The sequence below is a fragment of the Pan troglodytes genome, chromosome 23 (assembly GCF_028858775.2).
Source record: "Pan troglodytes isolate AG18354 chromosome 23, NHGRI_mPanTro3-v2.0_pri, whole genome shotgun sequence".
NCBI lineage: Eukaryota > Metazoa > Chordata > Mammalia > Primates > Hominidae > Pan > Pan troglodytes.
Window position 1 is genome coordinate 8,901,137 of NC_086016.1, and position 72,089 is coordinate 8,973,225.

Here is a 72,089-nt window from a genome sequence, read left to right on the forward strand (position 1 = left end):
ATCACCTGGTTGATCAGTGCAGATATATTTCACAATGCCCCTGCAGGCAGAGCATAAGCAAGAGTTACATCATCTCGGTGATCAGTGCAGAGATATGTCACAAGGCCCCCTATAGGCAGAGCCTGGACAAGAGTTACATCACCTCGGTGATCAATGCAGTGATATGTCACTATGCCCCGTAGGCAGAGCCTAGTCAAGCTTTAAATCACCTGCATGATCAGTGCAGAGATATGTTACAAAGGAACCATACACAGAGCCTAGACAAGAGTCCCATCACCTGGGTGATCAGTGCAGAAATATGTCACAATGCCCCCATAGGCAGATCCAAAACAACAGTTACATCACCTGGGTGATCAGTGTAGAGATAAGTCAAAATCCCCCCATAGGCAGAGCCTAGACAACAGTCCCATCACCTGGGTGATCAGTGCAGAGATACGTCACGAAGCCCCGGTAGGCAGAGCCTAGACAAGTGTTACATCACTTTTTTGATCAGTTCAGAAATGTGTCATGCTGACTGTTTTTTCCCGGAGCTCTGCAGGCACCCGGAAACATGCAGGGAAGGGTGGAAGACCGGCATGGTGCCTTTGCTCTCCTTACCGGTTTCCAAACCGGTCTCAATGCAGACTCCCTATGTTGCTGCACATGGGAATCCATCGTCAGGCCATCACGCCGGGGAGCCATCTTTTCTCTGGGGTCTCGCTCTTGTCTCATACCTGGAAATGAACGAGAGCCACACGCCTGTGCCTGTGAGACTGTCCCGGCAATGGCGACACCCACAGGCACTGCCTCCTTCACGGAGAGAGGGCCTGGAACACTCGACTCCCACGGAGGTTCAGTTCCACACTCCCCTCCACCCTCCCAGGCCGGTTTGTCCCTGCTGAAGATGCGTGGGAGCCCAGAGAGGGGCTTCCAGTTCCCGCGGGATTCCTGGAGAGGTCCGAAGAGCCAGCCCCCGAAACGCGCCAGCGTCACCCCTTCCCCCTCGCCCCCTTCCTCTTTGTTTCTCTGGCCCCACCACCACCATCACCATGCTGTCCGCCCCAACCCACCATCCCCCGGCCACAGGCCTCGATGCCCTGGGACCCTTCCAGGGTGGGGCAGGCTGTCCCAGGGCTCACCACCATTCATGGAGGGATGGAGGCTGCCTGCCTGTTGGCCTTAATAAGAGCCGCTGGATGGGTGTCTGGGCAGGCCTCCTGGCTGCACCTGCCGCAGTGCACAGGCCGGCTGAGGTGCACGGGATCCTGCCAGCCTCTCTCTGCCGGTGTCCATCTCTGAAATTCCGGCTGGGGCTCCCCGCGGTGGCCCTCCCCAAAACTTCAGACAGTACCCTCACCACGGAAGCCCAGGTACGGTGAAGACGAAGGAGACTCTTTTGGACCCCATTCCGAAGCGAGGCCATAAGAGGCTTCTTTGAGTGCAACCCGTACTCGGGCATTGCCACCAGAGAACGGCTGGTTCAGGCAATCGGCATTCCGGAGCCCAGGGTCCAGATTTGGATTCAGAATAAGAGGTCATGCCAGCTGAGGCAGCACCGGAGGGAATCTCGGCCGTGGCCCGGGAGACGAGGCCTGCAAGAAGGCAGGTGAAAGCGGACCGCCATCACCGGATCCCAGAACGCCCTGCTCCTCCAAGGCTTTGAGAAGGATCGCTTTCCAGGCATCGCCGCCAGGGAAGAGCTGGCCTGGGAGATGGGCCTCCCAGAGTCCAGGATTCAGATCTGGTTTCAGAATCGAACGGCCAGGCACCGGGGACAGGGAGGCAGGGCGCCCACGCAGGCAGGTGGCCTGTGCATCACGGCCCCTGGCGGGTGTCACCCATATCCCTCGTGGGTCGTCTTCGCCCACACCGGCGCGTGGGTAATGGGGCTTCCCACACCCCACGTGCCCTGCGCACCTGGGGCTCACCCACAGGGGGCTTTCATGAGCCAGGGAGCGATGGCCATCACCGTGCTCCAGCCCAGCCAGCCCGCGCCAGCAGAGGAGATCTCCCAACCTGCCCTGGCACGCGGGGATTCTCCCTACGCCGCGCCGGCTCCTCCAGAAGTGTCGCTCTTCCACCCTCAGGCTCCTTGGTGGCCTCTGCACCCGGTCAAAATCCAGGAGGACCAGGACCCGCAGCGCGACGGCCTGCCAGGCCCTTGCATGGTGGGACAGCCTGGGCCCACTCAAGCGGGGCCACAGGGCCAAGGTGTGCTTGCGCTGCCCGCGTCCCAGGGGAGTTTGTGGTGGGGCTGGGCCCGGGGTCCCCATGTCTCCAGGGCGGCATGGGAACCCCAAGCCGGGGCATCTCCAACTTGCCTGCCCATGCCCCCTGAGACCTCCACGCAGCAGGGTCAGATGTAAGGCATCCTGGTGCCCCCCTAGGCGATCCAGGAGCCGGGGCGCTCGTCTGCACTCCCCTCCAGCCGGCTGCTGGATGAGGTCCTGGCGAGCCCGGAGTTTCTTCAGCAGGCACAAACATTCCTAGAAACGGAGGTCCTGGAGGAGCTGGAGGCCTTGGAAGAGGTCGCCTCGCTGGAAGCACCCCTCAGCGAGGAAGAATACCGGGAACTGCTGGAGGAGCTTTAGGACGTCAGGTTGGGACGGGGTACGGTCTTGTCGGGTCAGGGCGGTGGCCTCTCTTTCGCGGGGAACACCTGGCTGGTTATGCAGGGGCGTGTCTTCCCAACGCCCCCTCCACCAGCCTGACTGGCATGGGATTCCTGCAATCTAGGTCTACGCCCAGTGAGAGACTCCACACAGCGGAGAACTGCCATTCTTTCCTGGGCATCCTGGGGATCCCTGAGCCGGCCCAGGTACCAGCAGGTGGGCAGACCACTGTGCACTCGTGGGTTTGGTGGCAGCCGCCTGGGCTGTGGGAGAAGCACGGGCAGAGCTCTAAGGCCTTTCCACCACCCCACCACTGCCTGACCAACCCGTCCCCACCCCCACACCCCACCCACGTAAAATGGATCCTCCCCTGCGATGGGTGGAGACCCACGTCCCGTGAAACACCAGGCCCGCGCAGCGTCCAGGCCTGACACGCCTCCGGCGGCTCGCCTCCTCTGCGCCTCCGCGCCACCATCGCTGGCCCGCCCGTGCCCCTGCAGCCTCCCAGCTGCCACCATGGAGCAACTGGCGGTGGAACGCAGACCTCTAGCTCTCTTTGCTGGCCTCCTGGCTACACCTGCACTCATTGCACACCCCAGCTGACATGCAAGGGAGACCACTGGCCTCTCTGTGCCCTTGTCCATCAGTGAAATTCCGGCTAAGGCTCTCCCAACACCTTCAGACGCTCTTTATTCAAAGCCTGGAGAGTAGTTACATCTCCTGGATGATCACTTCAGAAATATGTCACAATGCCCCTCCCTGCGGAGTCAAGAGAAAATTTCCACCTTTTGGGTGATCAGTGCAGATATATATCACAATGTCCCTTGTACAAAAAGCCTGGAAATGATTTACATCACCTCGGTGATCAGTGCATTGGTATTTCAGAAATCCCCAGTAGGCTGAACCTAGACAAGGGTTACATCACTTAGGAGATCAGTGTAGAGATATGTGAAAATTCCCGTGTAGACAGAGCCTACACAAGTGTTACATCACCTAGTGATCAGTGCAGGGATAAGACATAAAGCCTCCAGTAGACAGAGTGCAGACAAGTGTTTCCACCCTGGGGTGATCAGTGCAGAGATATGTCATGAAGCCCCTGTAGGCAGAACCTTGACAAGTGTTACATCACCTGTTTGATCAGTGGAAATGTATATCACAAAGGCCCCTGTAGGCAAAGCCCAGACAATTATTACATCACCTGGGTGAGCAGTGGAGAGATCTGTCACAATGCCCATGTTGGCAGAGCTTAGACAAGGGTTACATCACCTGGGTCATCAGTGCAGAGATGTGTCACAATGCGACCATAGGCAGATCCAAGACAAGAATCTGTCACCTGGGCGATCAAGGCAGAGATATGTGAGAATTCCCGTGTAGGCAGAGCCTAGACAAGTGTTACATCACCTAGGTTATCAGTGCAGGTATAAGTCATAAAGCCTCCTGTAGGCAGATCATAGACAAGAGTTCCCTCCCAGGGTGATCAATGCAGAGAGGTGTCGCAAAGACCCTGTAGGCAGAGCCAAGACAAGAGTTTCATCACTTGGTTGATCAGTTCAGAGATGTGTCACAATGTCCACGTAGGCAGATCTAAGACAAGAGTCCATCATCTGGGTGATCAGTGCAGAGATATATACCAATGTCCCCTGTAGGCAGTTCCTAGACAAGAGTTGCATCACCTCAGAGATCAGTGCATACATATGACACAAAGCCTCCTGTAGGCAAAGCACATACAAGGATTACATCACCTAGGTGATCAGTGCAGTGATATGTCACACAAATCCCTGTAGACAGATCCTAGACAAGAGTTACATCACCTGGGTGATCAGTGCAGATATTTGACACAATGCCCACATAGACAGAGACTTGACAACACTTCCATCACCTGGGTGATCAGTGCAGAGATATCTCACAAATCCCCCTCTAGGCAGAGTATAGAGAAGAGTCCCATCACCTGGGTGATCAGTGCAGGGATATTTTACAATGCCACCTGTAGGCAGAGAGTGGACAAGAGTTACATAACCTAGGTGATCTGTGCAGAGCTATGTCAAAACGCCCCTGTAGGCAGAGCCTAGGTAAATGTTACATCACCTGGGTGATCAGTGCAGAAATAGGTCGCAAAGCCCCTGTATTCAGAGCCTAAACAAGAGTTACATCACCTGGGTGATCAGTGCAGAAATATGGCCCAAAGCCCCTGTAGGCCGAGCCTAGACACGAGTTACATCTCCTGGGTGATCAGTGCAGATATATGTCACAATGCCCCCATAGGCAGATCCAACACAAGAGTTACATCACCTAGGTGATCAGTGTAGAGATATGTCACAATGTCCCCATAGGCAGAGCCTATACAAAAGTCCCATCACCTGGGTGATCAGTGAAGAGATATGTCACAAAGACCCTGTAGGCAGATCGTAGACAAGAGTTACATCACTTTGTTGATCAGTTCAGAGATGTGTCATGCTGAGTGTTTGCTCCCAGAGCTCTCCGGGCACCCGGAAACATGCAGGAAAGGGTGGAAGACCCGCAAGGTGCCAACGCTCTCCTTGCAAGTTTCCAAACCAGCCACACTGCAGACTCCCCATGTTGCGGCACATGGGTATCCATCGTCAGGCCATCACGCCGGGGAGGCATCTTATCTCTGGGGTCTCGCCGTGGTCTCCTACGTGGAAATGAATGAGAGCCACAGGCCTGCGTGTGTGAGACTGTCTCGGCAACGGCGACAACCACAGGCACTGCCTCCTTCACAGAGAGAGGGCCTGGAACACTCCAGACTCCCACGGAGGTTCACTTCCACACTCCCCTCCAACTTCCCAGGCCGGTTTCTCCCTGCTGAAGATGCGTGGGAGCCCAGAGAGTGGATTCCAGTTCCCGCGGGTTTCCTAGAGAGGTCCAGAAAGCCAGCCCCCAAAACGCACCCCCCTGACCACTTCCCCCGGCCCCCTTCCTTTTCGTCTCTCCGGCCCCACCACCGCCATCACCACGCCCTCTTCCCACACCCCACCACCCCTTGACGCCCTGGGACCCTTCCGGTGTGGGGCGTGCTGTCCCAGGGCTTACCGCCATTCATGAAGGGGTGGAGCCTGCCTGCCTGAGGGCCTTTATAAGAGCCACTGGCTGGCTGTCTCGGCAGGCCTCCTGGCTGCACCTGCCACAGTGCACAGGCTGGCTGAGGTGCACCGGAGCCTGCCAGCCTCTCTCTGCCCCTGTCCGTCTGAGAAATTCTGGCTGGGGCTCCCCGCGATGGCCCTCCTGACACCTTTGGACTGCACCCTCCCCGCAGAAGCCCGGGGATGGGGATGGCGACGGAGACTCATTTAGACCCAGAGCCAAAGCTAGGCCTTGCGAGCCTGCTTTGAGTGGAACCCATAGCCGGGCATCGCCACCAGAGAACGACTGACCCAGGCCATCAGCATTCTGGAGCCCAGGGTCCAGATTTGGTTTCAGAATGAGAGGTCATGCCAGCTGAGGCAGCACCGGCGGGAATCTTGGCCCTGGCCTGGGAGACGTGGCCCACAAGAAGGCAGGCAAAAGCGGACCACCGTCACCAGATCCCAGACCGCCCTGCTCCTCCGAGACTTTGAGAAGGATCGCTTTCCAGGCATCGCTGCCAGGGAAGAGCTGGCCAGAGAGACGGGCCTTCCAGAGTACAGGATTCAGATCTGGTTTCAGAATCGAAGGGCCAGGCACCCGGGACAGGCTGACAGGGCGCCAGTGCAGGTAGGCGGCCTGTGCATTGCGGCCCCCGTCGGGTGTCACCCTGCTCCCTTGTGGGTCGACTTCGCCCACACTGGCGAGTGGGGAACGGGGCTTCCCGCAGCCCACGTGCCCTGTGCGCCTGGGGCTCTCCCACAGGGGGCTTTCGTGAGCCAGGGAGCGTGGGCCGTCACCGTGCTCAAGAACAGCCAGGCCTCGTCGGCAGAGGGGATATCCCAACCTGCCCCGGCAAGCGGATATTTTCCCTAGGCAGCCCCGTCTCCTGCGGAAGGGTCGCTCTCCCACCCTCAGGCTCCTTGGTGGCCTCCGCACCCAGGGAAAACCCGGGATGACCCGGACTCGCAGCCTGACATCCTGCCGGGCCCATGCGCGGTGGGACAGCCTGGGCCCGCTCAAGCGGGGCCACAGGGTCAAGGTGTGCTTGCGCCACCTGCATCCCAGGGGAGTCCGTGGTGGTGCTGAGGCCGGGGTCCACAGGTCCCCAGGACGGTGTGGGTACCCCAAGCTGCGGCATCTCCAACACGCCTGCCTGCGTCCCCTGAGGCCTCCACGCGGTAAGGTCAGATGCAAGGCTTCCGGCACCCCCCCAGGCGCTCCAGGAGCCAGTGCGCTCATCTGTACACCCCTCCGGCCGGGTGCTGGTTGGGCTCCTGGCGAGCCCGGAGTTTCTGCAGCAGGCGAAACCTTTCCTAGAAACGGAGGCCCCGGGGGAGCTGGAGGCCTTGGAAGAGGCCGCCTCGCTGGAAGCACCCCTCAGTGAGGAAGAATACCGGGCTCTGCTGGAGGAGCTTTAAGATGCGGGGTTGGGACGGGGTCGGGCACGGGAAGGGTGGTGGCCTCTCTTTCATTGGGAAGACATGGCTGGCTATGGAGATCGTGTCTTACCCCTGCCCCCTCCACCGGGCTGATGGGCCTGGGATTCCTGCCTTCTTGGTCTAGGCCCAGTGAGAGACTCCACACAGCGGAGAACTGCCATTCGTTCCTGGGCATCCCGGGTGTCCCAGAGCCGGCGCAGGTACCAGCAGGTGGTCAACCTACTGTGCTCGCGCGGGTTTGCGGGCAGTTGCCTGGGCTGTGGGAGGAGCCCGGGCAGAGCTCTCATACCTTTCCAAAACCCCAGCACCGCCTGACCATCCCCTCCCCACCCCACCCCCCACCCCCTGAATAGGCCTCCTCAGCTGTGCTGTGTGGAGACCCCTGTCCTGTAAAACACCCGGCCCGCGCAGCACCCAGGCCTGACTCCCCTCCAGCGGCTCGCCTCCTCTGTGCCTCCGCACCACTGTCGCCGGCCCGCCCGTGTCCCTGCAGCCTCCCAGCTGCCACCATGGAGCTCCTGGCGGTGGAATGCAGACCTATAGCTCTCTTTACCGGCCTCCTGGCTAGACCTGCGCTCATTGAGCACCACGGCTGACATGCAAGGGAGACCGCTGGCCTCTCTGTGCCCTTGTCCATCCGTGAAATTCTGGCTGACGCTCTCCCAACACCTTCCGACGCTCTTTGTTCAAAGCCTGGAGAATAGTTTCATCCCCTGGATGATCACTTCAGAAATATGTCACAATGCCCCCTCCCTGTGGAGCCTAGAGAAGATTTGCATCATTTGGGTGATCAGTGCAGAGATATATCACAATGTCCCCTTTACAAAAAGCCTGGAAATGATTTACATCACCTCGGTGATCAGTGCATAGGTATGTCAGAAATCCCCAGTATGCTGAACCTAGACAAGGGTTACATCACTTAGGTGATCAGTCGAGAGATATGTGAAAATTCCCGTGTAGACAGAGCCTAGACAAGTGTTCCATCACCTAGTGATCAGTGCAGAGATAAGTCATAATGCCTCCTATAGGCAGAGTGTAGACAAATGTTTCCTCCCTGGGGTGATCAGTGCAGAGACATGTCACAAAGCCACTGAAAGCAGAACCTTGACAAGGGTTCCATCACCTTTTTGATCAGTGGAAATGTATATCACAAAGCCCCCAGTAGGCAAAGCCCAGACAATTTTTACAGCACCTGGGTGAGCAGTGGAGTGATCTGTCACAGTGCCCCTGTAGGCAGAGCTTAGACAAGGGTTACATCACCTGGGTGATCAGTGCAGAGATATGTCAAAACGCTCCTGTAGGCTGAACCTAGACAGGAGTTACACCAAAGGGCGATCAGTGCAGAGATAGGTGAGAATTCCCGGGTAGGCAAAGCCTAGACAAGTGTTACATCACCTAGGTTATCAGTGCAGGTATAAGTCATAAAGCCTCCTGTAGGCAGAGCATAGATAAAAGTTCCCTACCCAGGGTGATTAGTGCAGAGAAGTGTCACAAATCCCCTGTAGGCAGAGCGTAGACAAGAGATTCATCACTTGTTTGATCAGTTCAGAGATGTCTCACAATGTACATGTAGGCAGATCCAAGTCAAGAGTCCATCATCTGGGTGATCAGTGCAACATATGTACCAATGTCCCCTGTATGCAGTGCCTAGACAAGAGTTGCATCACCTCACAGGTCAGTGTCTGGATATGTCATAAAGCCTTCTATAGCCAAATCCCATACAAGGCTTACATCACTTAGGTGATCAGTGCAGTGATATATCACACAAATCTCTGTAGACAGAGCCTAGACAAGACTTCCATCACCTGGTTGGTCAGTACAGAGATATGTCACAAATCCCCCTCTAGGCAGAGGATAGAGAAGAGTCCCATCACCTGGGTGATCAGTGCAGTGATATTTCACAATGACCCCTGTAGGTACAGAGTGGACATGAGTTACATAACCTAGGTGATCTGTGTAGAGATACTTCACAATCCCTCCTGTAGGTGGAGCCTAGACAAGAGTGACATCACCTGGGTGATCAGTGCAGAAATATGTCACAAAGCCCCTGTAGGCAGAGACTAGAGAAGAGTTACATCACCTGGGTGATCAGTGCAGAAATAAGTCACAAAGCCCCTGTAGGCAGAGCCTAGACAAGAGTTACATCTCCTGGGTTATCAATGCAAAGATATATCACAAAGCCCCCTGTAGAAAAATCCCAGAAAATTGTTACATCACCTGGGTGATCAGTGGAGATATCTGTCACAATTCCCCTTTAGGCGCAGCTTACGCAAGCGTTACATCACATCAGTGATCAGTGCAGAGATATGTCACTATGCCCCCATAGGCAGATCCAACACAAGAGTCCATCACCTGGGTGATCAGTGCAGAAATATGCCATAATGCCGCCAGTAGGCAGATATAGACAAGAGTTACATCACCTGCGTGATCACTGCAGAGATATGTCACAAAGCCCCTGTAGGCAGAGCCTAGACAAGAGTCCCATCAACTGGGTGATCAGTGCAGAGTTATGTCAAAATGCTGTCTTTTAGCGGAGCCAAGACAAGGGTAACATCACCTGGGTGATCAGTGCAGAGATGAGTCACAAGCCCCCTGTAGCCAGAGCCTAGACAAGAGTTACATCAGTTGTGTGATCAGTGCAGTGACATGTCACAATGTCACTGTAGCCATATCCTTGACAAAAGTGACATCACCTGGGTGATCAGTGCGGAGATATGTCACAATGTCTCCAGTAGGCAGAGCCTAGACAAGAGTTACATCACCGGGGTGATCAGGGCAGAGATATGTCACAACGCCCCCTGTAAGCAGATCCCAGACAACAGTTGCATCACCTCGGTGATCAGTGCAGAGATATGTCTCAATGCCCCCTGTCGGCAAAGCCTATACAAGAGTTACATCATCTCGGTGATCAGTGCAGTGATATGTTAAAATACCCCTGTAGGCAGAGCCTAGACAAGAGTTACATCACCTGGGTGATCAGTGCAGAGATATGTCACAATGCCCCCTGTAGGCAGTGCATAGAGAATAGTTGCATCACTTGCGTGATCAGTGCAGAGATATGTCTCAATGTCCTCTGTAGGCAGAGCATAGATAAGAGTTGCGTCACCTGGGTGATCAGTGCAGAGATATGTCACAATGTCCCCTGTAGGCAAAGACTAGGCAAGAGTTACAACACCATTGTCATCAGTTCAGGGATATGTGAAAACGCCCCTGTAGGCAGAGCCTAGACAAGAGTTGCACCACCTAGTTGATCAGTGCAGCAATATTTCACAATCCCACCTGTAGCAAGTTCCTAGAAAAGAGTTGAATCACCTCCGTGATCAGTGCAGAGATATGTAACAATGCCACTGCAGGCAGAGCCTAGACAATAGATACATGACCTAGGTGATCAGTGCAGAGATACATCGCAATGTCCCTGTAGGCAGAGCCTTCACAAGTGGTACATCACCTGCGTGATAATTGCTGGGTTATGTCACAAAGCACCCTGTAGGCAGATCCTAGAAAGGAGTTACATCACCTATGTGATCAGTGCAGAGATATGTCAAAATTCCCTGTAGGCAGTGCTTATGAAATTTTTATATCACCTAAGTGATCAGTGCAGAGATATGTCACAAAGCTCCTGTAGGCAGAACTTAGATGAGTTACATCACCTGGGTGATCAGTGCAAAGTTATGTCACAAAGCCCCTGTAGGCAAAGCCTAGACAATAGTTACATCACTTGGGTGATCAGTGGTGAGATCTCTCACAATTCCCCTGTAGGCAGAGCATATACAGCAGTTATATCACCTGGGTGATCAGTGCAGACATATGTCACAATGCCCCCATAGGCAGATCCAAGACAAGAGTCTGTCACCTGGGTGATCAGTGAAGAAATACGTCACAATGCCCCGTTATGCAGAGACAAACAAAAGCCCCATCACCTGGATGATCAGTGCAGAGTTATGTCACAAAGTCCCTTTAGGCAGATCCTAGACAAGTGTTGCATCACTTGGATGATCAGTGCAGAGATATGTCACAATGCCACTGTACGCAGAGCCTAGACAAGTGTTACATGAGCTAGGTGATCAGTGCAGAGATACATCGCAATGACCCTGAAGGCAGAGCCTTGACAAGTTATATATCAATTGGGTAATCATTTCAGGGATATGTCACAAAGCACCCCGTAGGCAGATCCTAGGGAAGTTATATCACCTGGGTGATCAGTGCAGGGATATGTCACAAGCCCCCTTTAGGCAGAGCCTATACAAGGGTTATATCACCTGGGTGATCAGTGCAGTGATATGTCACAATGCCGTGTATCCAGAGCCTAGACTAAAGTTACAGCACCTGGGAGATCAGTGCAGAGATATGTCAAAAGGTCCCCAGTAGGCAGAGACCAGGCATGAGTTGGATCACCTCGGTATCACTGCAGAGATATGTCTCAGTCCCCCTGTGGGCACGGCCAAGATAAGAGTTACATCACCTGGGTGATCAGCGCAGAGATATGTGACAAGGCCCCATTAAGCAGAGCCTAGACAATAGTTACATCACCTGAATGATCAGTGTAGAGATCTCCAAACCTGCCCCGGCAAGCAGGGATTTTGCGTACGCCGCCCCGGCTCCTCCAGAAGGGGTGCTCTCCCACCCTCAGGCTCCTCGGTGGTCTCTGCACCCGGGCAAAAGCCGGGAGGCCCGGGACCCGCAGCGCGACGGCCTGCCGGGCCTTTGTGTGGTGGGACAGCCTGGGCCTGCTCTAGGGGGGCCACAGGGCCAAGGAGTGCTTGCGCCACCTGCGTCCCAGGGGAGTCCATGGTGGGGCTGAGGCCAGGGTCCCCAGGTCAACAGGGCGGCGTGGGAACCCCAAGCCGGGGCAGCTGCAGCTCGCCAGCCCGCTCCCCCAGAAGCGTCCGCATGGCAGGTGCAGATTCGAGGCATCCCGGCGCCTTTCCAGGCTCTCCAGGAGCTGGGGCGCTCGTCTGCACTCCCCTCTGGCCTGCTGCTGGATGAGCTCCTGGCGAGCCCGGAGTTTCTGCAGCAGACGCAACCTTTCCTAGAAACAGAGGCCCCGAGGGAGCTGGAGGCCTTGGAAGAGGCCGCCTCGCTGGAAGCACCCCTAAGCGAGGAAGAATACCGGGCTCAGCTGGAGGAGCTTTAGGACCCAGGGTTGGGACGGGGTCGGGTCGGGGCAGGGCGGCGGCCTCTCTTTCAAGGGGAACACCTGGCTGGCTATGGAGTGGCGTGTCTTCCCACCACCACCTCCACCGGGCTGACAGGCCTGGGATTCCTGCCTTCTAGGTCTAGGCCCAGTAAGAGACTCCACAGAGCGGAGAATTGCCATTCTTTCCTGGGCATCCTGGGGATCCCATAACAGGCCCAGGTACCAGCAGATGGGCCACCTACTGCATACGGCAGGTTTGCGGGCAGCCACCTGGGCTGTGGGAGCAGCCCGGGCAGAGCTCTCATGCCTTTCCACCACTTCACCCCAGCCTGACCAACCCCTCCCCACACCCACCCCTGACAACCGGAAAATGTGTCCTCTCCTGGGCTGGGTGGAGACCCCCGTTCCGTGAAACACCGCACCCACACAGCATCCAGGCCTCACACCCTTCCGGCGGCTCGTCTCCTCTGCGCCTCCGCGCCACCGTCGCCAGCCTGCCCGTAACCCTGCAGCCTCCCAGCTGCCACCATGGAGCGCCTGGTGTGGGAATGCAGACTTCTAGCTCTCTTTGCCAGCCTCCTGGCTACACCTGCGCTCATTGTGCACCCCGGCTGACGTGCAAGGGAGCCCACTGGCCTCTCTGTGCCCTTGTCCATCCGTGAAATTCCAGCTGAGTCTCTCCCAACACCTTCCGATGCTCTTTAGTCAAAGCCTGGAGAATAGTTACATCTCCTGGATGTTAAGTTCAGAAATCTGTCACAATGCCCCTCCCTGAGGAGCCTAGAGAAGACTTCCATCATTTGGGTAATCAGTGCAGAGATATCTCACAATGTCCCTTGTAAAAAAGCCTGGAAATGATTTATGTCACCTCGGTGATCAGTGCATAGGTATGTCAGAAATCCCCAGTAGGCTGAACCTAGACAAGGCTTACATCACTTAGGTGATCAGTGTAGAGATATGTGAAAATTCCCGTGTAGACAGAGCCTAGACAAGTGTTACATCACCTACTGATCAGTGAAGGGATAAGTCGTAAAGCCTCCGGTAGGCAGAGTGTAGAAAAGTGTATCCTACCTGGGGTGATCGGTGCAGAGATATGTCACAAAGCACCTGTAAGCAGAACCTTGACAAGTGTTACATCACCTGTTTGATCAGTGGAAATGTACATCACAAAGCCCCCTGTAGGCAAAGCCCAGACAATTGTTACATCACCTGGGCAACAGTGGAGAGATCTGTCACAATGCCCCTGTAGGCAGAGCTTAGACAAGGGTTACATCACCTGGGTGATCAGTGCAGAGATATGTCAAAACGTTCCTGTAGGCTGAACTTAGACAGGAGTTACATCACCTGGTTGATCAGTGCAGAGATATGTGAGAATGCCCGTGTAGGCAGAGACTAGACAAGTGTTACATCACCTAGGTTATCAGTGCAGGTATAAGTCATAAAGTCTCCTGTATGCAGAGCATATACAAGAGTTCGCTCCCCACGGTGATCAGTGCAGAGATGTGTAAGAAAGCCCATGAAGGCAGAGCCTAGACAAGAGTTCATCACTAGGTTGATCTGTTCATAGATGTGTCACAATTTCCATGATGGCAGATCTAAGACAAGAGTCCATCACCTGGGTGATCAGTGCAGAGATATGTACCAATGTCCCCTGTAGGCAGTGCCTAGACAAGAGTTGCATCACCTCAGAAGTCAGTGCATAGATATGTCACAAAGCCTTCTGTAGGCAAAGCCCATAAAAGGCTTACATCACCTGGGTGATCAGTGCTGTGATACGTCACAAAAATCCCTGTAGATAGAGCCAAGAAAAGAGTTACATTGCCTGGGTGATCAGTGCAGATATTTGACACAAAGGCCCCATAGACAGAGCCTAGACAAGACTTCCATCACCTGGGTGATCAGTCAAGAGATATGTCACAAATCGCCCTCTAGGAAGACTATAGAGAAGAGTTCCATCACCTGGGTGATCAGTGCAGAGATATTTCACAATGTCTCCTGTAGGCAGAGAGTGGACAAAGTTACATAACCTAGGTGATCTGTGTAGAGATATGTCACAATACAACCTGTAGGTTTAACCTAGACGAGAGTTACATCATCTGGGAGATCAGTGCAGAGATACGTCACAATACCCCATCTAGGTGGAGCCTAGTCAATAGTTACATCACCTGGGTGATCAGTGCAGAGATATGTCACAAGCCCCCTGTAGGCAGAGCCTAGACAAGAGTTATATTACGTGGGTGATCAGTGCAGTGATATGTCACAATGTCGTGTAGCCAGAGCCTAGACTACAGTTACAGCACCTGGGAGATCAGTGCAGAGATATGTCACAATGTCCCCAGTAGGCAGAGACCAGGCAAGAGTTGGATCACCTCGGGATCAGTACAGAAATATGTCTCAATCCCCCTGGTGGCACAACCTAGACAAGAGTTACATCACCTCGGTTAACAGTGCAGAGATATGTCAAAATGCCCCTGTAGGCAGAGCCTACACAAGTGTTACATCACTTAGGTGATCAGTGCAGAGACATGTCACAATACCCCCTGTTAGCAGAGCCTAGACAGGAGGTACATCACCTTGGTGATCAGTGCAGAGATGTGTGACAAGGCCCCTTTAAGCAGAGCCTAGACAATAGTTACACCACCTGAGTGATCAGTGCAGAGATCTGTCACAATGCTCCTTTAGGCAGAGCTTAGACCAGAGTTACATCACCTGGGTGATCAGTGCAGAGATATGTCACAATGCCACCATAGGCAAATCCAAGACAAGAGTCCGTCACCTGTGTGATCAGTGCAGAATTATGTGACAATGCCCCCAGTAGGCAGACCCTAGAAAAGAGTCCCTTCACCTGTGTGATCAGCGCAGAGATATTTCGCAATGCTCCTGCAGGCAGAGCGTAAGCAAGAGTTACATCACCTAGATGATCCGTGCAGAGATATGTCACAAGGCCCCCTATAGGCAGATCCTGGACAAGAGTTATGTCACCTCGGTGATCAATGCAGTGATATGTCTCTATGCCCCATAGGCAGAGCCTAGTCAAGCGTTACATCACCTGGGTGATCAGTGCAGAGATATGTCACAAAGCCCCCATACACAGAGCCTAGAAAAGGGTCCCATCACCTGGGTGATCAGTGCAGAGATAAGTCACAAAGCCCCTGTAGGCAGAGCTTAGACAAGTCTTACATCACTTTGTTGATCAATTCAGAGATGTGTCATCCTGACTGTTTGCTCCCGGAGCTCTGTGGGCACCCAGTAACATGCATGGAAGGGTGGAAGACCGGCATGGTGCCTTCGCTCTCCTTGCCAGTTTCCAATCCGGCCACACTGCAGACTCCCCATGTGGCCGTACACGGGAATCCATCGTCAGGCCATCACGCCTGGGAGGCATCTTCTCTCTGGGGTCTCGCTCTGGTCTCCTACGTGGAAATGAACGAGAGCCACACGCCTGCGTGTGTGAGACTGTCCCGGCAACGGCGACACCCACAGGCACTGCCTCCTTCACGGAGAGAGGGCCTGGAACACTCAAGACTCCCATGGAAGTTCAGTTCCACACTCCCCTCCACCCTCCCAGGCCAGTTTCTCCCTGCTGAAGATGCGTGGGAGCCCACAGAGCGGCTTCCACTTCCCGCGGGATTCCTGGAGAGGTCCCGAGAGCCAGCCCTGGAAAAGCGACCCCTCACCACTTCCCCCTCACCCCCTTTGTCTTCGTGCCTCTGTCGCCACCACTGCCATCACCACGCCCTTCCCCCCCACCCCAAAACCCCCCGGCCGCAGGCCTCGACCCCTGGGACCCTTCCAGGGTTCGGCGGGCTGTTCCAGGGCTCACCGCCATTCATGAAGTGGTGGAGCCTGCCTGTATGCGGTCCTTTATAAGAGCCGCTGGCTGGCTGTCCGGGCAGGCCTCCTGGCTGCACCTGCCGCAGTGCACAGGTAGGCTGAGGTGCACGGGAGCCCGCTGACCTCTCTCTGCCCATGTCCGTCCGTGAAATTCCGGCCCGGGCTCTCCGCGATGGCCCTCCCGATACCTTCGGACGGCACCCTCCCGGCAGAAGCCAAGGGATGGGGATGGCGAAGGAGACTCGCTTGGACCCCGAGCCAAGCGAGGTCCTGGGAGCCTGCTTTGAATGGAACCCCTACCCGGCCATCACCACCAGAGAACGGCTGACCCAGGCCATCGGCATTCCAGAGCCCAGGGTCCAGATTCGGTTTCAGAATGAGAGGGCACACAAGCTGAGGAAGCACTGGCGGGAATCTCGGCCCTGGCCCGGGAGACACGGCCTGCAAGAAGGCAGGTGAAAGCGGACCACCGTCTCCGGATCCCAGACCACCATTCTCCTCTGAGCCGTTGAGAAGGATCACTTTACAGGCATCGCTGCCAGGGAAGAGCTGGTGAGAGAGACGGGCCTCCCGGAGTCCAGGATTCAGAACTGGTTTCAGAATCGAAGGGCCAGGCACCCGGGACAGGCTGGCAGGGTGCCCGCACAGGCAGGCAGCCTGTGCAACACCGCCCCGGGCGCGTGTCACCCTGCTCCCTCGGGGGTCGCCTTCACCCACACCGGCGCGTGGGGAATGGGGCTTCCTGCACCACACGTGCCCTGCGTGCCTGGGGCTCTACAACAGGGGGCTTTCTTGAGCCAGGGAGCGAGGGCTGTCCCTGTGCTCCAGCCCAGCCAGGTCGTGCCAGCAGATGGGATCTCCCAACCTGCCCCGGCAGGCGGGGATTTTGACTATGCCACCCCGGCTCCTCCGGAATGGGCACTCTCCCACCCTCAGGCCCCTCGGTGGCCTCTGCACCCTGGCAAAAGCCAGGAGAACTGAGACACACAGCGCGACGACCTGCCAGGCCCTTGCACGGTGGGACAGCCTGAGCCTGCTCAAGCCGGGCCCCAGGGCCAAGGTGTGCTTGCGTCACCCGCGTCCCAGGGGAGTCCGTGGTGGGGCTGGGGCCGGGGTCCCCAGGTCGCCATGGCGGCGTGGGAACCCCAAGCCAGGGCATATCCACCTAGCCAGCCAGCGCCCCTGGAGGCGTCCGAGCAGCAGGGGCAGATGCAATGCATCCCCGCGCCCTCCCAGGCGCTCCAGGAGCCGGGCGCTCGTCTGCACTCCCCTCCGGCCTGCTGGTGGATGAGCTATTGGCAAGCCTGGAGTTTCTGTAGCAGGTGCAACCTTTCCTAGAAAGGGAGGCCCCAGGGGAGCTGGAGGCCTTGGAAGAGGCTGCCTCGCTGGAAGCACCCCTCAGTGAGGAAGAATACCGGGATCTGCTGGAGGAGCTTTAGGACCCAGTGTTGGGATGGGGTCGGGTCAGTGCAGGGCGATGGCCTCTCTTTCGCGGGGAACACCTGGCTGGCTATGGAGGGGTGTGTCTTCCCCCCGCCCTCTCCACCGGGCTGAACGGCCTGGGATTCCTGCATTCTAGGTCTAGGCTCGGTGAGAGACTCCACACAGCGGAGAACTACCATTCTTTCCTGGGCATCCCGGGTATTGCAGAGCGGGCCCAGGTAACAGCAGGTGGCCCGCATAGTGTGGACACTTCTGTTTGCGCGCAGCCGCCTGGGCTGTGGGAGCAGCCCAGGCAGAGCTATCATGCCTTTCCACCACCCCACCCCCGCCTGAAGACCCCCTCACACACCCACACCCCACCCCCGGAAAATGCATCCTCCCCTGGGCTGGTTGGAGACCCACGTCCCGCGAAACACCGGGCCCACGCAGCGTCCAGGTCTGACAACCTTTCGGCGGCTCGCCTCCTCTGCGTCTCCGCGCCACCGTTGCTGGTCCGCTCTTGCCCCTGCAGCTTCCCAGCTGCCACCATAGAGCGCCTGGCGGAGGAACGCAGACATCTAGCTCTCTTTGCCGGCCACCTTGCTAGACCTGCGCTCATTGCACACCCCGGCTGACGTGCAACGGAGCCCGCTGGCCTCTCTGTGCCCTTGTCCATTAGTGAAATTCCGGCTGAGGCTCTCCCAACACCTTCCGACGCTCTTTAGTCAAAGCCTGGAGAATAGTTACATCTCCTCAATGATCAGTTCAGAAATATGTCACAATGCCCCCTCCCTGCGGAACCTAGAGAAGATTTGCATCATTTGGGTGATCAGTGCAGAGATATATCACAATGTCCCCTGTACAAAAAGCCTGGAAATGATTTACATCACCTCAGTGATCAGTGCATAGGTATGTGAGAAATCACCAGTAGGCTGAACAAAGAAAAGGGTTACATCACTTAGGTGATCAGTGTAGAGATATGTGAAAATTCCCGTGCAGACAGAGGCTAGACACGTGTTACATCACCTAGGGATCAATGCAGGGCTAAGTCGTAAAGCCTCCTGTAGGCAGAGTGTAGACAAGTGTTTCCTCCCTGGGGAGATCAGTGCAGAGATATGTCACAAAGCCCCAGTCAGCAGAACCTTGAGAAGGGTTACATCACCTGTTTGATCAGTGGAAATGTATATCACAAAGCCCCCTGAAGGCAAAGCCCAGACAATTGTTACATCATCTGGGTGAGCAGTGGAGAGATCTGTCACAATGCCCCTGTAGGCAGAGCTTAGACAAGGGTTACATCACCTGGGTGATCAGTGCAGAGATAAGTCAAAACGCTCCTGCAGGCTGAACCTAGACAGGAGTTACATCACCCGGGTGATCAGTGCAGAGATATGTGAGAATTCCTGTGTAGGCAGAGCCTAGACAAGTGTTACATCACCTAGGTTATCAGTGCAGGTATAAGTCATGAAGCCTCCTGTAGGCAGAGCATAGACAACAGTTCCCTCCCCAGGGTGATCAATGCAGAGATGTGTCACAAATCCCCTGTAGACAGAGCCTAGACAAGAGTTTCATCACTTGGTTGATCAGTTCAGAGATGTGTCACAATGTCCATGCAGACCGATCTAATACAAGAGTCCATCACCTGGGTGATCAGTGCAGAAATATGCCACAATGCCACCAGTAGGCACATAGAGACAACAGTTACATCACCCGCGTGATCACTGCAGAGATATGTCACAATGCCCCTGTACGCAGAGACTAGACAAGAGTCCTATCACCTGGGTGATCAGTGCAGAGTTATGTCACAATGCCATTGTAGGCAGAGCCTAGACAAGGGTTACATCAGCTGTGTGATCAGTGAAGTGACATGTCACAATGTCCCTGTAGCCAAGTCATTGAAACTGTGACAATACCTGGGTGATCAGCGTGGAGATATGTCACAATGTCTCCAGTAGGCAGAGCCTAGACAAGAGTTACATCACCTGGGTGATCAGGGCAGAGATATGTCACAATGTCCCCTGTTAGCAGATCCCAGACAAGAGTTGCACCACCTCGGTGATCAGTGCAGAGATATGTCTCAATGCCCGCTGTCGGTGAAGCCTATGCAAGAGTTACATCATCTCGGTGATCAGTGCAGTGATATGTTAAAATGCCCCTGTAGGCAGAGGCTAGGCAAGAGTTACATCACCTGGTTTATCAGTGCAGAGATATCTCACAATACCCCCTGCAAGCAGAGCCTAGAAAAGGGTTACATCACCTGGTTTATCAGTGCAGAGATATCTCAAAATACCCCCTGCAAGCAGAGCCTAGACAAGGGTTACATCACCTCGGTGATCAGTGCAGAGATATGTCATGAATCCCACTTTAGGCAAAGCCTAGACAACTTTTACATCACCTCAGCGATCAGTGCAGAGATATGTCCCAATGTCCCTCTAGGCAGAGCTTAGACAAGAGTCACATCTCCTGGGTGATCAGGGAAGTGATAAGTCACAATGCCCCCATAGGCAGAGCCTTGACAAGAGTTACATAACCCGGGTGATCCGTGCAAAGTAATGTCACAACATCCTCTCTAGGCAGAGACTAGAAAATAGTTACATCACCTGGGTGATCAGTGCAGAGATATGTCACAATGACCCCTGTAGGCAGATCCTAGACAAGAGTTACATCACTTGGATGACCAGTGCAGAGATATGTCACAATGCCACTGTAGGCAGAGCGTAGAGAAGAGTTAAATGACCTAGGTCATCAGTGCAGAGATACATCACCATGTCCCTATAGTCAGAGCCATGAGAAGTGGTACATCACCTGTGTGATCATTGCAGGGATATGTCGCAAAGCACCCTGTAGGCAGATCCTAGAAAATAATTATATCACCTGGGTTATCAGTGCAGAGATATGTCACAATGCCACTGTAGGCACAGCCTAGACAAGAGTTACAAGACCTAGGTGATCAGTGCAGAGATACATCGCAATGCCCCTCTAGGCAGAGCCTTGACAAGTGGTATATAACCTGGGTGATCATTGCAGGGATATGTCACAAAGCACCCTGTAGGCAGATCCTAGAGAAGAGTTATATCATCAGGGTGATCAGTGCAGAGATATGTCACAAGCCCCCTGTAAGCACAGCCTAGACAAGAGTTATATCACCTGGGTGATCAGTGCAGTGATATGTCACAATGCCGTGTAGCCAGAGCCTAGACTAAAGTTACCGCACCGGGGAGATCAGTGCAGAGAGGTGTCACAATGTCCCCAGTAGGCAGATACCATGCAAGAGTTGGATCACCTTGGGATCAGTGCAGAGATATGTGTCAATCCCCCTCTAGGCACAGCCTAGACAAGAGTTACATCACCTCGTTTAACAGTGCAGAGATATGTCAAAATGCCCATGTAGGCAGAGCCTACACAAGTGTTCCACCACTTATGTGATCAGGGCAGAGATATGTCACAATACCCCCTTTAAGCAGAGCCTAGGCCAGAGTTACATCACCTGGGTGATCAGTGCAGAGATATATGACAAGGCCCCTTTAAGCAGACCCTAGACAATAGTTACATCACCTGAGTGATCAGTGCACAGATCTGTCACAATGACCCTTTAGGCAGAGCTTAGGCCAGAGTTACATCACCTGGATGATCAGTGCAGAGATATGTCAGAACGCCCCCATTGGCAAATCCAAGACATGAGTTCATCACGTGGGTGATCAGTGCAGAAATATGTGATAATGCCCCCAGTAGGCAGAGCCTAGAGAAGAGTCCCATCACCTGGGTGATCAGTGCAGAGATATTTCACAATGCACCTGCAGGCAGAGCCTAAGCAAGTGTTACATCACCTAGATGATCAGGGCAGAGATATGTCACAAGGCCCCCTGTAGGCAGAGCTTGGACAAGTGTTACATCACCTTGGTGATCAATGCAGTGATATGTCACTATGCTCGGTAGGCAGAGCCTAATCACGCGTTACATAACCTGGGTGATCAGTGCAGAGATATGTCTGAAAGCCCCCATATACAGAGCCTAGACAAGAGTCCCATCACCTGGGTGATCTCTGCAGAAATATGTCACAATGCCCCATAGGCAGATCCAACACAAGAGTTACGTCTCCTGGGTGATCAGTGTAGAGATATGTCACAATGACCCCGTAGGCAGAGCCTAGACAAATGTCCCATCACCTGGGTGATCATTGCAGAGATATTTCACAAAGCCCCTGTAGGCAGAGCCTAGACAAGGATTACATCACACTGTTGATTTGTTCAGAGATGTGTCATGCTGACTGTTTGCTCCCGGAGCTCTGCGGGCACCCAGAAACATGCAGGGAAGTGTGGAAGACCGGCATGGTGCCTTCGCTCTCCTAGCCAGTTTCTAAACCGGCCACACTGCAGACTCCCCATGTTGACGCACACGGGAATCCATCATCAGGCCATCACGCCGGGGAGGCATCTTCTCTCTGGGGTTTCGCTCTGGTCTCCTACGTGGAAATGAAGGAGAGCCACACGCCTGTTCGTGTGAGACTGTCCCGGTAATGGCGACACACACAGGCACTGCCTCCTTCAGGGAGAGAGGTCCTGGAACACTCAAGACTCCCAGGGAAGTTCATATCCACACTCCCCTCCACCGTCCCAGGCAGGTTTCTCCCTGCTGAAGACGCGTGGGAGCCCAGAGAGCCTCTTCCAGTTCCCACGGGATTCCTGGAGAGGTCCAGAGAACAAGCCCCCGAAACGCACACCCCTCACCCCTTCCCCCTCGCCCCCTTCCTCTTTGTCTCTCCAGCCCCACCACCACCATCACCATGCCCACCCCCCACTCACCACCACCAGCCGGCCTCAGGCCTCGATGTCCTGGGACATTTCCGGGGTGGGGTGTGCTGTCCCAGGTCTCACCGCCATTCAAGAAGTGGTGGAGACTGCCTGCCTGCAGGCCTTTATAAGAGCCGCTGGCTGGCTGTCCGGGGAGGCCTCCTGGCTGCACCTGCCGCAGTGCACAGGCTGGCTGAGGTGCACGGGAGCCTGCCGGCCTCTCTCTGCCCGTGTCCATCCATGAAATTCCAGCCGCGGCTCCCCGCGATGGCCCTCCCAACACCTTTGGACGGCACAATCCCCGTGGAAGCCTGGGGACGGGGACGGCGAAGGAGACTCGTTTGGACCCAGAGCCAAAGTGGGGCCCTGTGAGCCTGCTTTGAACGGAACCCGTACCCAGGCATCACCACCAGAGAACGGCTGGCCCAGGCCATCAGCTTTCCGGTGCCCTGGGTCCAGATTTGGTTTCAGAATGAGAGGTCACGCCAGCTGAGGCAGCACCGGCAGGAATCTCTGCCCTGGCCTGGGAGACGTGGCCCACAAGAAGGCAGGCAAATGCAGACCACCGTCACCGGATCCCAGACTGCCCTTCTCCTCCAAGCCTTTGAGAAGGATCGCTTTCCAGGCATCGCCGCCAGGGAAGAGCTGGCCAGAGAGACGGGCATCCCGGAGTCCAGGATTCAGATATGGTTTCAGAATCAAAGGGCCAGGCACCCGGGACAGGCTGGCAGGGAACCCGCGCAGGCAGACGGCCTGTGCAACGCGGCCCCTGGCAGATGTCACTCTGCTCCCTCGTGGGTCGCCTTTGCCCACACAGGCGTGTGGGGAACGGGGCTTCCCGCACCCCACGTGCCCTGTGTGCCTGGGAATCTCCCACAGGGGGCTTTGGTGAGCCAGGGTGCAAGGGCCGTCCCCATGCTCCAGCCCAGCCAGGCCGCGCCGGGAGAGGGGATCTCCCAACCTGCCCCGGCACGCGGGGAATTTGCCTAAGCCTCCCCGGCTCCTCCGGAAGGGGCACTCTCCCACCCTCAGGCTCCTTGGTGGCCTCCCCACCCGGGCAAAAGCCGGGAGGACCGGGACCCGCAGCGGGACAGCCTGCCAGGCCCTTGCGCGGTTGGACAGCCTGGGCCTGCTGAAACGGGGCCACAGGGCCAAGGTGTGCTTGCGCCACCCATATCCCAGGAGAGTCCGTGGTGGGGCTGGGGCCGGGGTCCCAAGGTAACCGGGGCGGCGTGGGAACCCCAAGCCGGGGCAGCGCCACCTCGCCAGCCCGTGCCCCCTGATGCCTCCGCACGGCAGGGACAGATGCAATGCTTCCCGGCACCCTCCCAGGTGCTCCAGGAGCTGGGGCGCTCATCTGCACTCCCCTCCGGCCTGCTGCTGGGTGAGCTCCTGGCGAGCCTGCAATTTCTGCAGCAGGCTCTACATTTCCTAGAAACGGAGGCCCCAGGGGACTTGGAGTCCTTGGAAGAGGCCACCTCGCTGGAAGCACTCCTCAGCGAGGAAGAATATCGGGCTCTGCTGGAGGAGATTTAGGACGTGGGGTTGGGAAGGGGTCGTGTCGGGGCAGGGCGGTGGCCTCTCTTTCACGGGGAACACCTGGCTGAATATGGAGGGGCGTGTGTTCTCCCCAACCCCTCCACTGGGCTGACGGGCCTGGGAATCCTGCCTTCTAGGTCTAGGCCCGGTGAGAGGCTCCACCCAGCGGAGAACTGCCATTCTTTCCTGGGCACGCAGAACTCTAGCTCTCTTTCCCAGCCTCCTGGCTAGACCTGCGTTCATTGTGCACCATGGCTGACGTGCAAGGGAGCCCGCTGGCCTCTCTGTGCCCTTGTCCATCCGTGAAATTCCGGCTGAGGCTCTCGCAACACCTTCTGATACTGTTTAGTCAAAGCCTGGAGAATAGTTACATCTCCTGGATGATCAGTTCAGAAATATGTCACAATGCCCTCTCCCAGCGGAGCCTAGAGAAGATTTGCATAATTTGGGTGATTAGAGCAGAGATATATCACAATGTCCCCTGTACAAAAAGCCTGGAAATGATTTACATCACCTCGGTGATCAGTGCATATGTATGTCAGAAATCCCCAGTAGGCTGAACCTAGACAAGGGTTACATCACTTAGGTGATCAGTGTAGAGATAAGTGAAAATTCCCGTGTAGACAGAGCCTTGACAAGTGTTACATCACCTAGTGATCAGTGCAGGGATAAGTCGTAAAGCCTCCTGTAGGCAGAGTGTAGACAAGTGTTTATTCCCTGGGGTGGTCAGTGCAGAGGTATGTGACAAAGCCCCTGTAAGCAGAACCTTGACAAGGGTTACATCACCTGTTTGATCAGGGGAAATGTATATCACAAAGCCCCCTGTAGGCAAAGCCCAGACAGTTGTTACATCACCTGGGTGAGCAGTGGAGAGATCTGTCACAATGCCCCTGTAGGCAGAGCTTAGACAAGGGTTACATCACCTGGGTGATCAGTGCAGTGATATGTCACAAAAATCCCAGTAGACAGAGCCTAGACAAGAGTTACATCACCTGGGTGATCAGTGCAGATATTTGACACAATGTTCCCATAAACAGAGCCTAGACAATACTTCCATCACCTGGATGATCAGTGCAGAGTTATGTCACAAATCCCCCTCTAGGCAGAATATAGAGAAGAGCCCCATCTCCTGGGTGATCAGTGCAGAGATAGTTCACAATGACCCTGTTGGCAGAGAGTAGACAAGAGTTACATAACCAAGGTGATCTGTGTAGAGTTACATCACAATATCCCCTGCAGGTGGAACCTAGACAAGAGTAACCTCACCTGGTTGATCAGCGGAGATATACCTCACAATACCCCCGTAGGTGGAGCCTAGACAAGAGTTACATCACATGGGTGATCAGTACAGATATATGTAACAGAGCCCCTGTAGGCAGAGCCTAAATAAGAGTTAGATCACCTGGGTGATCAGTGCAGAAATATGTCACAAAGCCCCTGTAGGCCGAGCCTAGAAAAAAATTACATCTCCTGGGTGATCAGTGCAAAGATATGTCACAAAGCCCCCTGTAGACAAATCCTAGAAAATTGTTACATCACCTGGGTGATCAGTGGAGGTATCTGTCACAATTCCCCTTTAGGCGCAGCTTAGACAAGAGTTACATCACATGAGTGATCAGTGCAGAGGTATGTCAATATGCCTCCATAAGCAGATCCAAGACAAGAGCCCATCACCTGGGTGATGAGTGCAGAAATATGCCACAATGTCGCCAGTAGGCAGATATAGACAAGAGTTACATCACCTGCATGATCACTGCAGAGATATGTAACAATGCCACCGTAGGCAGAGCCTAGACAAGAGTCCCATCACCTGGGTGATCAGTGCAGAGTTATATCACAATGCCCCCTTTTGGCAGAGCCTAGACAAGGGTTACATCACCTGGGTGATCAGTGCAGAGATGTGTCACAAGCTCCCTGTAGCCAGAGCCTAGACAAGTTACATCAGCTGTGTGATCAGTGCAGTGACATGTCACAAGGTCCCTGTAGCCATATCCTTGACAAAAGTGACGTCACCTGGTTGATCAGTGCGGAGATATGTCACAATGTCTCCAGTAGGCCGAGCCTAGACAAGAGTTACATCACCTTGGTGATCAGTGTGGAGATATGTCATAATGTCTCCAGTAGGCAGAGCCTAGACATGTGTTACATAATGCGGGTGATCCGTGCAGAGTGATGTCACAACGTCCTCTGTAGGCAGACACTAGAAAAGAGTTACAAAACCTGGGTGATAAGTGCAGAGATATGTCACAATGCCCCCTGTAGGCAGAGCATAGAGAAGACTTGCATCACCTGGGTGATCAGTGCAGAGATATGTCACAATGTCCCCTGTAGGCAAAGCCTAGGAAAGAGTGACATCACCTTTGTCATCAGTTCAGTGATATGTGAAAACGCCCCTGTAGGCAGAACCTAGACAAGAGTCCCATCACCTGGGTGATCAGTGCAGAAATATGTCACAATGCCCCCATAGACAGATTCAACACAAGAGTTACATCACCTGGGTGATCAGTATACAGATATGTCACAATGCTCCCATAGGCAGAGCCTACACAAAAGTCCCATCACCTAGGTGATCAGTGCAGAGATCTGTCACAAAGCCGCTGTAGGCAGAGCCTAGACAAGTATTACATCACTTTGTTGATCAGTTCAGAGATGTGTCATGCTGACTGTTTGCTCCCGGAGCTCTGCGGGCACCCGGAAACTTGCATGGAATGGGGGAAGCCCGGCATGGTGCCTTCGCTCTCCTTGCCAGTTTCCAAGCCAGCCAAACTGCAGACTCCCCATGTTGCCGCACACGGGAATCCATTGTGAGGCCATCACGCTGGGGAGGCATCTTCTCTCTGGGTTCTCGCTCTGGTCTCCTACGTGGAAATGAACTAGTGCCACACGCCTGTGTGTGTGAGACTGTCCCGGCAATGGCGACACCAACAGGCACTGTCTCCTTCACGGAGTGTGGGACTGGAACTCTCAAGACTCCCACGGAGGTTCAATTCCACACTCCCCTCCACCATCCCAGGCCGGTTTCTCCCTGCTGAAGACGCATGGGAGCCCAGAAAGCGACTTCCAGTTCCCGTGGGATTCCTGGAGATGTCCGGAGAGCCAGCCGCTGAAATGCTGCCGTCTCACCCCTTCCCCCTCACCCCCTTCCTCTTCGTCCTCTGGCCCCACCACCAGCATCACCACGCCCTCCCCCCACACCACACCACCCCACGGCCGCAGGCCTCGACGCCCTGGGACCCCTCCGTGGTGGGGCGGGCTGTCCCAGGGCTCAACACCATTCATGAAGTGGTGGAGCCAGCCTGCATGAGGGCCTTTATAAGAGCCCCTGTCTGGCTGTCCGGGCAGGCCTCCTGGCTGCACCTGCCACAGTGCACTGGCCGGCTGAGGTGCATGGGAGCCCACCGTACTCTCTCTTCCCATGTCGGTCCGTGAAATTCCAGCCGGGGATCCCCGCGATGGCCCTCCCGACACCTTCGGACAGCACCCTCCCCGCGGAAGCCCTGGGACGGGGACGGCGAAGACATGTTTGAACACCGCGCTAAAGCGAGGCCCTGCGAGCCTGCTTTGTGCGGAACTCGTACCCGGGCAATGCCACCAGAGAATGTCTGGCCCAGGCCATCGGCATTCTGGAGCCCAGTGTGCAGATTTGGTTCCAGAATGAGAGGTCACGCCAGCTGAGGCAGCACCTGCGGGAAACTCGGTCCTGGCCCGGAAGATGAGGCCCGCAAGAAGGCAGGCGAAAGCGGACCGCCGTCACCGGATCCCAGACCGCCCTGCTCCTCCAAGCCTATGAGAAGTATGGCTTTCCAGGCATCGCTGCCAGGGAAGATCTGGCCAGAGAGATGGGACTACCGGATTCCAGGATTCAGATCTGGTTTCAGAATCGAAGGGCCAGGCATCCAGGACAGGCTGGCAGACCGCCCGCACAGGCAGGCACTGATCACCCAGGTAATGGGACTCTTCTGTATAATTTGCCTAGAGGGGGATTTATGACATATCTCTGCATTGATCACCCAGGTGATGGAAGTCTTGTCTAGGCTCTTTTTATGGGAGTGTTGTGTCAAATATCTGCACTTATAACCCAGGTGGTGTAACTCTTTTCTAGGCTCTGTCTACAGGGATTTTTGTGACATATGTCTGCACTGATCACCCAGGTAAAGGGACTCTTCTGTATAATTTGCCTAGAGGGGGATTTATGACATATCTCTGCATTGATCACCCAGGTGATGGAAGTCTTGTCTAGGCTCTTTTTATGGGAGTGTTGTGTCAAATATCTGCACTTATAACCCAGGTGGTGTAACTCTTTTCTAGGCTCTGTCTACAGGGATTTTTGTGACATATGTCTGCACTGATCACCTCGGTGATGTAAGCCTTGTATGGGCTTTGCCTACAGAAGTCTTTGTGACATATCTATGCACTGACCTCTGAGGTGATGCAACTCCTGTCTAGACACTGCCTACAAGAGACATTGGTACATATCTCTTCATTGATCGCCCAGGTGATGGACACTCTTCTTAGATCTGCCTACATGGACATTGTGACACATCTCTGAACTGATCAACCAAGTGATGAAACACTTGTGTAGGCTTTGCCTACAGGGACTTTGTGACACATCTCTGCACTGCTCTGTGGAGTCTCTCACTGGGCCTAGACCTAGAAGGCAGGAATCCTAGGCCGGTCAGACCTGTGGAAGGGGCAGGCGGAAGACACGCACCTTCTTAGCCAGTCAGGTGTTCCCCGGGAAAGACAGGACACCTCCCTGCCCCGACCCAACCCCGTCCCAACCCCGCGTCCTAAATCTCCTACAGCAGAGCCCCGTATTCTTCCTCGCTTAGGGGTGCTTCCAGCGAGGCGGCCTCTTCCAAGGCCTGCAGCTCCCCTGGGGCCTCCGTTTCTACCAAATGTTGTGCCTGCTGCAGAAACTCCGGGCTCGCCAGGAGCTCATCCAGCAGCAGGCCGGAGGGGAGTGCAGAGGAGCACCCCTGCTCCTGGAGCGCCTAGGAAGGCCCCGGAATGCCTTGCATCTGCCCCTGCCGCAAGGAGGCCTCCGTGGGCTCTGGCTGGCTAGGTGGAGCTGCCCCGGCTTGGGGTTCCCATGCCGCCCTGGCGACCTGGGACCCCGGCCCTAACTCCACCATGGACTCGCTTGCGACGCGAATGGCGCGAACACACCTTGGCCCTGTGGCCCCGCTTGTGCGGGCCCAGGCTGTCCCACCGCGCAAGGGTCCGGCAGTTCGTTGTGCTGCGGTTCCAGGTCCTCCCGGCTTTTGCCCGGGTGCGGAGGCGACCGAGGAGCCTGAGGGTGGGAGAGCGCCCCTTCTGGAGGAGCCGGGGTGGTGTACGCAAAATCCCCGCGTGCCGGGGCAGGTGCGGAGATCCCCTCTGCCGGTGCGGTGGGGCTGGGCTAGAGCACGGGGATGGCCCTCGTTCCCTGGCTCACGAAAGCCCCCTGTGGGAGAGCCCCAGGTGCACGGGGCACGTGGGGAGCGGGAAGCCCCGTTCCCGACGCGCCGGTGTGGGCAAAGGCGACCCACGAGGGAGCTGGGTGACAACCGCCAGGGTCCGCGTTGCACAGGCCGTCTGCCTACGCAGGCGCCCTGCCAGCCTGTCCCGGATGCCTGGCGCTTTGACTCTGAAACGAGATCTGAATCCTGGACTCCGGGAGGCCCGTCTCTCTGGCCAGCTCTTCCCTAGCGACAATGCCTGGAAAGCGATCCTTCTCGAAGGCTTGGAGGAGGAGGGCGGTCTGGGATCTGGTGACGGCGGTCCGCTTTTGCCTGCCTTCTTGCAGGCCGCGTCTCCTGGGCCGGGGACGAGATTCCTACTGGTGCTGCCTCAGCTGGCGTGACCTCTCATTCTGAAACCAAATCTGGACCCAGGGCTCTGGAATGCTGATGGCCTGGGCTAGCTGTTCTCTGGTGGCGATGCCCGGGTACGGGTTCCACTAAAAGCAGGCTCGCAGGGCCTCGCTTTGGCTCGGGTTCCAAAAGAGTCTCCTTCGCCGTCCCCATCCCTGGGCTTCCTGGGGGAGGGTGCCGTCCGAAGGTGTCGGGAGGGCCATCACTGGGAGCCCCAGTCAGAATTTCACGGAAGGACACAGGCAGAGAGAGGCCGGCGGCTACCGTGCACCTCAGCCGGCCTGTGCACTGCAGAAGGAGCAACCAGGAGGCCTGCCCGCAGAGCCAGCCAGCGGCTCTTATAAAGGCCTGCAGGCAGGCAGGCTCCACCACTTCCTGAATGGCGGTGAGCCCTGGGACAGCCCACCCCACCACAGAATGGTCCTAGGGCATGGAGGCCTGCGGCCGGGGGTGTGGTGGTGTGGGGGGGTAGGGCATGGTGATGGTGGAGATGGGGCCGGAGAGACGAAGAGGAAGGGGTGAAGGGGAAGTGGTGAGGGCGGCACGTTTCTGGGGCTGGCTCTCCGGACCCCTCCAGGATTCCCGTGGGAACGGGAATAGGCTCTCTGGGCTCCCACGCATCTTCAGCAGGGAGAAACCGGCCTGGGAGTGTGGAGGGGAGTGTGGAACTGAACCTCCGTGGGAGTCTGGAGTGTTCCAGGCCCTCTCTCCGTGAAGGAGGCAGTGCCTGTGGGTGTCGCCGTTGCCGCAACAGTCTCACACACGGAGGCGTGTGGCTCTCGTTCATATCCACGTAGGAGACCAGAGCGAGACCCCAGAGAGGATGCCTCCCCGGCGTGATGGCCTGATGATGGATTCCCGAGTGCTGCAACATGGGGATTCTGCAGTGTGGCCGGTTTGGAAACTGGCAAGGAGAGCGAAGGCACCATGCTGGTCTTCCACCGTTCCCTGCATGTTTCTGGGTGCCCGCAGAGCTCCGGGAGCAAACAGTCAGCAAGACACATCTCTGAACTGATGAATAAAATGATGTACCACTTGTCTAAGCTCTGCCTACAGGTGCTTTGTGACATATCTCTGCACAGATCAGCCAGGTGATGGGACTTTTGTCTAGGCTCTGCCTATGGGGGCATTGTGACATATCTCTACACTGATCACCCAGGTGAAGTAGCACTTGTGTTGGATCTGCCCATGGGGGCATAGTGACATATTTCTGCACTGATCACCCAGGTGATGGGACTCTTGTCTAGGCTCCGTTATGGGGGCTTTGTAACATATATCTGCACTTCTCACCCAGGTGATGTAATGCGTGACTACGTTCTGCCTACAGGGCATAGTGACATTTCACTGCATTGATCACCGAGGTGATGTAACTCTTGTCCAGGCTCTGACTATAGCGGCCTTGTGACATATCTCTGCACTGATCATCTAGGTGATGTAACTCTTGCTTACGCTCTGCCTGCAGGGGCATTGTGAAATACCTGTGCACTGATTACCCAGGTGATGGGACTTTTCTCTAGGCTCTTCCTACTGGGGGCATTGTCACATATTTCTGCACTGATCACTCAGGTGACGGACTCTCCTCTTCGATTTGCCTATGGGGGCATTGTGACATATCTCTTCACTGATCACCGAGGTGAAGTAACTCTAGTCTAGGCTCTGCTTACAGGGGGTATTGTGACATATCTCTGCAATGATCACCTAAGTGACGTAACACTTGTGTAGGCTCTGCCTACAGGGGCATTTTGACATATCTCTGCACTGTTAAACAAGGTGATGTAACTCTTGTCTAGACTGTGCCCACAGGGGGATTGAGAAATATATCTGCACTGATCCTGAGGTGATCCAACTCATGCCTGGTCTCTGCCTACTGGGGACATTGTGACATATCTCTGCACTGATCACCCAGGTGCTGTTACTTTAGTCTACGCTCTGGCTACACGGCTTTGTGACATATCACTGCACTGATCACCCAGGTGATATAACCCTTGTCTAGGCTTTGCCTACAGGGGACTTTTGACATATCTCTGCACTGATCACCCAGGTGATATAACTCTTCTCTAGGATCTGCCTATAGGGTGCTTTGGGACATATCCCTGCAATGATCACCCAGGTGATATACCACTTGCCAAGGCTCTGCCTACAGGGGCATTGCGATGTATCTCTGAACTGATCACATAGGTCATGTAACTCTTGTCTAGGCTCTGCCTACAGTGGCATTGTGACATATCTCTGCACTGATCATCCAAGTGATGTAACACTTGTCTAGAATCTGCCTAAAGGGACTTTGTGACATAACTCTGCACTGATCATCCAGGTGATGGGTATTTGGTCTAGGCTCTGCCTAAGGGGGCATTGTGGCATATTTCCGGACTGATCACCCAGATGACGGACTCTGCTCTTGGATCTGCCTATGGTGGCATTGTGACATATCCCTGCACTGATCAACCAGGTGATGTAACTGTTGTATAAGCTCTGCCTACAGGGGAATTGTGAGAGATCTCGCCACTGATCACACAAGTGATGTAACTATTGTCCAGGCTTTGCCTACAGGGGGCTTTGTGACATACGTTTGCACTGACCACCCCGGTGACGTAACTCATCTAAGTTCTGCGTACAGGAGATTTGTGACATATCTCTGCACTGATCACTTAGGTGATGTAACACATTTGTAACCACTCCGTACAGGGAATTTTGACAAATCTCTGCACTGATCACCTAGGTGATGTAACTCTTGTCTACCCTCTGCCCAAAGGGGACATTGTGAAATATCTCTGCACTGATCGCCCAGGTGATTCAACTCTTGTCTAGTATATGCCTATAGGGGTTATTGTGAAATATCTCTGCACTGATCAACTAGGTGTTGTAACTCTTGTCTAGGCTCTGCCTACAGGTGTGTTTTCACATATCCCTGAACTGATGACAAAGGTGATGTAAATCTTTACTACGCTTTGCCTACAGGGGATATTGTGACATATCTCTGCACTGATCACCCAGGTGATGCAACTCTTCTCTCTGCTCTGCCTACATGGGGCATTGGGACATATCTCTGCACTGATCACCCAGGTGATGTAACTCTTTTCTAGTCTCTGCCTACATAGGGCGCTGTGACATCACTCTGCACAGATCACCCGGGTTATGTAACCCTTGTCCAGACTCTGCCTATGGGGGCATTGTTATTTATCTCTGCACTTGTTTCCCAGGAGTTGTGACACTTGTCTAAGCTCTGCTTAGAGGGACATTGGGACATATCTCTGCACTGATCACTTAGGTGATGTAGAATTTGTCTAGTCTTTGCCTACAGTGGGATTTATGACATATCTCTGCACTGATCACCCAGGTGATGTAACTCTTGTCTAGGCTCTGCTTATAGGGGGTATTGTGAGATATCTCTGCACTGATCACCCAGGTGATGTAACTCTTGTCTAGGCTCTGCTTACAGGGGGTATTGTGAGATATCTCTGCACTGATAACCCAGGTGATGTAACTGTAGTCTGGGCTCTGCCTACACGGGCATTATAACATATCACTGCACTGATGACCGAGATGATGTATCTCTTGTATAGGCTTCGCTGACATGAGGCATTGAGACATATCTCTGCACTGACCACTGAGGTGATGCATCTCTTGTCTGGGATCTGCTTACAGGGGGCATTGTGACATATCTCTGCCCTGATCACCCAGGTTATGTAACTCTTGGCTAGGCTCTCCCTACTGGAGAAATTGTGACATATCTCCGCACTGATCACCCAGGTGATGTCACTTTTGTCAAGGATATGGCTACAGGGACAATGTGACATGTCACTGCACTGATCCCACTGCTGATGTAACACTTGTCTGGGCTATGGCTACAGGGGCTTGTGACACATCTCTGCACTGATCACCCAGGTGATGTAACCCTTTTCTAGGCTCTGCCAAAAGGGGTCATTGTGACATAACTCTGCACTGATCATCCAGGTGACGGAACAGTTGTCTAGGTTCTGCCTACAGGGTCATTGTGGCATATCTCTGCAGTGATCACGCCGGTGATGTAACTCTTGTCTGTATCTGCCTACTGGTGGCATTGTGGCATATTTCTGCACTGATCACCCAGGTGATGGACTCTTGACTTGGATCTTCCTATGGGGGCATAGTGACATATGTCTGCACTGATCACTCATGTGATGTAACGCTTGTCTAAGCTGCGCCTAAAGGGGAATTGTGACAGATATCTCCACTGATCACCAAGGTGATGTAACAGTTTTCTGTGATTTGTCTACAGGGGGCTTTGTGACATATCTTTGCACTGATCACCCAGGAGATGTATTTCTTGTCTAGTCTCGGCCTACAGGGTTTTGTGACATATTTCTGCACTGATCACCCAGGAGATGTAACCCTTTTTTTGGCTCTGCCTACAGGGGCCTTGTGACATATGTCTGCACTGATCACCGAGATGATGTAACTCTTGTCTAGGCTCCACCTACAGGGGTTATTTTGGTGTATCTCTGCACTGATCACCCAGGTGATGTAACATTTATCTGGGCTCTGCCTACATGGGCGTTATGACATAGCTCTGCAGAGATCACCTAGGTTATGTAACTCTTGTCCACTCACTGCCTACAGGGGACATTGTGAAATATCTCTGCACTGGTCACCCAGGTGATGGGACTCTTCTCTATAGTCTGCCTAGAGGGGGATTTGTGACTTATCTCGGCACTGATCGCCCAGGTGATGGAAGACTTGTCTAGGCTCTGTCTTTGGGGGCATTGTGTCAAATATCTGTACTGATCACGCAGGTGATGTAACTCTTGTCTAGGCTCTGTCTCCAGGGATTTTTGTGACATATCACTGCACTGATCTCCTAGGTGATGTTAGCCTTGTATGGGCTTTGCCTACAGAAGGCTTTGTGACATATCTATGCACTGATCTCTGAGGTGATGCAACTCTTGTCTAGGCACTGCCTACAGGGGACATTGGTACATATCTCTGCACTGATCACTCAGGTGATGGACTCTTGTCTTAGATCTGCCTACATGGACATTGTGACACTTCTCTGAGCTGATCAATCAAGTGATGAAACTCTTGTCTAGGCTCTGCCTTCAGGGGCTTTGTGACACATCTCTGCACTGATCATCTTGGGGAGGGAACTCTTGTCTATGCTCTGCCTACAGGAGGCTTTTTGACTTATACCTGCACTGATAACGTAGGTGATGTAGCACTTTTCTAGGCTCTGCCTACACGGGAATTCTCACATATCTGTGCACTGATCACCTTGGTGATGTAACTCCTTTCTAGTTTCAGACTACAGGAGCGTTTTGGCATATCTCTGCACTGATCACTCAGTTGATGTATCCCTTGTCTAAGCTCTGCCTACAGAGGCATTGTGACAGATCCCTTCACTGCTCACCCAGATGATGTAACAATTGTCTGGGCTTTGCCTACAGGGCGCTTTGTGATATACATTTCCACTGATCAAACAGGTGATGAAAACCTTGTCAAGGTTCTGCTTACAGGGGCTTTGAGACATATCTCTGCACTGATCACCCCAGGGAAGAAACACCTGTCTACACTCTGCCTACATGAGGCTTTACGATTTATCGCTGCACTGATCACTAGGTGATGTAACACTTGTCTAGGCTCTGTCTACACTGGAATTTTCACATATCTCTACACTGATCAGCCAAGTGATGTAACCGTTGTTTATGTTCAGCCTACCGGGGATTTCTGACATACCTATGCACTGATCAATGAGGTGATGTAAATGATTTCCAGGGTTTTGTACAGAGGACATTGTGATATATCTCTACACTGATCACCCAGATGATGCAAATCTTCTCTAGGCTCTGCAGGGAGGGGGCATTTTGACAAATTTCTGAACCGATCATCGAGATGTAACTATTCTCCAGGCTTTGACTAAAGAGCGTCAGAAGGTGTTGGGAGAGCCTCAGCCGGAATTTCATGGACGGATAAGGGCACAGAGAGGCAGCGGGCTCCCTTGCACGTCAGCCGGGGTGCGCAATGAGCACAGGTCTAGCCAGGAGGCAGGCAAAGAGAGCTAGAGGTCTGCGTTCCGCCACCAGGCGCTCCAGGGTGACAGCTGGGAAGTTGCAGGGGCCCGGGTGGGCAGGCAATGGTGGCGCAGAGGCCCAGAGGTGGGGAGCTGCCGGAGGGGTATCAGGCCTGGACGCTGCGTGGGCCCAGTGTTTCGCAGGACGGGGTCTCCACCCAGACCAGGGGAGGATGCATTTTCGTGGGTTGGGGGTGGGTGTGGGGATGGGGTGTTCAGGCAGGGGTGGGTTGGTGGAAAGGCATGAGAGCTCTGCCTGGGCTGCACCCACAGCCCAGGCGGCTGCCCGCAAACCCGTGCGTGCACAGTAGGTGGCTCACCTGCTGGTACCTGGGCCGGCTCTGGGATCCCTGGGATGCCCAGGAAAGAATGGCAGTTCTCTGCTGGGTGGAGTCTCTCACAGGGACTAGACCTAGAAGGCAGGAATCACAGGCCGATCAGCCCGTTGGAGGGGGCGGGGTGAAGACACGCCTCTCCATAGCCAGCGAGGTGTTCCCCTGGAAACAGAGGCCACCGCCCTGCTCCGACCAGACCCCGTCCCAACCCCGTGTCCTAAAGGCCCTCCAACAGAGCCCGGTATTCGTCCTCGCTGAGGGGAGCTTCCAGCGAGGCGGCCTCTCTCAAGGCCTCCAGCTCTCCCTGGGCCTCCGTTTCTAGGAAAGGTTGCACCTGCTGTACAAACTCCGGGCTCACCGGGAGCTCATCCAGCAGCAGGCCAGAGGGGAATGCAGACGAGCGCCCCAGCTCCTGGAGAGCCTGGGAGGGCCCCAGGATGCCCTGCATCTGCCCCTGCCACGCGGGGGCCTCCTGGGGCATGGGCTGGTGAGGTGGAGCTGCCCTGACTTGGGGATGCCATGCCGCACCGGCGACCTGGGGACCCCGGCCCCAGACCCACCACGGACTCCCTCGGGACGCGGGTGGCACAAGCTCACCTTGGCCATGTGGCCCCGCTTGAGTGGGCCCAGGCTATCCCACTGCGCAAGGGCCCGGCAGGATGTCGCGCTGCGCGTCCTGGTCCTCCTGGCTTTTGCCCGGGTGCGGAGGCCACCAAGGAGACTGAGGGTGGGAGAGCGCCCCTTCCGGAGGAGCCGGGGCGGCGTAGGCAAAATCCCCACGTGCCGCGGCATGTTTGGAGATCCTCTCTGCCAGCGCCGCCTGGCTGGGCTGGAGCACGGGGATGGCCCTCACTCCATGGCTCACGAAAGGCCCTGTGGGAAAGCCCCAGGCGCGCAGGGCACGTGGGGTGCGGGAAGACACTTTCCCCACGCGCCGGTGTGGGCGAAGGTGACCCACAAGGGAATAGGGTGACACCCGCCATGGGGCCACGTTGCACAGGCCGCCTCCCTGTGCGGGCGCCCTGCCAGCCTCTCCCCGGTGCCTGGCCCTTCGATTCTGAAACCAGATCTGAATCCTGGACTCCGGGAGGGCCGTCTCCCTGGCTAGCTCTTCCCTGGCAGTGATGCCTGGAAAGTGATCCTTCTCAAAGTCTCGGAGGAGTAGGGAGGTGTGGGATCTGGTGACGGTGGTCTGCTTTCGCATGCTTTCTTCCGGGCCGCGTCTCCCGGGCCAGGGCCGAGTTTCCTGCCGGTGCTGCCTCAGCTGGTGTGACCTCTCATTCTGAATCCAAATCTGGACCCTGGGCTCTGGAATGCTGATGGCCTGGGCCAGCCGTTCTCTGGTGGCAATGCCCAGGTACGGGTTCCGCTCAAAGCAGGCTCGCAGGGTCTCGCTTTGGCTCGGGGTCCAAAAGAGACTCCTTCGACGTCCACGTCCCCGGGCTTCTGCGGGGAAGGTGCCGTGCGAAAGTGTCGGGAGGGCCATTGCGGTGAGCCCCACCTGGAATTTCACTGATGGACACGGGCAGAGAGAGGCCGCCAGGCTCCCATGCACCTCAGCCGGCCTGTACACTGTGGCAGGTGCAGCCAGGAGGCCTGCCGAGACAGCCAGCCAGCAGCTCTTATAAAGGCCAGCAGGCAGGCAGGCTCCACCCCTTCATGAACAGCGGTGAGCCGTGGGACAGCCCGCCCCACCCTGGAAGGGTCACAGGAAGTCGAGGCCCACGGCCAGGGATGGTGGTGTGGGGGTGCAGGCGTGGTGATGGTTGTGGTGGGGCTGGAGAGACGAAGAGGAAGGGGGCGAGGGAGAAGGGGTGAGTGGGGCGCGTTTCGGGGGCTGGCTCTCCGGACCTCCCCAGGAATCCCGCGAGAAATGGAAGCCATTCTCTGGGCTCCCACGCGTCTTCAGCAGGGAGAGACTGGCCTGGGAGGGTGGAGGGCAGTGAGGAACTGAACCTCCGTGGGAGTCTGGAGTGTTCCATGACCTCTTTCCGTGAAGGAGGCAGTGCCAGTGATTGTCGCCATTGCCGGGAGAGTCTGACACAGGCAGGCGTTTGGCTCTCATTCATTTCCACGTAGGAGACCAGAGAGAAGATGAATCCACGGCGTGATGGCCTGACGATGGATTCACGCGTGCAGCAACATGGGGAGTCTGCAGTGTGGCCGGTTTGGAAACTGGCAAGGAGAGCGAAGGCACCATGCCGGTCTTCCACCCTTCCCTGCATGTTTCCGGGTGACCACAGAGCTCTGGGAGCAAACAGTCAGCATGACACATCTCTGAACTGATCAACAAAGTGATGTAACTCTTGTCTAGCCTCTGCCTACAGGGGGTTTGTGACATATTTCTGCACTGATCACCCAGTTGATGGGACTTTGTCTAGGCTCTGCGTATGGGGGCATTGTGACATATGTCTACACTGATCACCCAGGTCGTGTAACCCTTGTGTTGGATCTGCCTATGGGGGCATTGTGACATATTTCTGCACTGATCACCCAGGTGATGGGACCATTGTCTAGGCTCTGTGTATGGGGGCTTTGTGACATATCTCTGCACTGATCACCCAGGTGATGTAACGCTTGACTAGGCTCTGCCTATGGGGCATAGTGACTTATCAGTTCATTGATCACCGAGGTGATGTAACTCTTGTCCAGACTCTGCCTATAGGGGGCATTGTGACAAATCTTTGCACTGATCATCTAGGTGATGTAACTCTTGCTTACGCTCTGCCTGCAGGGGCATTGTGAAATATCTCTGCACTGATCACCCAGGTGATGGGACTCTACTCTAGGCTCTGCCTACTGGGGGTGTTGTCACATATTTCTGCACTGATCACCCAGGTGACGGACCCTTGTCTTCTATTTGCCTATGGGGGCATTGTGACATATCTCTGCACTGATTACTCAGGTGATGTAACTATTGTCTAGGCTCTGCTTAAAGGGGCCTTGTCACATATCACTGCACTGATCACCCAGGTGATGTAACTCTTTTGTTGGCTCTGATTACAGGGTGCATTGTGACATATCTGCACTGATCACCTAAGTGAGGTAACTCTTGTGTAGGCTCTGACTACTGGAGCAAATGGATATATCTCTGCATTGTTAAACGAGGTGATGTAACTCTTGTCTAGGCTGTGCCCACAGAGGGATTGAGACATATCTCTGCACTGATCCGGAGGTGATCCAACTATTACCTGGTCTCTGCCTACAGGGACATTGTGACATATCTCTGCACTGATCTCCCAGGTGCAGTAACTTTAGTCTAGGCTCTGACTACACTGCATTGTGACATATCACTGCACTGTCACCCAGGTGATATAACCCTTGTCTAGGCCCTGCCTACAGGGGGCTTTTGACATATCTCTGCACTGAACACCCAGGTGATATAACTCTTCTCTAGGATCTGCCTACAGGTTGCTTTATGACATATCCCTGCAATGATCACCCAGGCGATATACCACTTGCCAAGGCTCTGCCTACAGGGGCATTGCAATGTATCTTTGCACTGATCACCCAGGTCATGTAACTCTTGTCTAGGCTCTGCCTACAGTGGCATTGTGACATATCTCTGCACTGATCACCCAGGTGATGTAACTCTTTTCTGGGATCTGCCTACAGGGTGCTTTGTGACATATCCCTGCAATGACCACCCAGGTGATGTTCAACTTTTCAAGGCTCTGCCTACAGGGACATTGCAATGTATCTCTGCACTGATCACCTAGGTCATGTAACTATTGTCTAGGCTCTGCCTACAATGGCATTGTGACATATCTCTGCACTGATCATCCAAGTGATGTAACACTTGTCTAGGATCTGCCTAAGGGGACTTAGTGACATAACTCTGCACTGATCATCCAGCTGTTGGGGCTTTTGTCTAGGCTCTGCCTAAGGGGGCATTGTGACATATTTCTGCACTGATCACCCAGGTGACGGACCCTTGTCTTGGATCTGCCTATGGTGGCATTGTGACAAATCTCTGCACTGATAACCCAGGTGATGTAACTGTTGTATAAGCTCTGCCTACAGGAGAATTTTGAGAGATCTCGCCGCTGACCACGCAAGTTATATAACTATTTTCTAGGCCTTGCCTACAGGAGGCTTTGTGAAATACCTTTGCACTGATCACCCAGGTGATGTAACTCAACTAACTTCTGCCGACAGGAGGTTTGTGACATATCTCTGCACTGGTCACTTAGGTGATGTAATGCTTTTATAAGCATTGCCTACAGGGAATTTTGAAAAACCTCTGCACTGATCACCTAGGTGATGTAAGTATTGTCTACCCTCTGCCCAAAGGTGGCATTGTGAAATATCTCTGCACTGATCACCCTGGTGATTCAACTCTTGTCTAGGATCTGCCTACAGGGGGTATTGTGACATATCTCTGCACTGATCAACTAGGTGATGTAATTCTTGTCTAGGCTCTGCCTACAGGGGCGTTTTCACATACCCCTGAACTGATGACAAAGATGATGTAACTCTTGCCGAGGCTTTGCCTACAGGGGACATTGTGACATATCTCTGCACTGATCACCCAGGTGATGCAACTCTTCCCAAAGCTCTGCCTATGGGAGAAATTGTGACATATCTCTGCACTGGTCACCCAGGTGATGCAACTCTTCTCTATGCTCTGCCTACAGGGGGCATTGTGATATATCTCTGCACTGATCACCCAGGTGATGTAACTATTTTCTAGTCTCTGCCTACAAATGGCGTTGTGACATCACTCTGCACGGATCACCCGGGTTACATAACTATTTTCTAGGCTCTGCCTATGGGGACATTGTGACTTATCTCTGCACTGGTCACCCAGGAGATGTGACTCTTGTCTAAGCTCTGCCTAGAGGGACATTGGGACATATTTCTGCTCTGATTGCTGAGGTGATGTAAAACTTGTCTAGGCTTTGCCTACAGAGGGATTTATGACATATCACTGCACTGATCACCCAGGTGATGTAACCCTTTTCTAGGCTCTGCTTACAGGTGGTATTGTGAGATATCACTGCACTGATCACCCAGGTGATGTAACTCTTGTCTAGGCTCTTCCTGCAGCGACATTTTAATACACCACTGCACTGATCAACGAGATGATGTAACTCTTGTATAGGCTTCGCCGACAGGGGGCATTGAGACATATCTCTGCACGGATCACCGAGATGATGCAACTCTTTTCTGGGATCTGCTTACAGAGGGCATTGTGACATATCTCTGCCCTGATCACCCATGTGATGTAACTCTTGTCTAGGCTCTGCCTACTCGACTCATTGTGACATATCTCCACAATGATCACCCAGCTGATGTCACTATTGTCAAGGATATGGCTATAGGGTCGTTGTGACATGTCACTGCACTGATCACACAAGTGATGTAACACTTCTCTAGGCTCTGGCTACAGGGGGCTTAAGACCCATCTCTGAACTGATCACCCAGGTGATGTACCCCTTGTCTAGCTTCTGCCAAAAGGGGGCATTGTGACATAACTCTGCACTGATCACCCAGGTGATAGGACTCTTGTCTAGGCTCTGCCTACAGTGGCATTGTGACATATCTCTGCAGTGATCACACAGGTGATGTAACTCTTGTCTATATCTGCCAACTGGTGGCATTGTGGCATATTTCTGCACTTGTCACCCAGGTGATGGACTGTTGTCTTGGATCAGCCTATGGGGGCATAGTGACATATCTCCGCACTGATCACTCATGTGATGTAACGCTTGTCTAAGCTGCGCCTAAAGGGGAATTGTGACAGATACATCCACTGATCACCCAGGTGATGTAACAATTTTCTGGGATTTTTCTACTGGAGGCTTTGTGACATATCTTTGCACTGATCACCCAGGAGATGTAACTCTTGTCTATGCTCGGCCTACAGGGGCTTTGTGACATTTTTTGTCACTGATCACCCAGGTGATGAAACACTTGTTTACGCTCTGCCCACAGGGGCTTTGTGAAATATTTCTGTACTGATCAGCCAGGTGATGTAACTCTTGTCTAGTTTCCACCTACAGGGTGTATTGTGACGTATCTCTGCACTGATCACCCAGGTGATGTAACTCTTGTCTAGGCTGTACCTACTGGGTGTATTTTGACTTATCTCTGCACTGATGAACCAGCTGATGTAACATGTATCTAGGCTCTGCCTACTAGGGCTTTTTGACACAGCTCTGCACAGATCACCTAGGTTATGTAACTCTTGTCCACTCTCTGCCTACAGGGTGCATTGTGAAATATCTCTGCACTGATCACCCAGGTGATGGCACTCTTCTCTATACTCTGCCTAGAGGGGGAGTAGTGACATACCTCTGCACTGATCACCGAGGTGATGGAAGTCTTTTCTAGGCTCTGTCTATGGGGGCATTGTGTCAAATATCTGCTCTGATCACCCAGCTGATGTAACTCTCTTCTCAGCTCTGTCTACAGGGATTTTTGGGACATATCACTGCACTGATCACCTAGTTGGTGTAAGCCTTGCATGGGCTTTGCCTACAGAAGGCTTTGTGACGTATCTATGCACTGATCTCTGAGGTGATGCAACTCTTGGCTAGGCAATGCCTACAGGAGACACTGGTACTTATCTCTGCACTGATCACTCAGGTGATGGACACTTGTCTTAGATCTGCCTACCTGGATATTGTGACACATCTCTGAACTGATCAACAAATGATGAAACTCTTGTCTCGGCTCTGCCTACAGGGTCTTTGTGACACATCTCTGCACTGATCACCCTGGGGAGGGAACTCTTGTCTACGCTCTGCCTACAGGAGGCTTTATGACTTATACCTGCACTGATAACCTAGGTGATGTAACACTTGTCTAGGCTCTGCCTATAAGGGATTTCTCACATATCTCTGCACTGATCACCCAGGTGATGTAACTACTCTCTAGGTTCAGCCTGCAGGAGCGTTTTGACATATCTCTGCACTGATCACCCAGGTGATGTAACCCTTGTCAAAGCTCTGCCTACAGGGTCATTGTGACATATCTCTCCACTGCTCATCCAGGTGATGTAACAATTGTCTGGGCTTTGCCTACAGGGTGCTTTGTGATATACATTTCCACTGATCAAACAGGTGATGTAACCCTTTTCAAGGTTCTGCTTACATGGGCTTTGTAACATATCTCTACACTGAACACCCAGGTGATGTAACTATTGTCTAGTCTCTGCCTACTGGAGACATTGTAACATATCTCCACACTCATCACCCAGGTGATGCCATTTTTCTCAAGGATATGGCTACAGGGACATTATGACATGTCACTGCACTGATCACACAGCTGATGCAACTCTTGTCTAGGCTCTGGCTACAGGGGCTTGTGACACATCTTTGCACTGATCACCCAGGTGATATATCCCTTGTCTAGGCTCTGCCAAAAGGGGGCATTGTGACATAACTCTGCATTGATCACGCAGGTGATGGGACCATTGTCTAGGCTCTACCTACAGGGGTATTGTGACATATCTCTGTAGTGATCACACAGGTGATGTAACTCTTGTCTATATCTGCCTACTGCCGGCATTATTGCACATTTCTGCACTGATCACCAAGATGATGGACTCTTTTCTTGGATCTGCCTACAGGGGCATAGTGACATATCTCTGCACTGATCTCTCATGTGATGTAATGCTTGTCTAAGCTGCACCTAAAGGGGAATTGTGAGAGATATCTCCACTGATCACCCAGGTGATGTGACAATGTTCTGAGATTTGTCTACAGGAGGCTTTGTGACATATCTTTCCACTGATCACCCTGGAGATGTAACTCTTGTCTAGGCACGATCTACAGGGGCTTGTGACATATTTCTGCACTGATCACACAGATGATGTAACTCTTGTTTAGGCTCTGCCTACAGGGGCTTTGTGACATATCTCTGCACTGATCCCCCACGTGAAGTAACTCTTGTCTAGGCTGCACCTACAGGGGGCATTGTGAAATATCTGTGCACTGATCACCTTTCTTTCCTCAGCATCCCGGGAATCCCAGAGCTGGTACCGGCCCAGATACCAGCAAGTGGGCCACCTACTGCACATGCGCGGGTTTGTGGGCTGCCGCCTGGGCTGTGGGAGCAGCCCGGGCAGAACTCTCATGCCTTTCCACCACCCCACCTCCGCCTGACCACCCCCTCCAAACCCCCACCCCCCACACCCAGAAAATGCGTCCTCCCCTGGGCTGGGAGGGAACCCCCATCCCTCGAAACACCGTGCCCGCGTAGCCTCCCGGCCTGACACCCCTCCGGCGGCTCGCCTCCTCTGCGACTCCGTGCCACCATCGCCCGCCTGCCCGTGAACCTGTTGCCTCCCAGCTGCCACCATGGAGCGCCTGGTGGCAGAACGCAGACTTCTAGCTCTCTTTTTCAGCCTCCTTTCTAGACCTGCACTCTTTGTGCACCCTGGCTGACGTGCAAGGGAGCCCACTGGCCTCTCTCTGCCCTTGTCCGTCTGTAACATTCTGGCTGAGGCTCTCCCAACACCTTCTGATGCTCTTTAGTCAAAGCCTGGAGTATAGTTACATCTGGATGATCAGTTCAGATATATGTCACAATACCCCCTCGCAGCAGAGATCAGAGAATATATGCATCATTTGGGTGATCAGTGCAGAGATATATCACAATGTCCCCTGTACAAAAAGCCTGGAAATGATTTACATCACCTCGGTGATCAGTGTATAGGTATATCAGATATCCCCAGTAGGCTGAACCTAGACAAGGGTTACATCACTTCAGTGATCAGTGTAGAGATATGTGAAAATCCCTGTGTAGATAGATCCTTGACAAGTGTTACATCACCTAGTGATCAGTGCAGGGATAAGTTGTAAAGCCCCCTATATGCAGAGTGTAGACAAGTGTTTCCTCCCTGGGATGATCAGTGCAGAGATATGTCACAAAGCCCCTCTAACCAGAACCTTGACAAAGGTTACATCACCTGTTTGATCAGTGGAAATGTATGTCACAAAGCCCCCTGTAGGCAAAGACCAGACAACTGTTACATCACCAGGGTGAGCAGTGGAGAGATCTGTCACAATGCCCCTGTAGGCAGAGCTTAGACAAGGGTTACATCACCTGGGTGATCAGTGCAGAGATATGTTAAAACGCTCCTGTAGGATGAAGCTAGAGAGGAGTTACATCACCTGGGTGATCAGTGCAGAGATATGTCATAAATCCCACTGTAGGCAAAGCCTAGACAAATTTTACATCACCTCAGCGATCAGTGCAGATATATGTCCCAGTGTACCTCTAGGCAGAGCTTAGACAAGAGTCACATCTCCTGGGTGATCAGTGCAGATGTAAGTCACAATGCCCCCATAGGCAGAGCCTAGAAAAGAGTTATATAACCCGGGTGATCCTTGCAGAGTGATGTCACAATGCCTTCTGTAGGCAGAGACTAGATAAGAGTTACGTCACCTGGGTGATCACGGCAGAGATATGTCACAATGCCCCCTGTAGGCAGATCATAGAGAAGAGTTGCATCACCTGGGTGATCAGTGCAGAGATATGTCACAATGTCCCCTGTAGGGAGAGCATAGAGGCGAGTTGCATCACGTGGATGAACAGTGAAGAGATATGTGAGAATTCCCGTGTAGGCAGAGCCTAGAGATGAGTTACATCACCTAGGTTATCAGTGCAGGTATAAGTCATAAAGCCTTCTGTAGGCAGAACGTAAACAAGAGTTCCCTCCTCAGGGTGATTAGTGCAGAGACGTCTCAAAAAGCCCCTGTAGTCAGAGCCTAGACAAGAGATTCATCACTTCGTTGATCAGTTCAGAGACGTGTCACAATGCCCATGCAGGCATATCTAAGACAAGGGTCCATCACCTGGGTGATCAGTGCGGAGATATGTACCAATGTCCGCTGTAGGTAGTGCATAGACAAGAGTAGCATCACCTCAGAGATCAGTGCATAGATATGTCACAAAGCCTTCTGTAGGCAAAGCCCACACAAGGCTTACATCACCTAGGTGATCAGGGCAGTGATATGTCACAAAAATCACTGTAGACTGAGCCTAGACAAGAGTTACATTACCTGAGGGATCAGTGCAGATATTTGACACAATGACCCCATAGACAGAGCCTAGATAAGACTTCCATCACCTGGGTGATCAGTGTAAAGATATGTCACAAATCCCCCTCTACTCAGAGTATAGAGAAGAGTCCCATCACCTGGTGATCAGTGCAGAGGTAAATCACAATGCCCACTGTAGGCAGAGAGTGGACAAGAATAACATTACCTAGGTGATCTGTGCAGAGCTATGTCAAAACGCCCCTGGAGGCAGAGCCTAGATAATTGTTACATCACCTGGATGATCAGTGCAGAGATACGTCACAATACCCCCTGTAGGTGGAGCCTAGGCAAGAGTTACATCACTTGGGTGATCTGTGCAGAGATATGTCACAAATCCCCTGTAGGCAGAGCCAAAACAATGGTTACACCACCTGGGTGATCAGTGCAGAAATATGTCACAAAGCCCCTGTAGGCCGAGCCTAGACAAGAGTTACATCTCCTGGGTGATCAGTGCAAAGATGTGTCACAAAGTCCCTGTAGACAAATCCCAGAAAATTGTTAACTCACCTGGGTGATCAGTGGAGATATCTGTCACAATTCCCCTTTAGGCGCAGCTTAGACAAGCGTTACATCACATGAGTGATCAGTGCATAGATATGTCACTATGCCCCCATAGGCAGATCCAAGACAAGAGTCTGTCACCTGGGTGATCAGTGCAGAAATATGTCACAATGCCACCAGTAGGCAGATATAGAAAAGAGTTACATCACCTACGTGATCACTGCAGATATATGTCACAATACCCCTGTAGGCAGAGCCTAGAAAAGGGTTACATCACCTTGGTGATCAGTGCAGAGATGTGTCACAAGAACCCTGTAGCCAGAGCCTAGACAAGTGTTACATCAGCTGTGTGATCAGTGAAGTGACATGTCACAATGTCCCTGTAGCCATATCCTTGACAATAGTGACATCAGCTGGGTGATCATTGTGGAGATATGTCACAATGACTCCAGTAGGCAGAGCCTAGACAACAGCCCCATCACCTGGATGATCAGTGCAGATTTATGCCACAAAGTCCCTTTAGGCAGATCCTAGACAAGAGTTACATCACTTGGATGATCAGTGCAGACATATGTCACAATGCCACTGTAAGCAGAGGCTAGACAAGAGTTAAAGGACTTAGTTGATCAGTGCAGACATACATCACAATGTCCCTGTATGCAGAGCCTTGACAAGTGTTACATCACCTGGGTGATCATTTCAGGGTTATGTCACAAAGCGCCCTGTAGGCAGATCCTAGAAAAGAGTTACATCATCTGGGTGATAAGTGCAGATATATGTCACCATGCCACTGTAGGCAGAGCCTAGACAAGAGTTACATGACCTAAGTGATCATTGCAGATATACATCGCAATGCCCCTGTAGGCAGAGCCTTGACAAGTGGTATATCACCTTGGTGATCATTGCAGGGATATGTCACAAAGCACCCTGTAGGCAGATCCTAGAGAACAGTTATATCACCTGGGTGATCAGTGCAGATATATGTCACAAGCCCCTCTAGGCAGAGCCTTGACAAGAGTTATATCACCTGGGTGATCAGTGCAGTAGTATGTCACAATGATGTGTAGCCAGAGCCTAGACTAAAATTACTGCACCTGGGGGATCAGTGCAGAGATATGTCACAATATCCAAAGTAGGCAGAGACCAGGCAAAAGTTAGATCACCCTGGGATCAGTGCAGAGATATGTCTCAATCCCCCTGTGGGCACAACCTAGACAAGAGTTACATCAACTCGTTCAACAGTGCAGAGATATGTCAAAATGCCCCTGTATGCAGTGCCAACACAAGAGTTACATCACTTAGGTGATCAGTGCACAGATGTGTAAAAATACCTCCTGTAAGCAGAGCCTAGACAAGAGTTACATCACCTGGGTGATCAGTGCAGAGATATGTGACAAGTCCACTTTGAGCAGAGCCTAGACAATAGTTACATCACCTGGGTGATCAGTGCAGAGAATAGTCACAATGCCCCTTTAGGCAGAGTTTCAACCAGAGTTATATCACCTGGGTGATCAGTGCAGAGATATGACACAATGTCCCCATAGGGAAATCCAAGACAAGTGTACATCACCTGGGTGATCAGTGCAGAAATATGTGACAATGCCACAGGAAGGCAGAGCCTAGCGTAGAGTCCCATCACCTGGGTGATCAGTGTAGAGATATTTCACAATGCCCCTGCAGGCAATGCGTAAGCAAGAGTTACGTCACCTAGATGATCAGCGCAGAGATATGTCACAAGGCCCCCTATAGGCAGTGCGTGGACAAAAGTTACATCACCTCGGTGATCAATGCAGTGATATATCACTATGCCCCTTAGGCAGAGCCTAGTCAAGCATTACATCACCTGTGTGATCAGTGTAGAGATATGTCACAAAGCCCCCATACACACAGCCTAGACCAGAGTCCCATCACCTGGGAGATCAGTGAAGAAATATGTCAGAATGCCTCCATAGGCAGATCCAACACAAGAGTTACATCACCTGGGTGATCAGTGTAGAGATATGTCACAATGTCCCCATAGACAGAGACTAGACAAAAGTCCCATCACCTGGGTGATCAGTGCAGAGATATGTCACAAAGCCCCTCTAGGCAGAGCCTAGGCAAGTGTTACATCACTTTGTTGATCAGTTCAGAGATGTGTCATGCTTACTGTTTGCTCCCGGAGCTCTGCAGGGACCTGGAAATATTCAGGGAAGTGTGGAAGACCGGCATGGTGCCTTCCCTCTCCTTGCCAGTTTCCAAACCGGCCACACTGCAGGCTCCGCATGTTGCCACACATGGGAATCCATCATCAGGCCATCATGCCGGTGAGACATCTTCTCTCTGGTCTCCTACATCGAAATGAACGAGAGCCACACGTCTGCCTGTGTGAAACTGTTCCGGCAATGGCGACACCCACAGGCAATGCCTCCTTCACGGAGAGAGGGCCTGGAACAGTCATGACTCCCACGGAGGTTCATTTCCACAATCCCCTCCCCCTTCCGATACCTTTTTCTCTCTGCTGAAGACACGTGGGAGCCCAGTGAGTGGCTTCCAGCTCCCGCGGGATTCCTGGGGTGGTCCTGAGAGCCAGCCCCCAAAAAACGCTCCCCTCACTCCTTCCCCTTCGCCCCCTTCCTCTTAGTGTGTCCGTTCCCACCACCGCCTTCACCATGCCATCCCCCCTCACACCACCACCGCACGACCGCAGGCCTCGACGCCCTGGGACCTTTCTGGGGCAGGGCGGGCTGTCCTAGGACTCACCGCCATTCATGAAGGGGTGGAGCCAGCCTGCCTGTGGGCATTTATATGAGCCGCTGGTTGACTTTCCTGGCAGGTCTCCTTGCTGCACCTCCCGCAGTGCCCAGGATGGCTGAGTTGCACGGGAGACTGCCAGCTTCCTTCTGCCCGTGTCCGTCTTTGAAATTCCGGCTGGGGCTCCCCGCAATGGCCCTCCCTACAGCTTTGGATGGCATCCTCCTCATGGTAGCCCGGGAACAGGAACGGAGAAGGAGACTCATTTGGATCCCGAGCCAAAGCGAGGCCCTGCAAGCCTGCTTTGAACAGAACACTTACCCAGGCATCGCCACCAGAGAACGGCTGGCCCAGGCCATCGGAATTCCGGAGCCCAGGGTCCAGATTCAGTTTCAGAATGAGAAGTCACAACAGCTGAGGCAGCACCAGTGGGAATCTCGACCCTGGCCCAGGAGATGCAGCCCGCAGAAAGGCAGGCAAAAGTGGACCACCGTAACCGGATCCCAGACCGCCCTGCTCCTCCGAGACATTGAGAAGGATCGCTTTCCAGGCATCGGCGCCAGGGAACAGCTGGCCAGAGAGACGGGCCTCCCAGAGTCCAGGATTCAGATCTGGTTTCAGAATCGAAGGGCCAGGCATCCAGGAGAGGCTGGCTGGGCGCCCACGCAGGCAGGCGTCCTGTGAAACATGGACCCCAGCGGGTGTCACCCTGCTACATCGTGGGTAGCCTTCGCTTACACCAGCTCGTAGGGAAAAGGGCTTCCCGTATCCCACGTGCCCTGCGCTCCTAGGGCTCTCCAACAGGGCGCTTTCCTGAGTCAGGGAGCGAGGGCCGTCCCTGTGCTCCAGCCCAGAGAGGACGCGCCAGCAGAGGGGATCTCCCAACCTGACCCGTCAGGCGGGGATTCTCCCTGTGCTGCCTCAGCTCCTCCGGAAGGGGCGCTCTCCCACCCTCTGGCTCCTTGGTGGCCTCCGCACCCGGGCAAAAGCCGGAAGGAATGGCACCCGCAGCACGAGGGCCTGCCGGACACTTGTGCAGTGATACAACCTGGGCCCGCTCAAGCGGGGCCACAGGGCAAAGGTGTGCTTGCACCACCTGCGTCCCAGGGGTGTCCGTGGTGGGGCTGGGGCCGGCATCCCAAGGTCGCCGGGGCAGCCTGGGAACCTCAAGCTGAGAAAGCTCAATCTGGCCAGCCCATGACCACAGAGGACTCCACACGGCAGGGTCAGATGCAAGGCATCCAGGCGCCTTCCCAGGAGCTCCAGGAGCCGGCACACTTGTCTGATCTCCCCACTGGCCTGCTGCTAGATGAGCTCCTGGCAGGCCCGGAGATTCTGCGGCAGGAGCAACTTTCCTAGAAACGGAGACCCCGGGGGAGCTGGAGGCCTTGGAAGAGGCTGCCTTGCTGGAAGCACCCCTCACCGATGAAGAATATTGGGCTCTGGTGGAAGAGCTATGGGACGCGGGGATTGGAGGTGGATGAGTCGTGGCAGGGCGGTGGCCTCTCTTTCAAAGGGAACACATGGCTGGCTATGGAGGGGGCGTGTCTTCCCCCCAAACCCTACACCGGGCTGACCGGCCAGGGATTCCTGCCTTCCAGGTCTAGGAATGGAATGGAATGGAATGGAATCTACCCAAGTGGAATGGAATTAAATGGAATGGAATTGAATGGAATGGAATTGAATGGAATGGAATAGAATGGAATCAACCGGAGAGGAATGGAATGGAATGGAACAGAATGGATTGGAAAGGAATGGAATGCAATGGAATGGAATCAACCCGAGTGGAATGCAATGGAATGGAAAAGAATGGAATGGAATGGAAGGGAATGGAACAGAATGGATTGGAATGGAATGGAATGGAATGGAATGGAATGGAATGGAATCAACCCGAGTGGAATGCAATGGAATGGAAAAGAATGGAATGGAATGGAAGGGAATGTAATCGACCCAATTGGAATGGGATAGAATGGAATGGAATGGAAAGGAAGGAATGTAATGGCATGGAATGGAATGCAATGGAATGAAATGGAATCAACACGAGAGGAAAGGAAAGGAAGGGAATGGAATGGAAAGGAATGTAATGGAATGGAAACAACCCGAGTGGAATGGAATGCAATGGAATGGAATGGAATGGAATGGAAGGGAATCAACAAGAGTGGAAAGAAATGGAACGGAATGGAATGGAATAGAATGGAATAGAATAGAATGGAATGGAAACAACCCTAGCAGAATGCAATGCAAAGGATTGGAATGGAATGGAAAGGAAAGGAATGGAATGGAATGGAATGGCATAGAATGGAATGGAATAGAATGGAAAGGAATTAACCCTAGTGGAATGCAATGGAATGGAATGGAATAGAATGGAATGGAATCAACCCTAGTGGAATGCAATGGAATGGATTCGAATGGAATGGAAGGGAATGGAATGGAATAAAATGGAACTAAATCAACCCGAATGCAATGGAATGGATTGGAATGGAATGGAAGGGAATGGAATGGAATAAAATGGAACTAAATCAACCCGAATGCAATGGAATGGAATGGAACGGAATGGAATGGAATCAATCCGAGTGGAATGGAATGGAATGGACTCAACTGGAAAGGAATGGAATGGAATGGAATGGAATCAACCCGAGTGGCATGGAATGGAATGGAAAGGAAAGAGATGGAATGGAATGCAATGGAATGGAATGGGATGGAATGGAATGCAATGGAATGGAATGGGATGGAATGGAATGCAATGGAATGGAATGGAATGGAATGGAATGGAATCAACGCGAGTGAAATGGAATGGAATGGAAAGCAATGGAATGGAGTGGAATGGAATGGAATAGAAGCAACCAGAGTGGCACGGAATGGATTGGAATGAAAAGGGAAGGAATGGAACCAACCCGAATGGAAAGGAACGGAAGGGAATGGAATGGAATGAAATGGAACAGAATCAACCCGAATGCAATGGAATGGAATGGAATGGAATGATATGGAATGGAATCAACCCGAGTGGAATGAAATGCAATGGACTCAAGTGGCAAGGAATGCAATGGAATGGAATGGAAACAACACGAGTGGCATGGAATGCAATGGAATGGAATGGAATGCAATGGAAATGAATGGAATGGAATGGAATGGAATGGAATAGAATGGAATGCAACGGAATGGAATCAAGACGTGTGGATTGGAATGCAATGGAATGGAATGGAATGGAATGGCATGGAATCTAATGGAATAGAATGGAATGGAATCAACCCGCGTGGAAAGGAATGGAAAGGAAAGGAATTGAATGGAATGGAATCAACCCGAGTGGAATGGAATAGAATGGAATGGAATGGAATGGAATGCAATCAACTGGAATGGAATGGAACGGAATGGATTCAACTGGAATGGAGTGGAATGAAATGGAATGGAAACAAATGGAATCAAGTGGAATGGAATGGAAAGGAATACAATGGAATTGAATGAGATGGAACGGAATCAAACCAAGTGGAATGGAATGGAAAGGAATGGAATGGAGTCAACACGAGTGGAATGGAATGCAATGGAATGGAATGGAATGGAATGACATGGAATGGAATGGAATGGAATGGAATGACATGGAATGGAATGGAATGGAATGGAATGGAATGACATGGAATGGAATGGAATGGAATGGAATGGAATGGAATGGAGTGGAATGACATGGAATGGAATGGAAAGGAATGGAATGGAATGGAATGGAATCAACCCGAGTGGAAAAGAATGGAACGTAATGGAATGGAAAGGAATGGAATGGGATGGAATCAACTCGAGTGGAAAGGAATGGAACGGAATGGAATGGAAAGGAATGGAATGGAATGGAATCAACCCAAGTGGAATGTAATGTAATGGAATGGAATGGAATGCAATGGAAATGAATGGAATGGAATGGAATGGAATGAAATCAACTAGAATGGAAAGGAATGGAATGGAATTTAAAGGAATGGAATGGAATAGAATGGAATGGAAAGAAAAGGAATGAAGTTGAATGGAATGGAAAGGAATAGAATGGAATTGAATGAAAAGGAACGGAATCAACCTAAGAGGAACGGAATGGAATGGAAAGGAAACAAATCAACTAGAATGGATTGGAATGGAACGGAATGGAAAGGAATGGAATGGAATAGAATGGAATGGAAAGAAAAGGAACGAAGTTGAATGGAATGGAAAAGAATAGAATGGGAATGAATGAAAAGGAACGGAATCAACATAAGAGGAACGGAATGGAATGGAATGGAATGGAAAGAAATCAACCCGAGTGGAATGGAATGCAATGGAATGGAAAGTAATGGAATGGCATGAAATGGAATGGAATCAACCCGAGTGGAAAGGAATGGAATGCAATGGAATGGAATGGAATAGAATGCAATGGAATGGAACAGAATGGAATGGAATCAAACAGAGTGGAATGGAATGGAAAGGAACGGAGTGGAATGGAATGCAATGGAATTCATAGGCATGGAATGGAATAGAATGGAAAGAAATAGAATGGAATGGAATCAACCCGATTGGAGTGGAATGGAATGCAATAGAATGGAATGGAAAGGAAACAAGCCGATTGGAACGCAATGGAATGCAATGGAATGGAAAGGAATGGAATGGAATGGAATGGAATGGAGCGGAGTCAACAAGAGTGGAATGGTAAGGAATGGAATGCAATGGAATGGAATGGAATCAACCCAAGTGGAATGCAATGCATTGGAATGGCAAGGAATGGAATGGCATGGAATGGAATGGAGTCAACCCAAGTGGAATGCAATGCATTGGAATGGCAAGGAATGGAATGGCATGGAATGGAATGGAATGGAATGCAATGGAATGGAAAGGAATGGAATGGAATGGAATGGGATCATCCCGAGTGGTATGGAATGGAATGGAGTGGAATGCAATGGAATGGAATGGAGTGGAATGCAATGGAATGGAATGGAGTGGAATGCAATGGAATGGAATGGAATGGAATGCAATGGAATGGAATGGAATGGAATGGAATGGAATGGAATAAAACCGTGTGGAATGGAATGGAAAGGAGTGGAATGGAATGGAATAGAATTGAATGGAATAGAATCAACTGGAATGTAATGTAATGTAATGGAATGGAATGGAATGGAATGGAATGAAAGAGAATCTACTCCAATGGAACGGAATGGAACGGAATGGAATGGAATGGAGTCAACCTGAGTGGAATGGAACAGATAGAAATGGAATTGAATGGAATGGAACGGAATGGAATCAGCCCGAGCGGAATGAAAAGGAATGGAATGGAATGGTGTGGAATGGAAAGGAATGGAACCAACTTGAGTGGAATGGAATGGAATGGAATGGATTGGAATGGAATGGAATCATGCCGAGTGGAAAGGAATGGAATGGAATCGAATCGATTGGAACGGAATGGAATTGAATTGAATGGAATGGAATCAACCAGAATGGAATGGAACGGAATTTAATGGAATGGAGTGGAATGAAATGGAATAGAATGGAATCAACCCAGTGGAAAGGAATGCAATGGAATGGAATGGAATGGCATGGAATGGAATGAAATGGAAAGGAATGGAATGGCACGGAATGGAATCGAAAGGAATGGAATGGAATGGAATGGAATGGAATGGAGTCAACAAGAGTGGAATGGTATGGAATGGAATGCAATGGAATGGAATGGAATGGAACGGAATGGAATGAAATGGAATCAACCCAAGTGGAATGCAATGCAATGGAAAGGCAAGGAATGGAATGGAATGGAATGGAATGGAAAGAACCCGATTGGAATGGAATGGAATGGAATGGAATGAAATCATCACACATGGAATGCAATAGAATGGAATGCAATGGAATGGAATGGAATGACTTATAACCGAACGGAATGGTAAGGAATGAAATGGAATCAACACGAATGGAAAGGAATGGAATGGAATGGAATGGAATGGAATGGAATCAACCCGAGTGGAATGGAATGGAATGGATTGGAATCAAACAGAATGGAATGGAATGGAATGGAATGGAATGGAATGGAATAGAATGGAATAGAATGGAATGGAATCAACCACAATGGAATGGAATGCAATGGAATGGTATGGAATGGCATGGAATGGAATGAAAGGGAATGGAATGGAATGGAATCATATGGAATCATCACCAGTGGAATGCAATGCAATGGAAAAGAATGGAATGTCATGGAATGGAATGAAATTGAATGGAATGGCATGGCATGGATTGGAATGGAATGGAATGGACTGGCATGGAATGGAATGGAATTGAATATAACGGAATGGAGTCAACAAGAGGGAAATGGAATGGAATGGAATGGGATCAACCCCAGTGGAATGGAATGAAATGGAATGGCATGGAATGGAATTAAATGGAATCAATCCCAGTGGAATGGAATGCAATGGAATGGCATGGATTGGAATGGCATGGAATTAAACGGAATGGAACAGAATGGAATGGAATGAACCCCAGTGGAATGGAATGGAATGCAATGGAATGGAATCATCCCACGTGGAATGGAATGAAATGGAATGGAATGGAATGGAATGGAATGGCATGTAACAGTACGGAATAGTATGCAATGTAATAGAATCAACGCGAGGGGAAAGAAATGGAATGGAATGGTATGGAATAAACCCAAGACGGATGGAACGGAATAGATTGGAATGGAATGGAATGGAATTAACCCGAATGGAATGGAATGGAATAGAATCAGCCTTAGTGGAATTGATTGGAAACGAATGGAATGGAACGGAATGAACCAGAGTGAAAAGGAATGGAATGAAATGGAATGGAATGGAATGGAAAGGAATGGAATGGAATGGAATCAAACAGAGTTGAATGGAATGGAAAGCAACGGAGTGAAATGGAATGCAATGGAATCAACTGGAGTGGAATGGAATAGAATGGAAAGAAATGGAATGGAATGGAATCAACCCGATTGCAGCGGAATGGAATGCAACGGAATGGAATGGAATGGAATCAAGCCGATTGGAACGGAATGGAATGCAATGGAATGGAAAGGAATGGAATGGAATGGAATGGAATGGAATGGAATCAACCCGAGTGGTATGGAATGGAATGGAATGGAATGAAATGGAATGGAATGGAATGGAATGGAATCAACCCGAGCGGAATGAAAAAGAATGGAATGGAATGGTGTGGAATAGAAAGGAAAGGAATCAACCTGAGTGGAATGCAATGGACTGGAATGGAATGGAATCATGCCAAGTGGAAAGGAATAGAATGGAATGGAATCGATTGGAATGGAATGGAATTGAATTGAATGGAATGGAATCAACCAGAATGGAATGGAATGGAATTTAATGGAATGGAACGGAATGAAATGGAATAGAATGGAATCAACCCCAGTGGAATGGAATGCAATGGAATGGAATGGAATGGCATGCAATGGAATGGAATGGAAAGGAATGGAATGGCATGGAATGGAACCGATAGGAATGGAAAGGAATGAAATGGAATGAAATGGAATGGAAAGGAATGGAGTCAACAAGAGTGGAATGGAATGGAATGGAACGGAATGGAATGGAATGGAATCAACCCAAGTGGAATGAAATGCAATGGAATGGCAAGGAATGGTATGGCATGGAATGGAATGGAATGGAATGGAAAAAACCCGATTGGAATGGAATGGAATGGAATGAAATCATCACACATGGAATGCAATAGAATGGAATGCAATGGAATGGAATGGAATGGAATGACTTATAATCGAACGGAATGGTAAGGAATGAAATGGAATCAACACGAATGGAAAGGAATGGAATGGAATGGAATGGAATGGAATGGAAAGGAAGGCAATGGAATCAACACGAGTGGAATGGAATGTAATTGAATGGAATGGAATGGAAAGGAATGAACTGGAGTGGCATGGAATGGAATGGAACTGAAGGGAATCAACCCGAGTGGAATGGTAACCAATGGAAAGGAATGGAATGGAAGAGAATGGAATCGAATTAATCTGAGTAGAACGGAAAGGACTGGAATGGAATCGAATGGAACAGAATGGAATGGAATGGAATAGAGTATAATGGAATAGAATAAAACAGAGTAGAACGGAATGGAGTGGAATGGAATGGAATGGAATAGAATGGAATTCAATCAACACGAGTGGAATGGAATGAAATGGAACGGAATGGAATGGAAGGGAATAGAATAGAATGGATTTGAATCAACCTGAATAGAACGGAATGGAATGGAAAGGAAAGGAATGGAATGGAATGGAATGCAATGCAATAGAATGGAATGGAGTGGAAAGGAACGGAACAGAACGGAATGGAATAGAATGGAATGGAATGGAATGGAATCATCCCGAGTAGAATGTAACGGAACGGAACGGGACGGAACGGAATGAATTGGAATAGAATGGAATTGAATCAACCCGAATAGAACAGAATGGAATGGAATGGATAGGAATGGAATGAATGGAATGGAATGGAATGAATGGAATGGAATGGAATGGAACTGAATGGAATGGAATAGAATGGAATTAAATCAACTCGAGTAGAACGGAATGGAATGGAATGGAATGGCATGGAATGGAATGGAATAGACAGGAATTGAATCATTCTGAGCCGTATAGAACTGAACGCAAAGGAACAGACCGGAACGGAATCGAACGGAATGGAATGGAATAGAATGGAATTGAATAAACCCGAGTAGAATGGAATGGAATGGAGTGGAATGGAATGGAACGGAACGGACGGGAATAGAATGGAATGGAATGGAATGGAATAGAATGGGATGGAATCAACCCGTGTAGAATGGAATGGAATGGAATGGAATGAATGGAATGGAATGGAATCGAACGGTAGAGTTTGGAATTCAATCAACCCGAGTAGAACGGAATGGAATCATATGGAATGAAATGGAATGGAATGGAATGGAATGAAATAGAATGGAACTGAATTAACCCGAGTAGAACGGAATGGAACGGAACAGAACGGAACGGAACGCAACGGAATGGTATGGAATAGAATGGAACTGAAACAACCCGCGTAGAACGGAATGGAATGGAATGGAATGGAAAGGAATAGAATGGAATTGAATCAACACGAGTAGAATGGAATGGAATGGAATGGAATGGAATGGATAGAATGGAATTGAATCAACCTGAGTAGAATGGAATGGAAAGGAATGGAATGGAGTGGAATGAATGGAATGGAATGTGATGGAATGCATTGGAATAAATTGGAATTCAATCAACGTGAGTGGAACATAATGGAATATAATGGAAAGAAATGGAATGGAATGGAATGAAATGGAATTGAATTAATCAGAGTAGAACGTAACGATACTTAACGGAACGGAATGGGTGTGAATAGAATGGATTTGAATCAACCCGAGTACAATGGAGTGATATGGAATGGAATGGAATGAATTGGAATAGAATGGAATGGAATGCAATGGAATGGAATTGAATGTAAATGAATCAACCCGAATAGAACGGAATGAAATGGAATGGAATGGAATGAATGAAATGGAATGGAATAGAATCGAATGGAATGGAATGGAATTTAACGGAATGGAATGGAATAGAAAGGAATTGAGTCATCACGAGTAGAACAGAATGGAAAAGAACGGAACGGAAAGAATGGAAAGGAATTTAATGGAATCGAATCAACCTGAGTAGAACGGAATGGAATGCAATGGAATAGAATGGAATGGAATGGAATGGAATAGAGTGGAATTGAATCAACCCGAGTAGAACGGAATGGAATGGAATAGCATGGAAAGGAATGAATAAAATGAAATGGAATGAAATGGAATGGAATAGATTAGAATGGAATTCAATCAACCCGAGTAGAACGGAACGGAAAGGAACAGAACGCAATGGAACGGAATGGAATGGAATAGAATGGAATTGAATCAACCTGAGTAGAACGGAATGGAATGGAATGAAATGGAATCAACCAGAGTAGAACGGAATGGAATAGAATGGAATGGAATAAAATGGAATGGAATGGAATGCAATGGAATGGAATTGAATCAACCCGAGTAGAATGGAATGGAACCGAAAGGAATGGATTGGATAGAATGGAATTGAAACAACCCGAGTACAATGGAAAGGAATGGAATGGCATGGATTGGAATGGAATTGAAGAGAATGGAATTGGATCAACCCGAGTAGAATGGAATGGAAAGGAATGGAATGGAATGGAATGGAATGCAATGGAATGGAATGGAATGGAATAGAATGGAATTGAATCAACCCGATTGGAATGGAATGAAATGGAATGGAATGGAATGGAATGGAATGAAATAGAATGGATTTGAATCAACCTAAGTAGAATGGAATGGAATGGAAAGGAATGGAATGGAATGGAATGGAATGCAATAGAATGGAAAGAAATGGAATGGAATGGAATGGAAAGGAATGGAATGGAATGGAATCATCCCGAGCAGAACGGAACGGAACGGAACGGGACGGAACGGAATGAATTGGAATAGAATGGAATTGAATCCACCTGATTAGAACGGAATGGAATGGAATGGATAGGAATGGAATGAATGGAATGGAATGGAATAGAATGGAATTGAATCAACCCGAGTAGAACGGAATGGAATGGAGTGGAATGAAATGGAATGGAATGGAATGGAATGGTAGGGAATTGAGTGGAATACAAAGGAATTGAATCAACCCGAGCCGTACGGAACTGGACGGAATGGAACAGACCGGAACGGAATCGAACGGAATGGAAAGGAATAGAATGGAATTGAATCAAACTGAGTAGAATATAACGTAATGGAATGGAATGGAAAGGAGTAGAATGGAACGGAATAGAATGGAACGGAATCAACCCGAGTAGAAAGGAATGGAATTGAGTGGAATGGAATGGAATGGAATGGAATGGAATGGAATGGAAAGGAATGGAATAGTTTGGAATCGAATCAACCCGAGTGGAACGGAATAGAATCAAATGGAAGGAAATGGAATGGAATGGAATGCAATGGAATAGAATGGAATTGAAATAAACCGAGTAGAATGGAACGGAACGGAACTGAACGGATCGGAACGCAATGGAATGGAATAGAATGGAACTGAAACAACCCCCGTAGAACGGAATGGAATGGAATGGAATGGAATAGAATGCAATTGAATCAACCCGAATAGAATGGAATGGCATGGAATGTAATGGAATGGAATGGAGTAGAACGGAATGGAACAGAATCAACCCAAGCAGAACTGAATGGAATGGAATGGAATGGAACGGAATGGAATGGAATAGAATGGAATGGAATAGAATAGAATAGAATTAAATCAACCCGAGAGAAACGGACAATAACGGAATGGAATGGAACGGAACGGAATGGAATGGAAGAGAATGGAAGTGAATAAACCTGAGTGGAATGGAATGGAATGGAAAGAAATGGAATGGAATGGAATTGAAAGGAATGAAATGGAATGGAACGGAATGGAATGGAATGGAACGGAATTTAATGAATGGAATGGAATGGAAAAGATAAGAATTGAATAAACCAGAGTAGAACGGAATGGATTGGAATGGAATGGAATGGAATGGAATGCAATGTAATTGAATAGAATGGAATTGAATCATCCTGAGTAGAATGGAATGGAATGGAATGGAATGGAATGGAAAGGAATGGAATGGAATGGAATGGATAGATCGAAATTGAATCAACCAGAGTAGAACGGAATGGAATGGAATAGCATGGAAAGGAATGAATAGAATGGAATGGAATGGAATGGAATGGAAGAGAATGCAATTGAATCAACCCAAGTAGAACGGAATGGAACAGAATGGAATGGAATGGAATAGAATGGAATTGAATCGACCCGAGTAGAACGAAATGGAATGGAATGGAATGGAATGGAGTGGAATGGAATAGCATGCAATGGAATGGAATGGAATAGAATGGAAAAGAATGGAATTGAATCAACCCGAATAGAATGGAATGTCATGGAAAAGAATGGAATGGAATGGAATGGAATGGAATGGAATCAACGCCAGCAGAACGAAAAGGAATGGAATGGAATGGAATGAAATAGAATGAAATGGAATGGAATGGAATAGAATAGAATAGAATAGAATTAAATCAACCCGAGAAAAACGGAACATAACGGAATGAAACGGAAAGGAACTGAATGGAATGGAATAGAATGGAAGGGAATCAACGTGAGTAGAAGGGAATAGAATGGAAAGGAATGGAATGGAATGAAATGGAATGGAATGAAATGGAATGTAACGGAATGGAATTTATTGAATGGAATGAAATGGAATGGTATGAATGGAATAGTATGGGATGGAATGGAATGAAATGGAATGGAACGGAATGGAACGGAATGGAATGGAATTTATTGAATGGAATGAAATGGAATGGTATGAATGGAATAGTTTGGGATGGAATGGAATGGAATAGAATGGAATTGAATCAAACCTAGTAAAACGGAATGGAATGGAACGGAATGGAAAGGAATGGAATGGAATAGATTGGAATTGAATCAACCCGAGTAGAACGGAATGGAATGGAATGGAATGGAATGAATGGAATGGAATGGAACAGAATGGAATGGAATAGAAAGGAATTGAATCATGGCGAGTAGTACGGAATGGAACGGAATGGAATGGAACAGAATGGAATAGAATGCAATCGAATTAACCTGAGAAGAACGGAAAGGAATGGAATGGAATGGAATACAATGGAATGGAATTGAATGGAATTGAATCAACCAGAGTAGAATGGAATGGAGTGGAATGGAATGGAATGGAATGGAATAGAATGGAACGGAATCAACCCGAGTAGAACGGAATGGAATGGAATGGAATGAATGGAATTGAATGGAATGGAATGGAATAGAATGGAATTGAATCAACCCGAGTAGAACGGAATGGAACGGAACGGAATGGATTGGAATAAAAGGAATTGAATTAACCCAAGTAGAACGGAATGGAATGGAATGGAATGGATTGGACTGAAATTGAATAGAATGGAATTGGATGAACCCGAGTAGAACGGAATGCAATGGAATGGAATGGAATGGAACGGAAAGAATGCAATGGAATGGAATGGAATTAAATAGAATGGAATTGAATCCACCCAAGTCGAATGGAACGGAACGGAATGGGACGGAACGGAACTTAACGGAAAGTAATGGAATGGAATAGTATGGAAATGACTCAACCTCAGTAGAACGGAATGGAATGGAATAGAATAGTACGGAATTGAATCAACGCGAGAAGAACGCAATGGAATGGAATGGAATGGAAAGGAATGGAATAGAATAGAATAGAATTGAATCAACCGGAGTAGAATGGAATGCAATATAATGGACTGCTTTGGAATAGAATGGAATGGAAAGGAATGGCATGGAATGGAATGCAAAAGAATGGAATAGAATTGAATCCACCCGAGTAGAAAGGAAAGGAATGGAATGGAATGGAATGGAATGGAATGGAGTGGAATAGAATGGAATTGAATCAATCCGAGTAGAACGGAACGGAAAGGAACGGAACTGAATGGAACAGAACGGAATGAAATGGAACAGAATGGAATTGAATAAACTGAGTAGAACAGAACGGAATGGAATGGAATGGAATGGAAGGATAAGGATTGGAATAGAATGGAATTGAATCAACCCGAGTAGAATGGAATGGAGTGGAATGGAATGGAATGGAAAGGAATGAAATGGAATGGAATGCAATGCAATGCAATGGAATGGAATAGAATGGAATGGATGGAATGGAACGGAATGGAATGGAATAGAATAGAATGGAATGGAATCAACACGAGTAGAATGGAATGGAATGCAATGGAATGGAACGGAATGGAATGGGAAAGAATGGAATTGAATCAACCCGAGTAGAACGGAATGGAACGGAACGGAACGGAACAGAATGGAATGGAATAGAATGAAATTGACTCAACCCGAGTTGAATGGAATGGAATGGAACGGAATGCAATGGAATGGAATGGAATAGAATGGAATTGAATCAACCCGAATGGAATGGAATGGAATGGAATGGAATAGAATGCAATTGAATCAACCCAAGAAGAACGGAATAGAATGGAATGGAATGGAATGGAATAGAATAGAATAGAATAGAATGGAATTGTATCAACCCGAGTAGAACAGAATGGAATGGAATAGAGTAGAATGAAATGGAATCAACCCGAGAACAACGGAATGGAATGGAATGGATTGGAATGCAATGGAATTGAATGGAATGGAATAGAATGGAATTGAATCAAACCGAGTGCAATGGAATGAAATGGAATGGAATAGAAAAGAACGGAATGGAATGGAATGGAATGGAATAGAATGGAATTGCATCAACCCGAGTAGAATGGAATGGAATGGAATGGAATGGAATGGAATGGAATGGAATGGAAAGGAATGCAATGGAATAGAGTAGAATGAAGTGGAATCAACCCGAGTAGAACGGAATGGAATGGAAAGGAATGGAATGAATGGAATGGAATGGAATGGAATGGAACGGAATGGAATGGAATACAATGGAATTGAAACATCGCGAGTAGTACGGAATGGAAAAGAACGGAATGGAACAGAATGGAATAGAATGCAATCGAGTTAACTTGAGTAGAACGGAAAGGAATGGAATGGAATGGAATACAATGGAATGGAATTGAAAGGAATTGAATCAAACAGAGTAGAACGGAATGGAGTGAAATGGAGTGGAATGGAATGGAATGGAATGGAATAGAATGGAACGGAATCAACCCGAGTAGAACGGAATGGAATTGAATGGAATAGAATAGAATGGAATTGAATCAACCCGAGTGGAATGGAATGAAATGGAATGGAATAGAAAAGAACGGAATGGAATGGAATGGAATGGAATGGAATGGAATAGAATGGAATTGCATCAACCCGAGTAGAATGGAATGGAATGGAATGGAATGGAAAGGAATGCAATGGAATAGAGTAGAATGAAATGGAATCAACCCGAGAAGAACGGAATGGAATGGAAATGAATGCAATGGAATAGAGTAGAATGAAGTGGAATCAACCCGAGAAGAACGGAATGGAATGGAATAGAGTGGAATGCAATGGAATTGAATGGAAAGGAATAGAATGGAATTGAATCAACCCGAGTGGAATGGAATGAAATGGAATGGAATGGAAAGGAATGGAATGGAATGGAATGGAATGGAAAGGAATGGAATAGAATGGAATTGAATCAACATGAGTAGAACGGAATGGAATTGAAAGGAATGGAATGGAATGGAATGGAGTGGAATGGAATGGAATGGAAAGCAATGAGATGGAATGGAACTGAATGGAATGGAATGGAATGAATAGAGTAGAATAGTATAGAATAGAATTGAATCAACCCGAGTAGAGCGGAATGGAATGGAATGGAATGGAATGGAGTGGAATGAATGGAATGGAATTGAATGGAACAGATTGGAATAAAATACAATTCAATCAACATGTGTAGAACATAATGGAATATTATGGAATGAAATGGAATGGAATGGAATGGAATGGAATGGAATGAAATGGAATTGATTTAACCCAAGTAGAACGGAATGGAACTTAACGGAACGTAATAGAATGGAATAGAAAGGATTTAAATCAACACGAGAAGAAGGGAATGGAATGGAATGGAATGGAATTGAATGGAAATAAATCAAACCGTTTAGAAGGGAATGGAATGGAATGGAATGGAATTGAATGGAAATGAATCAACCTGTGTAGAACGAAATGGAATGGAATGGAATGGAACGGAATGGAAATGAAGAGAATTGAATTGAATCATCACGAGCAGAATAGAACGGAATGGAATGGAACGGAACAGAATGGAATGGAATAGAATGGAATCCAATGGAATGCATAGAATGGAATTGAATCAACCTGACTGTTACGGAATAGAATGGAATAGCATGGAATGGAATGGAATTAACAGAATGTAATGTAATGTAATGGAATGGAATGGAATGGAATAGAATGGAATTGAATCAAACAGAGTAGAACAGAACGGAACGGAACGGAACGGAATGGAATGTAATAGAATGGAATTGAAACAACCCGAGCGGAAACGAATGGAATGGTATGGAATGGAATGGACTCAACCAGAGTAGAAAGGAATGCAATAGAATGGACTGGAATGGAATGCAGTGGAATGGAATGGAATTGAATAGAATTGAATGAACCCGAGTAGAACGGAATGGAACGGAATGGAATGGAATGGAATGGAATGAATGGAATGTAATGGAATGGAATGGAATGAATGTAATGTAATGGAATGGAATGGAATGAATTGAATGGAATGGAATGCAATGGAATGAATGGAATGGAATGTAATAGAATGGAATTGAAACAACCCGAGCGGAAACGAATGGAATGGTATGGAATGGAATGGACTCAACCAGAGTAGAAAGGAATGCAATAGAATGGACTGGAATGGAATGCAGTGGAATGGAATGGAATTGAATAGAATTGAATGAACCCGAGTAGAACGGAATGGAACGGAATGGAATGGAATGGAATGGAATGGAATGAATGGAATGTAATGGAATGGAATGGAATGAATGTAATGTAATGGAATGGAATGGAATGAATTGAATGGAATGGAATGCAATGGAATGAATGGAATGGAATGTAATAGAATGGAACGGAATGGAATGGAATAGAATGGAATTGAATCAACCCGAGTATAATGGAATGGAACGGAATGGAATGAAATGGAATTGAATGGAATAGAATGGAATTGAATCAAACCAAGTAGAAGGGAATGGAATGGAATGGAATGGAGTGGAATGGAATGGAATGGAAAGGAAAGGAATAGAATGGAAATGAATCAACACGAGAATAGCGAAATGGAATGGAATGGAATGGAATGGAAGGGAATGGAAGGGAATTGAATTAAATAGAATAGAATGGAAAAGCATCAACCCGAATAGAACACAATGGAATGGAATGGAATGGAATGGAATGGAATGGAATGGAATGGAAAGGAATGGAGTGGAATGGAATTGAATGAACCCGCGTAGAATGGAAAGGAATGGAATGGAATGGAATGGAACAGAATAGAAATGAATTGAATCAACCCGAGTGGAACAGAAGGGAATGGAACGGAACCGAAACGAATGGAATGGAATAGAATGGAATTGAATCAACCCGAGTAGAATGGAATGGAATGGAAAGCAATGGAATGGAAAGCAATGGAATGGAATGGAAAGGAAAGGAAAAGAATGGAATTGAATCAAACTGAGTAGAATGGAATGGAATGGAATGCAATGTATTGGAATGGAATGGAATGGAATGGAATGGAAAAGAATGGAATGGAATGGAATGAAATGGAATGGAATGGAATGGAATGCAATGGAATTTACTGAACCCGAGGAAAACGCAATGGAATGGAATGGAATAGAATAGAATTGAAATGATTCAACCCGAGTGGAACGGAAGGGAACGGAACAGGACGGAACCTAATGGAATGGAATAGAATGGAATTGAATCAACCCGAGTAGAATGGAAGGGAATGGAAAGCAATGGAATGGAATGGAATGCAATGGAATAGAATAGACTGGAATTGAATCAGCCTTAGTAGAACGGAATGGAATGGAATGCAATGGATAAGAATGGAATGGAATGGAAAGGAACGAAATGGAATGGAACGGAATGGAATGCAACAATGGAATAGAATGCAATTGAATCAGTCTGAGTAGAACGGAATTGAATGGAAAGTCATGGAATGGAATGGAATGAAAAGGAATGCAATAGAATACAATGGAATTGAATCAATCCGAATAGATCGGAATGGAATGGAATGGAATTGAATACAATGGAATTGAATGAACCTGAGTAGAACGGAATGGAATGGAATGCAATGGAATGGAGGGAAATGGAATTGATTTAACCGGAGTAGAACGGACTGGAACTTAACGTGGCAGAATGGAATGGAATAGAATAGATTTGAATCAACACGAGAAGAACGGAAGGGAATGGAATGGAATGGAATGGAATGGAATGGAATTGAAAGGAAATGAATCAACCCGAGTAGAACGGAATGGAATGGAATGGAATGGAATGGAATGGAATGGAATGGAATGGCATGGAATGGAACGGAATGGAAAAGAAGAGAATTGAATTGAATCATCACGAGTAGAACAGAACGGAACGGAATGGAACGGAATGGAATGGAATAGAATGGAAACGAATGGAACGGATAGAATGGAATTGAATCAACCCGAGTGTAACGGAATAGAATGGAATAGCATGGAATGGAATGAATGGAATGGAATGGAATGGAATCAAACCGAGAAGAATGGAACGGAACAGAAGGTAACGGAATGGAATAGAATGGAATTGAAACAACCCGAATGGAATGGAATGGAATGGAATGGAATAGAATGGAATGGAATCAACCAGAGTAGAACGGAATTGAATAGAATGGAATGGAATGGAATTTAATGGAATAGAATGGAAATGAATGGAATGGATAGAATGGAATTGAATGAACCCGAGTGTAACGGAATAGAATGGAATAGCATGGAATGGAATGGTATGGAATGGAATAGACTGGAATGGAATCAACCAGAATAGAATGGAATGGAATAGAATGGAAAGGAATGGAATGGAGTGGAATGGAATGGAATTGAATGGAATTGAATGAACCCGAGTAGAACGGAATGTAATGTAATGGAAAGGAATGGAATGAATGGAATGGAATGGAATGGAATGTAATTGAATGAACGGAATGGGATGGAATGGAATGGAATGGAATGAATGGAATGGAATGGAATGAATGGAAAGAAATGGAATGCAATGGCATGGAACGGAATGGAATGGAATAGAATGGAACGGAATCAACCCGAGTATAATGGAATGGAACGGAACGGAACGAACTGGAATGGAATGGAATAGAATGGAATTGAATCAAACCAAGTAGAACGGAATGGAATGGAATGGAATGGAATGGAAAGGAATGTAATAGAATGGAATTGAATCAACCCGAGAATAACAGAATGGAATGGAATGGAAAGGAATGTAATAGAATGGAATTGAATCAACCCGAGAATAACAGAATGGAATGGAACGGAATGGAATGGAACAGAATAGAATGGAATTGAATCCACCCGAGTAGAATGGAATGGAATGGAATGGAATGGAATAGAATGGATTTGCATCAGCCCGAGTAGAACAGAATGGAATGGAATGGAATGGAATGGAATGGAATGGAATGGAATGGAATGGAATGGAGTGGAGTGGAATTGAATGAACCTGAGTAGAATACAATGGAATGGAATGGAATGGAATGGAATGGAATAGAATGGAATAGAATAGAATTGAATTGAATAAACCCGAGTGAAACAGAAGGGAATTGAACGGAACAGAATCAAATGGAATGGAATAGAAAGGAATTGAATCAACCCGAGTAGAATGGAATGGAAAGCAATGGAAGGGAATGGAATAGAATAGAATGGAATTGAATCAACCTGAGTAGAACGGAATGGAATGGAATGCAATGGACTGCAATGGAATGGAATGGAATGGAATGGAATTGAATCAACCTGAATAGAACGGAATGGAATGGAATGCAATGGACTGCAATGCAATGGAATGGAATGGAATGGAATGGAAAAGAATGGAATGGAACGGAATGAAATGGAATGGATTGGAATGGAATGGAATGGAATTAACTGAACCCGAGTAGAATGCAATGGAATGGAATGGAATGGAATGGAATAGAATAGAATTGAATTGAATCAACATCAGTTCAACGGAAGGGAAAGGAACGAAACACAACCGAATGGATTGGAATAGAATGGAATTGAATGAACCCGAGTAGAATGGAATGGAATGAAAAGCAAAGGAATGGAATGGAATGGAATGGAATAGAATAGAATGGAATTGAATCAACCTGAGTAGACCGGAATGGAATGGAATGCAATGGATTGGGATGGAAAGGAATGGAAAGGAATGGAATGGAACGGAAAGGCATGGAATGGAATAGAATGGAATAGAATGGAATTGAATCAGTCCGAGTAGAATGGAATGAAATGGAAAGGCATGGAATGGAGTGGAATGGAATGGAATGAAATGGAATGGAATGGAATGGATAGAATGGAATTGAATCAACCGGAGTAGAACACAATGGAATGGAACAGCATGGAATGGAATGAATAGAATGGAATGGAATGGAATAGAATGGAATTGAATCAACCAGAGTAGTATGGAACAGAACGGAACGAAACGGAAAAGAATGGAAAGGAATGGAACAGAATGGAATTGAATGAACCCGAGTAGAACGGAATTGAATGGAATGCAATGCAGTGGAATGGAATGGAATAGAAAGGAATTGAATCATTCCCAGTAGAACAGAATGGAATGGAATGGAATGGAATGGATTAGAACGGAAAAGAATGGAATGGAAATGGAATGGAATAGAATAGAATGGAATTGAATCATCCCGAGTGGAAAGGAATGGACCTGAACTGAACGGAATGGAATGGAATGGAATAGAAAGGAATTGAATCAAACCGAGTAGAACGGAACGGAATAGAATAGAACTGATTCAAATAGAGTAGAACGGAATGGAATGGAATGGAAGGGAATGGAATGGAATGGAATGGAATGGAATGGAATAGAATGGAATAGAATCAACCCGAGGAGAACGGAATGGAATGGCATGGAATGGAATGGAATGGAATGGAATGCATGGAATGCAATGGAATGGAATGGAGTGGAATGGAATAAATGGAATGAAATCAACCCGAGTAGAACGGAAAGGAATAGAATGGAATGGAATGGAATGGAATGGAATGGAATGGAATGGAATGGAATGGAATAGAATGGAATGGAAATCACCAGAGTAGAAAGAAACGGAATGGAATGGAATGGAGTGAATGGAATGGAAGGGAATCAATGGAATGGAATGGAATGAATAAAATGAAATGGAATGGAACGGAATGAAATGGAAGAGAATGGAATTGAATCAACCCGTGTTGAACGGAATGGAATGGAATGGAAAGAAATGGAATGGAATGGAATGGAATAGAATGGAATGGAATGGAATAGAATGGAATTGAATCAACCTGAGTAGAACGGAACGGAACGGAACGAAATGGAATGAATTGGAATAAAATGGAATTGAATAAACCCGAGTAGAACGGAATCTAATGGAATGGAATTTAATGGAATGGAATGGAATAAAATACAATGGAAATGAATCAACCCGAGTTGAATGGATTGGAATAGAATGGAATGGAATGGAATGGAATGGAATGGAATAGAATGGAATTGAATCAACCCGAGTAGAAAGGAATGGAATGGAATGGAAAGGAACGGAATGGAATGGAATAGAATTGAATTCAATCAACCCGGGTAGAAGGGAACGGAACGGAACGGAACAGAATGGAATGGAATAGAATGGAATTGATTCAACCGAGTTGAACGGAATGGAATGGAATGGAATGGAATGGAATGGAATTGTATGGAATAGAATGGAATTGAATCAACCTGAGTAGAACGGAATGAAATGGAATGGAATGGAATGGAATGGATTGGAATGGAATGGAATCGAATGGAATAGAATAGAATGGAATTAAATCCACCCGAGTAGAATGGAATGGAAAGGAATGCAATGGAAGGGAATAGAAGGGAATTGAATGGAATTGAATAGAATGGAATTGCATCAACCCGAGTAGAACATAATGGAATGGAATGGAATAGAATAGAATTGAATTGAATCAACCCAAGTGGAACGGAAGGGAACGGAACAGAACGGAATCGAATGGAATGGAATAGAATGGAATTGAATCAACCCGAGTAGAATGGAATGGAATGGAAAGGAATGGAATGGAAAGGAATGGAATGGAATAGAATAGAATGGAATTGAATATACCTGAGTAGAATGGAATGGAATGGAATGCAATGGATTGGATTGGAATGGAATGGAAAGTAGTGGAATGGAACGGAATGGAATGGAATGGAATGGAATGGAATGGAATGGAATGGAATGGAGTGGAATGCAATTGAATGAACCCGAGTAGAATGCAATGGAATGGAATGGAGTGGAATGGAATGGAATAGAATAGAATTGAATTGAATCAACCCGAGTGGAACGGAAGGGAACAGAACGGGACGGAACGGAATGGAATGGAAGAGAATGGAATTGAATCAACCCGAGTAGAATGGAATGGAATGGAAAGCAACGGAATGGAATAGAATAGAATGGAATGGAATTGAATCTACCTGAGTAGAACTGAATGAAATGGAATGCAATGGATTGGAATGGAATGGAATGGAATGCAAAGCAATGGAATGGAATGGAATGGAATGGAAATGAATCAGTCGGAGTAGAATGGAATGGAATGGAATGGCATGGAATGGAATGGAATGGACTGGATTGGAATGGAATTGATAGAAAGCAAATGAATCAACCAGATAGAACGGAATGGAATGGAAAAGCATGGAATGGAATGAATAGAATGCAATGGAATGTAACGGAATAGAATGGAATTCAATCAACCAGACTAGAACGGAACGGAACGGAATGGAAAGGAATGGAATTAAATGGAATAAAAAGCAATTGAATCAACCCGAGTAGAACGGAATGGAATGGAGAGGAATACAATGGAATGGAATCAAACAGAGTAGAAAGGAATGGAATTGAATGGAATGGAGTGGAAAGGAATGGAAGGGAATAGAATGGAATTGAATCAACCTGAGTATAATGGAATGGAACGTAACGGAACGGAATGGAATGGAATGGAATAGAATGGAATTGA

At 49.7% G+C, this 72,089-nt stretch overlaps 1 protein-coding gene and 3 pseudogenes across 1 annotated transcript; 2 read left to right on the forward strand and 2 right to left on the reverse strand.

Annotated features, from left to right (window-relative positions):
• Positions 1-5,756: 5,756 nt before the first annotated feature.
• On the forward strand, positions 5,757-12,248 carry LOC107973076 (double homeobox protein 4-like protein 4; annotated as a pseudogene).
• Positions 12,249-22,561: 10,313 nt separating this feature from the next.
• On the forward strand, positions 22,562-23,830 carry LOC134809708 (double homeobox protein 4-like protein 4; annotated as a pseudogene).
• Positions 23,831-24,072: 242 nt separating this feature from the next.
• On the reverse strand, positions 24,073-30,675 carry LOC112208045 (uncharacterized; annotated as a pseudogene).
• A 6,022-nt stretch (positions 30,676-36,697) lies between these two features.
• LOC129138563 (double homeobox protein 1-like) lies at positions 36,698-37,624 on the reverse strand. Its single transcript, XM_054676149.1, has one exon. It carries the CDS (start codon positions 37,550-37,552, stop codon positions 36,698-36,700), a length of 855 nt encoding a protein of 284 aa, XP_054532124.1. The 5' UTR covers positions 37,553-37,624.
• Between the last annotated feature and the right edge of the window lie 34,465 nt (positions 37,625-72,089).

Excerpts from the sequence above, each read along its gene's own strand:
- LOC129138563 (XM_054676149.1), bottom strand. The coding sequence starts at position 37,552 with ATGGCCCTCCCGACACTTTCGCACGGCACCTTCCCCGCAGAAGCCCGG.